General features: G+C 54.2%; 3 protein-coding genes and 2 long non-coding RNA genes across 8 annotated transcripts in view; 2 read left to right on the top strand and 3 right to left on the bottom strand.

The window, feature by feature from the left end:
- The window catches only part of ERICH1 (glutamate rich 1), a 19,398-nt gene extending 13,188 nt beyond the window's left edge, over window positions 1-6,210 (top strand). For both annotated transcript variants that reach the window (XM_024578715.3, XM_045186540.2), the window contains 3 exons: window positions 3,619-4,080; window positions 5,092-5,283; window positions 5,817-6,210. In XM_024578715.3, coding sequence (XP_024434483.2) covers window positions 3,619-4,080; window positions 5,092-5,283; window positions 5,817-5,986 — 824 coding nt within the window. In that variant the 3' untranslated portion in view covers window positions 5,987-6,210. The remainder of the gene's footprint in view (window positions 1-3,618; window positions 4,081-5,091; window positions 5,284-5,816) is intronic.
- Window positions 6,211-12,775: 6,565 nt separating this feature from the next.
- LOC128779892 (uncharacterized) lies at window positions 12,776-19,759 on the bottom strand. The gene is made up of 2 exons (XR_008425962.1): window positions 19,297-19,759; window positions 12,776-14,848 (listed from the first exon to the last, which is right to left on the bottom strand). It is a non-coding gene; the product is annotated as an uncharacterized lncRNA (long non-coding RNA).
- On the top strand, window positions 17,284-28,787 carry TDRP (testis development related protein). The gene is made up of 3 exons (XM_053916846.2): window positions 17,284-17,714; window positions 26,960-27,063; window positions 27,833-28,787. The coding sequence occupies exons 1-3, from the start codon at window positions 17,610-17,612 to the stop codon at window positions 28,176-28,178; spliced, it is 555 nt and encodes a 184-aa protein (XP_053772821.1). The 5' UTR covers window positions 17,284-17,609; the 3' UTR covers window positions 28,179-28,787.
- A 502-nt stretch (window positions 28,788-29,289) lies between these two features.
- On the bottom strand, window positions 29,290-31,429 carry LOC123478528 (uncharacterized). Its single transcript, XR_008425963.2, has 3 exons — window positions 31,266-31,429; window positions 30,644-30,789; window positions 29,290-30,401 (listed from the first exon to the last, which is right to left on the bottom strand). It is a non-coding gene; the product is annotated as an uncharacterized lncRNA (long non-coding RNA).
- A 3,928-nt stretch (window positions 31,430-35,357) lies between these two features.
- Window positions 35,358-65,425, bottom strand: FBXO25 (F-box protein 25). Of its 3 annotated transcripts, XM_024578701.4 has the most exons (11): window positions 64,957-65,425; window positions 51,345-51,485; window positions 50,083-50,186; window positions 49,129-49,178; window positions 46,678-46,770; window positions 42,726-42,819; window positions 41,456-41,640; window positions 40,160-40,339; window positions 37,855-37,998; window positions 36,318-36,344; window positions 35,358-35,650 (listed from the first exon to the last, which is right to left on the bottom strand). In XM_024578701.4, the coding sequence occupies exons 1-11, from the start codon at window positions 65,172-65,174 to the stop codon at window positions 35,561-35,563; spliced, it is 1,326 nt and encodes a 441-aa protein (XP_024434469.2). In that variant the 5' UTR covers window positions 65,175-65,425; the 3' UTR covers window positions 35,358-35,560. The 3 variants fall into 3 exon arrangements, with proteins under 3 accessions (XP_024434469.2, XP_053772819.1, XP_071076252.1); XM_053916844.2 differs by lacking the exon at window positions 36,318-36,344 and having other exon boundaries at window positions 64,957-65,419; XM_071220151.1 differs by lacking the exons at window positions 36,318-36,344; window positions 49,129-49,178; window positions 64,957-65,425 and having other exon boundaries at window positions 51,345-51,483.
- Window positions 65,426-68,405: the final 2,980 nt, after the last annotated feature.

The raw sequence follows: 68,405 nt of genomic DNA, 5'->3' as shown, positions 1-68,405 counted from the left end.
CGCTGCAGCCCTGCTGCCTCCCGCCCTGGCCCCTGCGCTTTTCCTGTGTTCACGGGGCTCTGGTGTTCAGGTCAACTACAGAGTCGTTAAAATCTCGTCCTTTTTGTGGAAAGCTGCCGTGATTATTTTAATAGCAAGCACCCTTTGGAGTAGTTAGTCATTTCATGGCTCTCGGAAGCATGTGCTCCTGCTCGTGGGTCAGACATCTGTCCTTTCGCCCAGGGACAGACCTGGGCCTTGGTTCTGAGCAGGCGGCTTCACACCCTGTGGGCGCTGGCTGGGCCGGAGAAGCCTGGTCCGTGGTTGCTGAGGCCTTCAGGGGCAGTCATCAGAAGCACCCCAGAGCAGTGCCACTCGTCTGACCAGTCAGGTGTGGTTGTCACCACGTGCAGTTGAGCCCAGGCTAGGCCCTGGGTGGACGCTCACTCTATTCTGCCAACTGGGGACAGTCCCTGCACGGCACACTGGCTCGGGGTGTGACAAGGTCAGGGTTAGAGTGCACAGTCTTTCATTTTTATCCTGGTGGTTTACTGACATGACAGGTGAAAATGTTACCCCTGTGCGAGAGTCTCCCTCCTCGGGATGAGCGAGGGTGGCTGGCGGCCCCCCGCTGCATCCTGTTCTCAGTCTCTGAGACCTGAGTGTGTGAACGTGAGCGGTGAAGGCTTCTTTCTGAACGCACGTGAGCGAAGCCTGTATAGACTAGCTGAGGCGACGTGGGGCTGATGCCAGCGTCCAGCCTGCAGGCCGGCGTCAAGGTGCCTGAGGGCAAGCGTGGCTCTCGCGCTCTCGGCTCAAAACCTGGCCAGCGCTTTAACCCAGCACCCTCTTGACCACGCTAGGGGGCCACACAGGGCAGGGCCAACACAGGTTACAGTTGTCCCTGTGGAAAACGATACAGTAGTTAATAGACAATACAAGTCTGAGTTTCGCGTACTCACAACTGTGGGCCTGCGTTTGCCCAGCCTGTCTGTCCTCACGTCACCTGGATTTAAGAGCTACATTGTGTCCTGACACTGGAGTGGAGCGCCCGGGCCAAGTCCGCCATGTCCGGCTGTCACAGCCCTGCTCCTCGTGCTCTTGGGACATCTCTGCTCGCCGTCAGGGAAGAGAGAGGATCCTTTTTTTACAGGCAGAGTCTCCTTACTCCATGCTTGGTCAGGCATCCCTGGCCCAGCCCCCTCCCACCCCTGGGCACCTTGGTCTGCGTTCCATCTTCTGGGCCAAAGCAAACCCATCACCCCTCCTCCCAGGCCTGGCTCCCTGCTGGCTGTCCCAGGGCCTGGACGGACATGCTTCTGTCGACTGACCGTTGTCTCTGGGCGTGTGTCTGTGAGGCTGCAGGTCTCACCTTGCTAAACGCACCCGATTGGTACTTGTTAGTACAAATAGTACCAGGGGTGTCCAACCTGTTAATACCTCTGGGCCTCACTGGAAGAAGGATTGTCTGGACCACACAAATGCATTGTGACACATAATCACAAAAATGTCTCAGTGTTTTAAGTAAATTTGTAATTTTGTGATGGGTTGCATTCATAGCCATCCTGGGCCGCAGATTGGACACCCAGATTATTACACTAATCTGAAGCATCTGAAGTTATTTTAACTCCTGGCCCTCATATACATGACTTAGGTCAAGGTTAAATGTAAGTTACTCCCTGTTATTTAGCACCTAGGTCTCATGGATACTGAGGGGGGTCATCTCATTTGTAGCCCCCTGGCTACAAATTAGCATTGATTCCAGAATAAGACTCCTGTCCCTTTAAAACATTAGCTTGCTGGCAGGTGGCGTGGCGCAGCTGCACAGCCAGAGGACCTGGAGACTGTGGCTGCTTTGGCGTGTTTCCACGATAGCACCTCATCGGGATGTGGGTGCCTAGCAGCGGTGGAGAGGATTTTGACAATCGGTGGTTATTTTTAAAATCAGCATGTGTGAAAGGAAAGGTATGCTTTGGGGATGGCCGCTCCTCAGACTTTCAATAGTCACACCTCTGGTTCCCCAGTGCAAATGTTCCGCAGCTTTTCTCATGCTCAGGGGTCTGAAGCAGGTGTCAGGCCCAGAGGTCGTACAGGTTCTGGATGCTGGAGCCATGGGCTGGACGGTGTGGCGTGGAGGCTGTGCCCAACCATGCTCCAGACCAAACCAGGGATGAGGAAGTCCTGGAGGCTTAGCACGTAGGCACTTCACCAGAATGGAGCCACGTGTCTCAGGGGCAGGGCCTTTCAAGAACAGAAAGCACTCCCAAACTGGAGATTTTAGAGGTGTTTCCGCCACACTGCTGTTTCCTCTGCTCTGTTGTGCTGTCCCCTCCACGCATGGTTCACTCCTTTCCGGGGCCTCCGAGCTGCTGTGTCGGAACGGGAACAGTCCGTCTGTGAGTGGTCATGCTGATGATTTTCCTCTCTCAGTGCTGTCCCGATCCTGATGGAATATGGAGGCATTGGGCGGGGGCCTCGATATCGGCCCTGCGTGGGCTGTCCTTGGGGACAGCCAGAGTCCTGGTGTGCTTTCAAGGGCAGCTGCTGTGTCCTGTCAACACAGGTCAGGCCCAGCAACAATGGCAGGGGACAGGGAGCCAGCCCTGAGTCACCGCAGAGCTGCTGCAGCCCACTCAGCTCCAGGCTGTAGAGGTGCCCAGGCTCAGGATAGGACCCGAAATGACAGCATGCTGCTTAATGTGCGACTCTCACCTGGACTCTGAGGTACGGAGGCAGTATCATTTCCACCTTGCAGATTACATGACTGAGACTCAGGGCCACCACATCTTGTGCTGGTGTCATAGCTGTCTATTGTCCTGTTGGGGTCGGCCACAAGAACCGTCATTGGCGCCAGCTCAGCACCAACAGGAGTCCCCACTGTGGGGTACAACGCAGAAGGAAACTTCATTAAGTGCAAACAGCTCAGTGCTAACACAGCTCTAGCAGCACAGCATCAACCAGGGAAACTCAGTCTTCAGAGCAGACAGAACTTAGCTCCCAGAGCCCCAGCAGAGCTGGCTTACAGGGACAGAAGTCCCCTTCCCTGGTCCCTGATTGGTCCATTCTCATGCAAATGAGGGCTCCAAATCCTTGCAGTTTGGTTGGTCCAAAGGGTACTGTTCTGATTGGCCAGAATAGAGCCACTCTGGCTGGAGCTGCACAGCTCTGATTGGATGGGGAAAGCCTCAGTCCTATTGGTTGAAGTGGGATTCCAGCAGCTCATATATAAGGGCTGCTCAGCAGGGAGCCCCAGCAGCAGGTGGGCAGTTCAGGGACGGGTGCTCTCTGAGGTGCAATTTGTGTGAAAAGCCCCTGGCTGCTAGGCTCTGTTTCTGTTTTATCTCATTTCCTTTCAGTTTGAGCCCAGTTAGTAGGTGTCTTTTTTTCTCAGGTTTCACAATCTGTACCTGCCTTTTCTTTTTAAGAACAAGCAGGCTGTTAATGTTATTGTAAGTCTCAGAATCCTTGGTAGTGTAATACTTGAATACAGTTGAGAATCACTGTATTCTTTTAAAATCCCTTCTCTACCAAAATTCCGAGCCCCTAATGGGAAGGTGTGTTCCAGTTACTCTGTCTGCTGTGGGCTGCGGCACAGATCGTGTACAGAAAACTGTCGTCTTTGCACTTTTGTTTTTATAGATCAGGGCCCTCGTGGTCAACCGAAGAGGAGGAGGAGGAGGAGAAAGCACAAAACAAAGAAAACATCTGAAAACCCCAACCGCCTTCATGTGGAACACGCAGAGTTAGAGAAACGGCACACTCTCTCACAGGAACCACTGCAGCCACGGCACCCAGATGGCCCCGTAATTAGCAAAAATAAGAAAAGGAAACTGAAAAAGAAGCAACAAATGAAAAGGAAGAAAGCAGCCGGCTTACTCACGAAAGCCTCCGGCATCAGCTTCCTGTACGAGCCCAGGGAGGACGGCTGCGGGCAGAGCGACTCGGACGCGAGTGAGGGCGACGGAGGGCCCGGCCCCGAAGCAGGGGACCCGGAGGACGCAGGGGACACGGAGGCCGAGGAAGCCGGCACGGGCATCCGGGAGAAGGCAGACAGCATCCTCGATTTTTTGAAGTCCACACAAGAAATGTATCTTTATGATGGTATGATTTGTCCTGTTTTTCTTTTGAATAGAATCATGTACTTATTTGGGAATAGAAACAAATACAGTATAATATTCAAATGTTTAAAATACAAAACTTTAAATATTCATTATTCAATAGGAACCATTAGTTTTGAGGCAAGAATGAGAGTGTTTAGCTTCCTCTCTCCAGGCTCTGACCGGCACTAGGTGAGGCTGCTGCGGCGGCCGCCTTGCCCTCACCGCCACCCCAGGCTGGCTGCGGGCCAACTGTGGTCGGCTGTGTTTCTAAAGAAAAGGCGGACGCCAATCGGGGGCTCTGCTGGGCCCGGGCTTAGACCACAGGGTGCGTCTCCGAGGTGAAGTAAGAGCAGGTTTACACTCACATCAAGGGTGGGGGACGGAGGGAACACGGGGAGTTTCTCTGGTTCAGTGGCGTCTGTTAGAGGACAATGCGACGGAAATCCTAGACCTGGACACACAGTAACCCACTGAGAACAGGAGTTCAGACAGAAGAGGATTAGCCCCCGGTGACACAGGCCGGGGACAGCGCAGGCGGAAGGGAGACTGAGGGTGGGATGGGGACACCTGTGCCGGCGGTCCCCACAGGCGAGGACCCTGGTTAAGGAGTAAGACTTGGCCGTGCTTCACAGTTGACGAAGGCCACAAAGTCAGAGATCGAACAGCCCTGTGAGCTCCACGCTGGGTTAGTGTGGCAAACACCAGCCCCACTCCCACAGCTCCGTGGTCAGCGGTGGGGACGGTGATGCATGTCCTCCCTGCGGCGCAGCCGTGCGTCCTGGTTTCCTTGCTGCTGAGCGCGGCCAGAGTGCAGTCTGCAGAGTTCGGTGTCCCTGTCCTGCGTGCCCGCCCGCAGGGTCTGGTCACGTGAGCAGATGTCAGGTGCCTGTTGTTCCCGAGCAGAATCGTGACTGGGTTGCCTCTTGTGGAGGCTTCTTATGTCCCCACTGCGGCATCGGAGGAGCACCGGGCACGGAGATGAACTCACATCTGTACCGCCATCTCTGTGCAGGTATCTCCCAGGACCCTGACCCGGTCTTCCTGGGGGCCGCCGAGGAGCTGTTCACGGGCCTGGAGGCCCGCAGCGTGTCCGCCGCCGACCTGCTGGGCCTGGAGCAGCTGAAGACGCTGCTGCTCCTGCAGGATGCGGAGACGCTGCAGCGGGCCCTGCAGCTGTTCTCGGAGCACTGTGCCATGCCGCCAGGTGTGTGCTGCCAAGGGGTGGGAGCACCTGCGGCTGCAGGAGTGTCCGCTGTGGAACAGCCCACGGCAGGGGTGCAGAAGCGCCGGCACATCGACGCTGTGGACTTGGAGCTGCCACCTCTTAGCGCCCCATTTCATTAGGTTAAAGGGAGGTTCCCGGGGCCCGGCCTCCTGAGACCTGGGCGTGCCGCGTTATCCCAGCACCAGCTCTACGGCTGGAATTCGGCCCACTTCTGGCCAGCGTGTTCGTTCTTCACGTCGGTCTGTGTGTGGTGTTCTGGGGGCTCGGACATTGGACTTGTCCCATTGTACAGTGGTCCTAGCCTACGGGGCTCCCGCCCAAGCAGATGAAACAGAAAGAGCCTGTCCCCCTTTCTGCCGTGTGTGTTGTGCGGCGTCTGCTCTGCGGCGTGGAGGTCCCTGTCAGTCACATCTTAGTCAGTGTTCCCCTATCTCAGAGTTGACCTCAGGCCCAAATGCTAATATCCGCCAGACAAGTAACGATTTTCCTTTTTCTTCTGTTTTCCTCTGCAGACCAGGCCAGTGTGGTCTCGGCTCTCTTTAATTACTGGGCCACACACATGCTCCCTGAGAGAAGCTGGGAAGGGAGCCGGGGCCCCTGCCTGCTGGGAGCTGGGGCCCCGCAGGAAGCCGCAGGCAGCCCTGGGGACCCAGCTGGGCACAGAGAGGACGGCGCTCCCTGAACTGTCCTCGTCCCCACACGGCACGCGCATCTGCCTTGTCACTTTGCTTGCATGTGGGGACCAGGTGGTCCGAAGCTTTACAGGACAAACCAGGATAAAACAGCTTGCGCTTTTTAAAAACTGCCTTTGTCTTGAAAGACTACTCAGTGGTTCTGTTTTTCTAATTCCTGTAAAAATCGAAAATGTGCATTCTGTTAAGTAAACTGTATAGTGTGAAGCTGTTACGTATTTGTGTAAAGTTTTGAACCGCCTTGTACCTGGAAGTCTGCTTTGGCGGATGCTCCGTGGATGTTAAGATGCTGCGGTTTGAGTCATTGGAGTCCAGTTCTTTTCCCTTTCCCACCTGGAGGAGGACATCAGGGACGCTCTGTCCCTGGTCACGGAGCGGCTGCCCGCGCCAGTTCAGTGATGACGTGGCTCCCCCAGACCTTGGGTGGAGTGCGTGTGGGAGGCAGTGGGGACGTGGCCATGGGCACGGCCGGTGCCGGGAGCCAGGTCACATGCACACCAGTAACACACCAGAGTGCACGTGGTGAGTCGGGCTGGCACAGAGTTACATGTCACTGGAAAGTAACAGGCTGAGCCAGGCTTGAATTCGATGACAGTTAGGGCCAGGACTACAGTGGCCTGAGAGGCTGAGGTGTGGCCCTTCTGCCAGAGCAAGGGACGTGTGGCCCTTTGTCCCTGCGTCCCCTTGCACTCAGCCTGTCACTTTGGGCAGAGACGGCAGTGCTGTGAGCACAGGACGCCAGCCAGCACTGGGCTGAGGGGGCAGCACAGCCCCCAAACGTCCTGCGGTGGCTCAGAGACCACCCCGAGTGCAGGGTGGCCCCATGACCCTGCCGGGAAGGTCTGCAAGCTTTGGGCCCAGTGCCTGTGGGGCCTTCGTTCCCTTCCAGAGTCTCCCGTGTGCACGTCCCGTATGAAAGGAAGGGGCCTCTCATCTGTCTTCCATCATAGGACCCAGGAGTGCAGAGGGAGTTTCTCCCCTGCACACACCAGAGGCTGCTCCGTGCTCTCCTCATAGTTCTTCCTGCAGGTGCAGGGGAACTGACGGGTTGGGACTCCAGGTGTTTACCTACAAGTGGGACTGGGCACTGGACCCTCAACCTGGACGCTGTGGACAGAGGCCCACGCTGGGGGGTGGAGGGGACCAGGCCTTCCGGGCCCTGGGCGGTACTGACCAACAGGGTGAAGCAGGGGCTGGTTTCACCAACAAGGGCCAAGGGCCAGGGAGGACCAGGGAGAGGAGCTGCGGCAGAGGGAACAGCCAAGGGCCACCCTCTCTCTATCCTGCGCAGCAGCCACAGGCCAGCTCCCGGAAGTGTCCCTACCACCAGCGCCAGGCTGTCGCCTGTGTGGGGCATCCAACACCCCAGTCCTCAGACCTGCAGGTGGGCAGAGCAGGTTTGTGCAAGCGGCCCGGCCACCTGTGCCCAGGTGGCACCACACTGACCAGAGCTGGTGCTTCGGGGAGGATGTTGTAGAAAACGCTTTTCTGAGACGGGAACTAAGACCTCTCCAGGGCACGTGCCAGTGAACTGGCTGCCATCGCACACTCGCTGTGGTTCTGTCACTGACACTCTCGCCTCTGCACACTGCGTTCTCCCTGGAGATGTCTTAGTGGGTGCTGCTCTGTGGAGATGCAAGTCCACAGGACTTGGACCAGCTTCCACGCTCCCGAACAGCATACCCCCAACCCCGACGGGGGCGCCCCCACATTCCCATGGCATGGCATCTCCAAGGCGTGCTCCTCATGTACTCTCGCCAAACGTGAAACCATCCGTGTGAGCTTTTCTGTGTTTTCACTTAATTTCCAACATCCGTGCCGGGGCGAACGCGACCTCTGTAGTGTGGCAGCCACAGGCCGAGGCTTCAGTGTGGAGACACAGGGACAGGAGGACACACTCACTGTGACAGGGCAGGAACCAGGGAAGCCTTCCTGGAGGAGGCGGCGTTTGGGATGAGCCTGAGGAGGCACAGCAGCCATCCCCGGGCAGATGGAACAAAAACAATCGCAGACTGTGTGATTAAAGTAGAAATAAGTAATCTTTGAAAACAGGTCTTGTCCCTGTGGAACAGATAGGCGTTTGAAGAGATGCTTTAGGGTGCAGCTATTAACCTCTTCCAAGCTAATTACAGCAGGCAGAGCTACAAACGGATGTAAATGTAACTGCTTTGCATCAATTTCCTCCAAGATTACTACTTCTAGGGATTTCCTTTTTTTTTTCTCTCCATTTCTCATTTTCAAAGTGCTGCCCTCTTAACGCTATTTATATTTAGCCTCTAAGGGGCTTCCCAAACAGCTGATTGTTTCCAGGCCTACAGATCACTCCTTTGACTTTATTAATTACAAACAGGCTCAGCCCCCCCCACCCCAGCCCTGCGCAGACCCCGCAGGCAGCTCCCCAGGTGACGGAGGACCAGGGAGAGGAGCTGCGGCAGAGGGAACGGCGCTGCCACATCGTCCGGGAAGCAGTGGTGCGCCCAGGGCCTGCAGACGGCAGGCCAGCGGCCCCGCAGCAGGGTGCCTGGGCCGCAGCTGCACACGGGGACACAGTGGGATGTGAGTTAGGTGCCTGGTGCCTTTTTCCTTAGGTCACTGAGTCTTAATCTCAACTCCTCTTTCCCTGAACCTCTGCTCCAGTTCAGCTGCTTTTCATGGACCCTGGGCATGGGCTTCAAAGCCTGAGACCCGAGTTCTTTCAGGAACCCCGGGGGAGAGGGGAGGGGCTGTGACAAGGACTAGGCTCCTCTAGACAAGGAAGCAGAAGGCCTGAGCGGACCCCTGCCCTCTGGTTCTAGGCGGCACGACTGAATGCTGCTTGCTCAGCCCATTCCCATCTGTGCAAAAAAAGGAATTCTTCTGCCGGATCTCAGCATCAGAGATTTTAGTAATAACTGCACTTCCTTCAGCTGAAAACTTAGTCTCTCCTCGCTCCCCAGACCAAAACATCTCAACTCGCTGAGGAAGGAAGGAAAAGGCTCAGGAAGGACCAGGCACAATGGACTTCGTGCGGCCGGAAGTCCACCGAGTGCAGCAGCTCTGCAGCGCCGGTCGCAGGGTCGGCTAGCTGGGAGGGGGGCCCAGGCAGGAGCCCGTGGCCCTGGCTCTGCTGCTTTCGGGATTGGCTGGGTCCTGCCACTTGCCTGCTCATCGATGGCTAAACGCATGTGAGCTCTTCCTCGTCATCGTTCTTCTAATTAGCTTCTAACTTTGACAGTTCGGGAGCAACATGACGGGACAGCATGGTTACTTTTTAAACGGCAGAAAAAACAGTGAACAGAACAATTCTTACACAGAAAGAGATTCAGAAGGAGGCTCCCCAATGCAGCGAAGGTCATCCATGTGTATCAGCTTCCAGTGGCCGCCGGGACATGCTCCCACGAACCTGGTGGCTTAAAGGACACATGGGGATCTTGCTGTTTGGGAGTTGGGTCTGGAATGGGTCCCAGGGCCTGACGGCAAGGCTGGGCCACTCCTGCAGGTGGGAGGGCTGAGCCTGCTCCTGGCCAGCAGGGCTGCCGCTTCTCCCTCTGTCCTCGCTGGACTGCCGGCCCCCTTCCCAGCAAGGGGCCCACCCCGATAGTCCCGCACGGACTCCACAGTCTGAGGTCCACCTCAGCCAACAGCCTCTCCTGCAGCCTTTCTCCCCTGTGCCGATCACCTAATGTGCTTGCAGGTTCTGAGGGTCAGGAGGTGGGCAGCTGGGGGGCCCCTGTGCATGGGGACTCATGTTAGTGTTGCTTTACTTTAGTGCCTCTTCAGAATTCTTTTCTGAATGAACATGTACAGTGTTTAGAGTAAAAACGTTTGTTTTCCTTTCCTCCTAAAGTCTGAGACAAACCTTCCTAGAAGCTGACTGTAATAAGCACCCACATCACATCTGGACACAGGACGTGCCCTGTGGGTGGTTAACGAAGGGCCTTCACTGTCCCTGTCGTCAGCGTTCCGGAGCAGGGTCTGCACGTCAGGTCTTACCTGTGCCCCTCCTCAGCCGGTCACCTCTCGGTGTGGAACCGTGGCCCCTTTAGGGGCACCTTGTCACTGCAGACACCTCGGCCAGTACCTGTCTGCCTGCGGGCTGCCCGGCACCCTGTCGCATTCGCACCTGCTGTTGTGAGGTGGGAGGTGGCTTCCTCAGTCCCCACTCTCAAGCTGGCTTCTTTGTCACCGAGAGCTGGAGTGGGTGTGAGCCACCCTACAGACCTGGAGGGTCCCCGCCGCATCGCGCAGGCACTGCAATGGAGCACACTCTGTCCCCTGCCCCTCTCCGAGCCCCGACTATCCTGGGCCCCTTCAGATGGGACGCCCGAGTGAGCGCAGGTCCATGGTCCCGGCTCTGCTCCCACTGGACAAGCAGGGCTCCAGAGCTCAAGGCTCAGAGAAGTGCAGGTCATGAAATTTCCAGGAGGAAAGCCGGTGCCCAGACTGACCCTGGGCTCCCGGTCACAGTTCCACAGGCTGCTGCCCCAGCCTGCGCCCCCAGCTCCTCCACGCCCCACAAACATACCTGTGTCACAGCCGGGCCCTCACTGCCTCTCCAGGTCCCCGCTTTGCTGCTGTGTGCACATAAAAATATTGGGTGGGCCAAAAAGTCCATTACGTTTTCTTCATGAAATAAAGGACACATTTTTTTTTTCATTTTCACCAGTAACTTTATTGCTTTGGATATTTTGAGTATGTCGGCTGTCTCCCGCTATTGGCTTCTAGTGGGCAGAGGCCAGGGGCGCTGCTGAACATCTTCCAACACGGAAGGCAGCCCCACAGCAAAGGATTATTTGGCCAAAATGTCAATAGTACCAAGAAACTTCGCAAACCACTTTTCACACGTTCAGTCACAGCACCTTCTCCGTACACTGCACAAATCTTTTTTTGCGTTTCAGTTGCGTTTTTACCTTTCTTGAAGTAATAAAGCATAACATGCCGAAAACGTGTGTTTTCTTCCACCTTCAATATTAAAATGGCTGCACAAAATTTCACCAATGTTGATAAGTTTTTTTAAGTGCACGTTGATATGACAGCTGTCACAATACAAAATTGTTTCGAATAAAGTTAAAGATGACTAAGCACTACTAGAGCCTGGGAAAAACTGAAGGGACTTCTCCGCCAACCGAATAAGATGCCCCTAGCACTTCCTCCCAAGGAGGAAGGAATTAATTACAATCACTGACCTTTCTTCTGGTGACAAAGAGGATGCAGAGTAACTGGAGGTGGAGGGGCCACCACCCTGGAAAAGTGGGCGTCCTGGGTGGAGACAGCGAGGGGTGGGGGGCCCTCCTGGGAGGGGCAGGTGGGGGTTCCCTCCATCCGCGCCTTCTGCTCAGTTTCCAGGACTGGAGGGGTGAAGCTGTGTCGGCACCTCATTTAGGGCCCGGTGCAGGCTGCGGAGGGGGCTGGGGGCTGGCACTGAGCGCAGGGACCCAGGGGTTTAGGGCCAGGAGCGGTGGAGCAGGGGGTGCTGGACAATCTGACCTGAGGGCTTTCTGCTGAAGGCAGCCAGGTGATCGGATCCACTGGCGGCTGGGGGAGGCGTTTGATCAGACAGCAGGTGGGGGTGTGACTCAGCAGGGTTCCTGCTGGCTAGGGCCTGACCCGATGCAGCAAAGGTCAACCCTAGAGGCCGAGGCCGAGGAGCTGGACTGCTGCGGGGTTGAAGTCTGTTAACCCGAGAACGAGTTCGGACCCCTGACGCGTGGCGTGCATCCACAGCGCGCGTTTGACTGCGCGAGGCAGCTCCCAGCAGGCCGAGGTCACCATGGAAACCGAGGCGTAGAGAGGGTCAGTCCCTCCCCCAACGCTTCCCAGCGTGCTCTGCGAAGGCAGCCCTCCCCCAACCCCTGCCCAGGACCAGGCCAGGCTCTCGGGTCGCACGTGGCAGAGGGAGGACTCGCTGAAAGTCACAGCTGGTGCGCAGAAGGGTTGGCAGTATTTGCCAAAGAACTTTTTCATTTGGAAAATATAGGAAAGCAGCCCTGACCCATGAGGCTCAGTGGGTTGGGCATCTTCCTGCAGACCAAAGGGTCCCCATTCAATTCCCTGTCAGGGCACAGTCCTAGATTGTGGGCAGGGTCCCCTAGCAGGGAACTCACGAAAGGCAATCACACGTTGATGTTTTTTTCTCTCTCCCTTCCCCTCTCTCTTAAAATAAATAAATTTTTTTTAAAAAAAGAAAAGCATACAAAACCACCAAAAACCAAATTTTGCATCATCATACAAGGGATTGTTACTCATACCGTGTGCATTCTGTTTAATTTCAGGCATGTGAGCTGCCGTATCGCCATCATTCTGGGTGTATTTGGGTGCAATCACTGGGATTGCAGAGGTTTTAACATAAAAAGTAAGAAATAAGAACAAATCCATCAAATTTATATCTGCTATAGATTCCTGTCTATTGCAACGTGCAGACTGTTCATGTTTTACACAGTAGTAGTTTTCTTAAAAATTCAAAACAGCGAATGCTTTTTGAACACTTTGCATACACACTAGATATATATTAGCCTGATATCTACTGTACACCATGGATGTACATATCCATGTACATTATTATGTGTTATATACGTAATACTTCATTTATACAACTACACAAGCCAAAGTGGAATTTCCCCCCAAGCTACTTCCCACAGGTAAGTGTGGCAAATCCTGGCAAGGCTTGTTTTTTCTAAGTAGAGCTGAAGTTGTGATCCAAGTCGATGTGCTCCGAGTTCTGTGTTCTTTCCATTAAATGAGATAATGCCTATAAAATGCCAGTGAAAACAGTGGTATGGAGTAAGCACTCAAATGCTGGCTGTAGTTTTCCGTTTTATTTCTACTAATTTTCCAAAGTAAGAGAATTAGCTGATGAATTAGTGACTACTTCACACACATTTTGTTCTCCTCACTACAGTAAGTACAGGATGTAAGGGAGGTGCTTGAGAAAGTCTTGAGAAGGTCGGAAGGTGCCGACAGTTATCTTAATACGCGCCCAAGGGTGGTGCAGAGGAAGCAGCCGGGAGGACATTCGGGGCGAATTTTAATATGTCAGGATATGCACGCCAACCTTCAAGGCCACATTGGCCCTAAAGTTTACGGAGCACCTCGCCCCCCCCACCAGCTGTCAGAGAGGAGTGTCCCCTCGATGTAAGCGTGGCCACCAACCAGCATTGGTCAGGCACGCCTGCCTGAGGGGCCCTCTGGCCAGGGGGATCGGGTCCCCAGACAGAGGGCCTGGCCCACCTCCTGGGACCAACACATGTCCCGTCCCGTCGTCTCTTCCGAGCGGCCTCTGCTCCCCCGCCTCTGGGAAGGAGCTTGCTACTTGCTGTCTCCTGAGACTGTCCATTCCATCTGCAAGCAGCCGGGGTTTCTGGAAAGTTCTCTGTGGCACCCCACACCATACTTGCATTTAAAAGTAACTTTGCCAGAGGATAATCACACTGAGTCCGCCCTCCACTCACAAGTGGCATGGTTGGCTACTGTTCCAGAAGGAAGAGTTTCTGTACCAGTGAATGTTCAAAGGCTCTGCCAATATGGGCAGTTCAGGCTGAAGTTAGCTTCTTCCCGCAACGGGCTCAGGAAACATGAGGCTCTTTCACGTCCAGAAACGAATCTTCTGTGCGAACCTGTTGTGTAACCGAACACAGGTCCAGCTGCCTGCCGCCAGGAAAGACAATCCTCAGGAGGCAGGTGCCAACGTAAAGGAAAGGGGTTTATTTTCACTGCTGGCCACCTGGAAGACGGGGCTTTCGGCTCAAAGCCCGTCCCCCACCCCCTCAGAGGAGGCAGAGGCTTTTATATGGAGGGCGAGGGCTAGGGGAACAGAACAAAGTGATCACGGGAGGGGTTGAGACGTTCTCTACCTGCAGAGGAGCACAGTCCATCCTGATAAAGGAAGTGACGCCGGTGTGTGTCTCCCTGGTTTAATCATCCTGGCTTGTCGTTTTGGCTTTACGTCATCCAGGCTCCACCGTTGAAGGTCAGCAATTCCCCCGGAGCTGGGATGCCTGGAGGTCAGAGTCTGTATCTTTTGAAGTCAGTTCCTAGGATTCTTATACAAACAGGCTGTTCATCTACCAGCTGCACATTAGTCAGAGTCCGCAGTTACAGAAAGAGTGTGGAAAGAATGTTGGGTGGGTTCCAATTTCCCACAATTACAATTTTCCACTATTGTAGATACCCCTGCCGATCTCTCTTCCATGTCTATGGCAGTTAGAAGGCTTTCGCCAACACATTTAAGAAAAATTAGAAAATTCAGAATGCAGTCTACTTCATAGGCAAAAAATAAAATTTTAGAGACAATTCACTGATTAGAGTTTAATATTTATAACTAACTGTGTATAATGGATTCTATTGAAACATTTTTCTCCTAAAATCACCCTCGTTTTTTATCAAAGAGTCAAATCAAGACCAATTCATTTCCTGCATTAAGTCCATTTCAATTTGACCTGATTGACATGAACTCAATAGGAATAGCAACTGACCGTGTACACTTTCCTATATATGCTTTGCTGGGACGTTACAAGGAATTCGTAGATTGAGCTTTCACTGGCTCTCGGGGCAAAGAAGCCACGCCACGCGGTTGCCATCAAGCTTTGCCTGCAGTGCCTATACATTTGAGTAAACTCAAGTTCTCAAGGTCCTCAAAATGCCTTGAGGTTCTTCCTTGCCGTCTCCCAGGAAAGCAACCTTCGCTCCTTACCTGAAAGGCACCATGAACCTTCTGAATAAGCCAGGAACCAGGCCGTGTCTCCAAGGGGCTTTGATGGGCTCCAAAGTAAATCTTTATTCCTTGAAGCTTTTTGCTGACATTCAGAGTCTAGGCAGGTCTCTTGCAGACCCGACATTCCGGTCGAAGTCTTGGTTAATAAATCCACAATTGGAAACTGGAAGAAATCAGATTTCTGTTGGATTCATGCAAATAAACGTATTGCTATGAAAAATAATATACTCATTAAGAGTTTCCAAATTCTGGACGGATCAGGTGGAGAGAAAAATATAAAGGCTTCAATATTGCTACAATTTACCAAATTGGTGTATGAAAACAAGTTTCTTTGAAAAAAATCAACAAGCGTCACTTAATTTTACAGAATTTGTAAGTGAATGAATGACGGTCAAATTTCTAGAACTTATGAGAAGCACTTCTCAGAATTCCAGAATGCCTGAAGCCCCTCCTCCCCTAGAAACGATGCAAAATGTTGTTTAAAATGGCCTGGAATTTAGCTCTTTGATAGAGGAAGCCTGGTTTGCTCCTTCCAGATTGTCCTGGATTTGCAGGAGGTTACTGTTTAATCTACAATGAAAAATTTGGAAGCACAGAAATGTGGCTATGCCCGAGGGAGGAAGGCCGTGGTGGGCACTGGCCCGGTGCTCTCTACGTGAATGACAAGACCCGGGTTATTTGTGGAAATGTCCTGCGCTGGTTTGCCCTGTTGTGTTTGCAGTGGCCTTGAAGGCTGTGTGTTTGGATTCTGGCTTTGTTTTGTAAGCTGTGTCATGGCGCTTGTGCCACCAGGGGGGTTATTTCACCGCACCGGCAGGCGGGGCGAGAGCTCATCACATTCACCGTGTGTCGGTAGCGGGTCCTGTAAACCACTCCCCCAACCTCGTCTACGTACCCAGTTCTAGCCCTTTAAGCCTAGAAGGCTAAGCTTATTTGACCTGGCTTGAAAAGGTGTATCTATATAAAATCTTTAACATTCTTATATGTTCCCATGAAGAAAGAGTTTCTAAATTTAACTTCCACTGGGTAGCGTATTTTTTAGTAGATGTTCTGAGGTTTTACATTGGTGTGTAATATTTGTGCCTGGTGGGTCCAGAGACATTTGGGGGCCTGGTGCGCCTGTGCCCGGCGTATCTCCTAGTCCTGTGACTCCCCGAGAATGTAAGCTGTCTTGCTTTCCAGGTGTCTGTCTGAATTTAAACTCTGGCTTCTCCCTCTCGGCCCCTTGGCCCTTCCAGATCCCACCCACACACCCGCGGAGGCCCCTGAGCCCTCAAAACGTGTCCGTGCTTGGGGCTCCCGTGGGCCTCTCTCCCCACAAACTCGGAGCCTCTTTTCATTTGAAAAGTTTTGCTGCTGATCATTTCTGGAAAAAAAAAATCCAGAAGGTACATTTGATTTTTTTTTTTTTTTGGTAGTAAAGTTACAATGCTTGAGAAAAATGTTTCCAGAAACATATACAGTTCTGGAATCTCTTTATAAATATATTTGTAAGCTACTCAAGTAGCGCATGAATGTACGCAACCCTGAAGTATAAAGGGTAGAACGCTCTTCCGTAGAAGTTAATTGACTCGACGGGAGGGCGCACACTAAAACTTGGTAGACAAAGTGGGCCAGATTGGCCTCCAGCAGTGCCTAACGTGGGCACCGGTTTCTTTCAGAAGGACACGCCTTCATAAATCGTTACCACTTTGATAGGTGGGGAAAAGGCATTTCGTGTCACTTTGCACTTCTTTTTATAATGGAGTTGATATCTCTTTGTATTTTATTGTTTGGCCCTTTTCTGAGATAGAAACAAGTCGTGTTGGGCTTTAGAGCGGTAACCAGCTCCTGCTTGGACGCTCCGGGCGGAGTGCAGGCTGGGGTCTCCCGTTCCCTGTGCTGTGAGTGCGACCTTGACCAGGAAAAGTGCCAACCGCGGGTCGCCAGATGCCCTGCGCCGCGTTCCTCTCGCAGGTTTGGACCCAGGTCACCCACCTACTTGGGCCCAGAGCGCAGAAGCTGGTGCTTCCAACGCACCTGCCTGCTCGCCATTGTGGGGCTCACCCCGCACCTGCAGGACCCATTTCCCAGCGCCCCGCCGCCACACACTAGAAGCCGCTCGGCCTAATCGGGGGTCTCGGTGCCCCGCGTGACCACCGGGTCCCAGCCCAGCCCGTCCGGGGCGCGTGCACAGCCGGACACCTGGGGCCACAGCGTCGCCCGCGGATGCATCCAGGCCCTTGCGCGTGGGTGGACCTCGCTCCAAGGACACAGAGGTCACCGGCCTGCGGTGTCGCCTTTCTGAGCCAGCCGGCCGCCTACGGGTCCCTTCCTGTGACCGCGTCCTCAGCCCCCGGCGCCCCCGCCCCCTGCCGACTGTGGGCATGCGCACTGGCCCGCCTCGCGTCCCTCGGTCGTTGCCATGGGTACCGGAGCCCAGGCGCCCCGCCCCCAGCGCCAGCGCCCCGCGGACGTGGCCGCGCCCCAGGCCGGGTGAGGGGGTCGGCCGGGATGGGGGCGGGGAGGCGGTGGGGGCGGGGCCTCTTCCTGGGTGGCCCGGGCGGGGCGGGGCCTGGCTGCGGGGCGGGGTCCCTGTGTGGGGGTCGGGGGGCCTGGCCGGGGATTGGCCCGGTTGGGTTTGGGTCTGGGGCCCGGTCCTTGTGGCGAAGGGTCCAGGGCGAGGGCTGTGGGCCTTGTTGGGGGCGGGGACCCGGTCCCGAGTGGAGGTGGGGACCCGCGGTGTGTCGGAAGCGTGGCGGGGTAGGGGGCGCAGGGCGGGTCCGGGCCCGGGAGGGTGATGTGGCCCCGCCCGTCCGTCCCCGCCCGTCCCCGCCCCCCTCGCCGAGTCCTGGCCCCGCAGGAGCCGCCGCCCGAGCTTCCTCGCGTTGCGCCCAGCGGGACAGGGGCGCACGGACGCGCGGGCGCCGGAACCCCGCCGGAGCATGTGGAAGCTGGGCCGCGGCCGGGTGCTTTTGGACGAGCCCCCAGAGGAGGATGACGGCCTGGCCGGGGGTCCGCCTCCGGCTGCCGATGCCGGCGCGGCGCAGGTGAGGGGCGCGCAGGTGGGGGCCGCGCAGGTGAGGCCGGGGCCGCGCAGACGGTGGCGCGCAGGTGAGGTTGCGCAGGGGCTTCACGCAGGGATGGGGGCGCAACGTTTCGGTGCGCAGGTGCGGCCTGGGCCCTGCGGTCCGTTAGTCTTCCGTGTTGTCCACCCCCACTCGTGGTTGGCAACGAGGGCAGGGGGGGCACTTGCGACGCCCGCGCGTCGCTGTGGCCTTGCAGCTGCGGTGGACTATGCGCGGGACTTTGGCAGGTCGCCCACGCGGGGCGAAACAGCGGGCAAGGCCTGAGTCTCTGGGAGCTGCGCGCGCCCGCCCGCGGGACCAGAAAGCTCTTGGCGACCACAGCAGCGTGCCAAGTGGACGAAACGCTTGTTTGGGTAACAGCTATTTCCCTTTCTTAAACCTTTGATTGTCTGGAGGAAGAAGGCAGATGACCTTTCTACAGAAAATGGAGACACTGGCCATGCAGGTTCGGAGACATGCTTGGAATGCTCAGAATTTGGTCATTCGAGAGGATCCCAGGTGGCTCCTGTGTGCGTGCGGTGCCTACGCGCTGCCCCCTTTTTCCCCGATGTGCATTCGCGTGTTCATTCCCTTTCACGGGCCCGGGAATTCGGGTCAGAAATTCAGCGCTCTCTTTTGAAGGTGATCAGAAAATTCCTTGTTTGCCAAATGTTTGGGACTTGCTGCTGTGCGAGGAGCTGTTAGGAAGTTAGAGACGATCCGTGTCCTTCTCAGGACTTGGGAGGGGTTCGCCCGTTGTTTCTGTTAACCCGCTAAAGTGATCGAGCCTTCAAATACGCTTCCTGCCTGAACTTCTCTCACAAGTTACTTTGTGAAAGTGAGTATTAGTGCTTACCGCGGTTTTTAATCTTTTAAATCTCAAAATGTAATGATGAGAATTTATATGGGGTTACAGAGTTATTTAATACTCTAAATAACTATACTGATCAGAGATAAGCAATATTATTCTGGGATGAACTCTTTAAAAAAATTTTTAAATTGATTCTCCTGTTTTCTGCTTCTCTTTCTCCTGATGAAGCCTAAAAACCTGTGTTTTTTCCTCTCAGTTTTTATTTTGAAAAATTTCTAACATAAGGCAACGCTGGAAGAATAGGCGATTGAACAGCAAAATGTACTCCATCTAGATTCAACCATTAGTACCACGCTCGTGAAAGACTTTTTCCTGGTCGTCTGGTTTGCAGGATTGTCTATACCCTTTTGCTGTGTATTTTTGTGTGTGTTTTACAGATGACTTTCTAGGTGCCCAGTCGAACTGCGTGGAAAACACAGAGTTCCCACGCACCCTCTGCCCCCACAGGTACAGCCTCCCCCCATCACCGTCCCTGTCTGCACAGTCAGTGGGTCTCCAGGACAGCCCCCCCCCCACAGGACAGCCCCCCCCCAGCCCCTGGTTTACCTTAGAGTCGGTTTTGACAGATGTAACATGAAATGTGTCCAAGATTATAATGTCACATAGTTTCACTGCCCTAAAAACTTCCTTGTTCCACTTACCTGTCCCCCCCATCTCTGCAACCGCTGACGTGCCACTGTCCCCCAGTCTCACCTTCTCCGGGATGTCACAGGTCGGACTCACACAGCATGTGGCCTTTGCAGACTGGCTCCTTCCCTCAGTCACACGCATGTCAGGTTCCTCCATGTCTCTTCACGGCTCGAAAGCTCATCTGTTCTTAGTGCTGACACTGTCCCACTGTCTGGAGGGACTGCAGTTTGTCCGTCACCCACTGAAGGGCATCCTGGTTGCTTTTGTGTTTCGGCCGTTGTGGGCGAAGCTGCTGGGCACACGGGCGTTTCTGTGTGGACCTTGGTCTGCCACGCGGATGCGCACCGAGGAGGGCGCTTGCCGGGCTGCACCCCAGGAGCAGGTTTAGTTTGTGGGAACCTCCCACTGTCTTCCCAGCCGGCTGCCCAGCTGCGCTCTCGCAAGGACCGGATGTGAGTCCTGCGGCTCCGTGTCCTCGCCGCCCGGGGTGTGGTCAGTGCCTGGGTGCCTGGGTGTCAGTCCTCCCCATGGGTGTGTCGTGGCCTTGTTGTGGTTTCGCCTGTGATTCCCTGGTGACAGATGAGGCTGGACATCTTTTCAGGGGCTCACGGGACGTCTGTGTATTCTCCAGTGAGGTGCCAGGGAAGATCTTTTGTCCCATTTTTTAATGCATTGTTGTTTTCTTGTTGAGTTTTAAGGGTTCTTTTTCTATTTTGGATACAAGTGCTCTATCAGATGTGTCTGTTCCAAATACTTTCTCCCGGGGCTTGTCTTCTTCGGCTCCCGACCGCGTCATTTTCGGAGCAGAGGGTTTCAATCTCAGTGAAGTCCCGATCATCAGTTCTTTCTTTTGGGGTTCATGTCTTTGGTATGGTACCCGAAACGTCTTCACCACCGCCCGGGTTGTCTCCTGTTGTCTGCCAGGAGGAGTGAGACCGACTAGCTGGCTTTCACGTTCCTTTACTAAGGCTGTCTGTAGCTTAATGTGCTGAAAAAACTTTTCCATAGAAAAACAGACTTTGAAAAATTATTGTGACAGGTTAGTCATACTCTAAATTTAGTTAATTCCTTTGGGAGGATTGGTCTTGATCTCAAGGCCAGTTTCTGTGAGAAATTTGACAGTTCATGGCAAGTCAACGATAAAACTTCTGCCCACAGAACCTTGTGTGAAAGTTGAAACGCGGACGAACTCACCGAGTGCGGTGCATTCAGCGTGTCATCGGATGGTGTTCCCGGTTCCCATCCTCGGACTTCCAGGCCCCCCCCCCCAATCAGCTGGCCCGCCCCGCACCAGACACACAGGGGCGGGTGCACTTGGCCTTGTTCTACAGAGTGTTCAGTTTGCTTTCAGATCTGGTGCGGGCAACTTCCTTGAAAATCAGGTCACACAGCTATAATCTGTGTTGTTTATAAAAAGAAAAAAGTAGCTAATGTTAGGCTCTAATAACTTCGAGATGTGAGGCATTCAGAGTCATTACTGGGATTAAGGAACACTTAATGTTTCTGAAACGTAATGGTTTTAACACTGTAGAGAGTAAATTTCTGGGAGCGCCTCCTCGGGCTATTGAACTTCTTGTCGTGAATACACATCTAACTTGTGTTGAAGTAAAGCGGTGAGGTTTGCAAGCTGAAACAGGCATTGCAATTATTTAGCAATGAGGAGAGACTGACGAGTTTCGATGAGTCTCCTGTTTATTTGAAACACAAAGCTGCTGTGTGTACGGTAGGAGCTCGCCGGGTGTTGAATGTTAGGTCTCAACCTCTTTTCTGTGGGAAGTGTTGGTACGTTTTTTTGTGTAGCTACCCATGAAACATCCGTGTGTACGTGGATGTCTTTGACGTGTTTGAAACCACACGTGTGCTTTCCCACTGCAAACACTGACCCCATCCCCTCAGCGACATGGGTCACGTGTGAGGCCCCAGTGCTGCCGTTGGATGGCTAGTCTTCCGGCTGTGAGCGAACCCCTCGTGCCGGGATGGGCTCCTTGGGCCTCTTCCGGTGGCCCCCGAGACTGCCGACCCCCCTCCACCCTCAGCCTTCTGTGCGGCCTGGAGAGGCCGCGCATGGCACGGGGAGCGCCAATGCCCTGGTGCCGGGAGCCAGGGCGCACCAGGATTTAGCAGCTTTAGATTAACGCCTTGAAAAACAAACCTCAGAGAATTTTTGGCATATTTTCATGTTAAAATTTTAAAAGGCTTAGACATATTCCGTAGGCATTCCCCCCCGAGAACAATCCAGGGGCCGTTTCGTGTGCTCCCCAGTCTGCTCTGGAAGAGTCAGGGTGCAGACATCCCTCTGGGTCACACGGAACCGCCCTTGCCGGGCACTGGCTGCCGTGGTGCAGGTGGCTGCAGGGTGAGGAGCCCAACCTTTTGGCACCTCTGGGCCAAAGGGTGGGTCCCATGGTGTCTGCGGAGCCCTGAGCCTCGGGAGGGCAAACAGACAGACAGGCCAGCTTCGGCCCGATGCCCCACTCTCTGGTCTGAGTGTATAGCTCTGCGTGAGCTTCACCTGAAAAGGGTAGGTTAAGCATTGAGATTGAAGTCCCAATGCCCAAGGAGTTAAAATCCTAATGGAAAAGATGTGTTTTTACTGGTTTCTCCTAGCCTAGGATAGCGGGACTCCAATATTCATTTAAAAAATGCCACCGATCACCACCTTCGGGTGAGATGCCTGGGATTCACTGTGTGAATCCCACTGAACAGAGTCTAAGTCACATGTCCTTGCCTGGGGCTGTGGTTGTCACCACCCCCTGCCCCGCCCCCAGCCTCACCTGGCCCAGACCTCCTGCACCTGGTCCCCGGGAGGTGAGGCCGGGAGGTGTGTGCTCTGTGGCAGCCTTGCCTGAGTCTGGTTGGGGGCAGGTGTGCATGGAAGGCGTGGAGGCCCTGGCTTCCGGGCTGAGAGCCACACGGAAGCTCAGGAGGACTTTCATCTGCCACTTGAGGGTGGGACAGGCCTCAGCCCAGGGGCGGCCCTGTGGCTTCCTGGCCACAGTTCATTCACAAGCAAGCGCCTCTCTGCGTCAGCCCTGTGGACAGACAGACAGACACATCGAAGTCTCTGCTACAAAGTCTGGTGGGGGTGCTTTGAGGCAAGACAGACTGTTCTCACCTTCACTTACTAGAGTGACCGAGGAGAGGAGGGGCCCCCACGTGTCTGGGTGGGAGGCAGGTGAGCACAGGGAGCCCCGGGCCAGCGGGTTTGCCTGGAGGAGCGGGCCGGCCTCGACCAGGAGCTGCCAGTCGGTCGGGGCAGCGGCACCGTCTGCAGACGGGGCACAGTGCGCCCCACAGATGGCTCCCGTCGGACCGGAGGAGCAGACGGGAACTGGTTCTGGCCTTTGGAAGGTCCCTGGGTCCCTTCGAGAGCGCTGGCAGCTCTCCGGCAGCCGCAGCAAGTACTTCACCAGCAGGGCCATCGCCGGTCCTCCCGGTAGCCCTGGAAGTGGGCAGGGCGACCACAGTTCCCTGTGGACTCGGTGCCCGGCCCCTGGAGGCCAAGGCGGCCTGGCCTGCGTCGTCCGCTGCCACTGCGTCCCCTGCGGTCCGAGTGCCCGTGGTCCACCTTCGGCGCTTTTTGTCGGTGATTTCGCTGTTCCCAATGGCCCCCAAGCTCAGGCTGAAGCATCTTCCAGCTGCGCTCTGGGCTGGAGGGCTGGGTGCACCTCACGGGGAAAACGCGCAGCTTCCTTCAGGCTGGGTGACGGCGTGCCGGGCACGAGTTCAGTGCCGGCGGGCCCGCAATAAGTATTGACTGAGGCGTCTGAGTCCACAGACACGAACGAGGCGGGCCACGTGTAGCCTGAGTGCCGAAAACTCCGTGCCCGGAGGCCCCTGCGTGTCCTGTGAGAGCGGAGCGGCCACCGGCGTTGGGTAACTCGGTGTCGGCATGTGGTGTCCTCGCCAACAAGGCCAGAGGGCAGTTCTGTTCTGTCTGAGGCCCTTGGAGGGCGGGAGGGTCTGAGGCTGTGGAGCTGCTACTACTACTGAGCACTTGGACGCACCTCTCTGAGTGCAAGGGGTTTGCCCCACAGCTGCGCTCGCCTTCCAGCTGCGGCGAGTTTGCGGTTTCACTTTGCTTCTTCGTCCGGTGTTCATGTTTTGTGTTACTGGGGCTCACAGTCGGTGCCTTGGAACAGCATCGATGAAGTCGTGTTTGGGCTCAAATTCCAGTGTAGCCAGGACCACGGCCCCCTCGCACTCTCTGCTGTGATGTGTGTGCGGGACGGGCTGTGGACGAGGCCGTCCTGCGGGGTTGGGGTGGGGGGCTGAGAAGGCAGGTGGCGCCCCTGCCTCGCTTCACTTCCCTGCTTTCTATCTGAGGGGCTGAGCGCTGCTGGCGGGCATGAGGTGTGGGGGGGAGGCAGGTAGCTGGGAGGAAGGGTGTGGAGCGGGAGGAAATGGCCGAGCAGGCTGTGGGGCAGCGGTCCCCGTGGGTCTGGGGACTGGAAAGCAGCTGGTGTAACTGGCACAGGACGTTGGCAGAGAGGAGCCGTGGGAGGGCCCCATGGGTTCCGACTCCACCTTGTAGGGAAACACTGAAGACTCTTGAGCTGAGGCTCCCTGGTGTTTTCCAAGGGTGCGTTGTCCAAGGGGAAGGGCTGGAGGCAGGACGCAGACCCTCCAGACAGACACAAGGGCCTGAACTCACAGCCACAGGCAAGGACGGCGGCGCGGAAATGGGCGAGGAGCGCCGGTTCGCTGCCCCCGCGGCAGCTGCGGCAGACCTCAGGGTACTTGGTCCCGGAGGCCAAGCACAAGCCCGTCCCTAAGGAGCAAGGGAGAGAGTGGGACGCGTGTCCGGCTTCTGAGGAGCTGTCCGAGGGGCCAGCCTCTGTCTCACCGGCTGCAGTGCTAAAGGAGTGGGCTGGGTGCCTGGGCCACTGAGGACGCCTCGGAGCTCGGCTGCCTGTTCTGGTGCCCTCGAGCCAGCAGTCCCGCAGAGGGACCCTGGGAGGCAGAGGGTTACGTGCACGAGCTCTGAGAAGATCATCCCACAGAAGGTCAAGAGGCTCCTGGGGCCTCCAGCCGTGCTGCTCCACCAAGGTCTTTCCCCTACAGGGCCAGGCCCCGGAGACCTGGGACGACGAGTGGCTGTTTTTCAGATGCCCCAATCCCAGCCCAAAATAAGAAGGTGCACAAAGAAACGGAAAAGTGGACCGATCTAAGGAACAAAATAAGTAGAAGCTGAGATCTGTGAGTCCCTAAGGAATCACGGCAGTGACATGTGAACAGAATGTGAGCGTCAGCAGAGAAGTGGACAGTGTCACAAGGAGCTGAAAGGCGAGGGCTGAAGAACTAAACCGAAAAAAACTCGCAAGGGAGCTTCAGCGGCAGACTCAGCCAAGCAGGAGAAGGAATAAGCAAATGTGAAGATGAGTAATTTGAAATTATTGAGTAAAGAACAAGAAGAAGGGAGAAGGACTGGACTTATAAAGCCCAGGAGACTGTGGACACAGGCAAGTGGGCCAGCAGGTGTGTGAGGGAGAGCCAGGCGTCAGGAATACTCCAGGAGGCTGGGAGAAGCAAGGCCCCGGGCGGTGAGCAAGGTCCCCGGAGCCCAGGTGGAGCGGCTTGGCCGCCTGGACGCTGCTTCGGTGACAGTTGACCCGGCCAACAAAGATCCCTTTGTGCCTCTCAGGCCACTGGCCACTCCCCGCCCCGCTGAGGCGGCAGGGCTCTCACCTGCCCGGCACATTAAAATTGCAGAGACGACCTGAGACGGGGAGCAGTCTCGGTGTCGGGCGTTTTCTCCTGGAAACGAGAAGGTGCTTTCCACACCCGCTGAGTTTGGTGTTTTCTTTCGTTTTGCCCATTTTCCTACTTGGCCTTTTTATATGGTTTTATGAAACTTTTAATGCTGAGGATATTGGAATCTTATCATTACATATGGAAAATTTCCCTAGTATTTTGCTGGGGTTTTGTTTGTTTTTCAAATTCATGAAGAACCATAAAGTTTGTGATTAAAAGAATCAGGTCCCCAGGCCTCCCTCCCCACCAGGATTCGGCTCTCAAGTTGTCGCTCAGCGTTTCAGCTGTTTCTCCAGTACTTGGCTTCACGTTCCCAAGTCTTATGCTTCTCTTCGTGTGAGTCCTGTGAGGCGCGCTGACGTGTCCACCCAGCGGCGGTTCAGGCACTTCTCACCACTCAGTGCGTTCCGGCTCCTGGGCCCTGGGCAGCCTCGGCAAACCCCCCTTCCCTGGGACAAGGGGCCACACCATGTCCAGGGGCTGGCCGCTGGCCTCACTTCCTCGGGCCTTCAGGGTGCCCTTCCCTTGGTGGTGTCCCCGAGCCCTTCCCCCAAGACCACTGTCCTGGAGCGATGGCCCGTCCTGCGCTGGACCCCCCACCCTCCAGTCCTTCCCGCACACTGCAGCTCCCCGAAGTGGACACACGGTTAGAAGCGGATTAACTTCTCTCCTGTGCATCTGGGATCGCCTGTGCGTGGGTCCCTGAGAGAGCCAAGAAAAGTTACTCAGATCCTCTTCCAACTTTGTGGCTCAGGTGAGGGACACACGTCGGGAAAGCCGTGTCCATGATGCCCAGTTGGAGGACAGCACACCTCTGGTGGACGGTACACACCCCTAGGGTGGGTGCTGCATGTCTGCGCCCTGGACTCACACATCACCTCCCACCCGGAGTGATGGGTCAGGAGTGGGGGCTGCGGAGACATCGGGCTGTGAGGTGCAGCCCAGGTTACCTTCGGGAGTCCCAGCAAGGGCTCGCTCCCCACCCCCCGGGGGACACGAGGAGATGTCACCTGCAAACCGGGACCCTCACCGGCCACCAGATCTGTCTGCCCGTTGATCCGGCCTCGGCCTCCAGGACTGTGAGGAGCTGATGGTGGTTGATGCCCCCATCTGTGGTGCGTTTGTCCTGACGGCCGCACTGCTGTCTGAGACGCGTGGTACAAAGTTCAGAATCTGCGGAGCAGGAGACAGTGACAGTCCCTCCGTCTGCCGGTGCCTGTCCTCCCCGGTGCGCTGGCCTCTGCGTGTAAGACATGAACGCGGGCGGTGTGTGTAGGTACATGAAATAGTGCAGATCAGTTCACGTACACTGTACATGCAGACGTGCGAGTGTAGACCGTGAAGCAGTCACGTGTCGCGGGCTGCGGGCGCTTCCTGGCAGGGCCTGGGGCCCGAGCTCGCCCCTCTGACCCGCCGTCTGCCGTGGGCTGGGAGCCGCCGCCCCGTGGGGCTGGGAGCCGCCGCCCCGTGGGGCTGGGAGGTGCGTTCTCTCGCTCACGGGCTTTGACGCAGGACGTGCTTTGCTCGGAATGGGGACATCTCTCTCCCCTCTGTGAGCTGCAGTGATTTGGAGGGACTGTCACGAGTGTGGTATTTAAAAGAAAAGCTATAAACACGGCTGAACAAGTGACAAGTAAACCGAGTGACCAAAGTGTAACTGGGAGAGGACCAGACACATTCTCCCCGTTTTTATCCGTGGCTCCCGTGCTCCCGTCTGCAAACGCAGTCAGGTGCCGTGTGCTCGGGGTGAGTGGCCAGGCCTCGTATGTCCCCCGCAGAGCAGCCTCTGAGAACGTCGTTCATCAGCCGGCCAGGTCACACGCTAGCTGTTCCCCCACTTAATCTGAGGAGGTTCGTAGAGTTTCTTGCCAAGTGCCAGCCTGACGCATTAGAAGTGCCCACATGGGCCTCCCCTCTCCCGTTCTGCTTCTCTGCTGCATCAGAGTTGATCTCTCTCTCAACCTTCGATTAGGTGCAGGGAGCGAGTTTCCGGGGTTGGAAGGACGTGGCCTCGCTGCTCAGCAACGACGACGAACAGCACCTGCTGGGAAGATGCAGGTCTCCCAAGTCCAGGGGGTAAGTCCCGCGGGACGCGCGCAGTCAGCCCTCGGGAGCTGGGGCCGGCGCAGCTCCCATCACCGTCTGTCCGTCCCCGACCGTGGGGCCAGCAGGGCTGCCCTGAGACCGTGAGCGTCCCTTCCCGTGAGTGGACGGCGGCAGAGGAGGGTGAACCAGTTTCTCAGACCAGCTCTGACCTGGCAGTTCGCATGGAGCCTGGGAGCCCAGGCCGGGGCCCTGTGTGAGACGCTCGGTAGTCTCAGAAATTCAAGGAAAAAAACCTTAAAAATGCAAACGATGTAAAAGGCTTTAGGAAATTGAATACATTTAAACTGACACATGCTGCTAGTTTATCACAAATATTTTGAAGATTTCCAAAGTGTGATGTGTCCCCACCGCCAGTTGGCTATCCCTTCCCTCCATGGCGGACGGGGTTCTGAACTCTCATTTTTGTTCAGCAGAGGCCAGCGTGCTGGAGGGCTGCCCCTGCAGAAACGCCAGGGGCGATGGGACAGGGCCCACACCCGAGTCTGGGCCCCGGGTCCCCTCGACCGCGCTCCTCACACTGGGCGCCGAGCCTCCGAGCCCTGGCTCTGCGATCTTCACACGCATCATCGCTAACATGGCGTGCCTGAGTTTTCCTCGTGTTTCTGTGAGAGATTCACGTACCGATTTGTGTTCACTTTCTGCCCTGTTTAACGTGCTGCAGAAAGAGAGCCTTGTGTTTACAAAACAGGCAGAGGGTGAGGTCCTCGTGTTGCCCACACCGAACTCTTATCTCCCACAGAACCAGCCTGCGGTTAAAAGAAGAGTTGAAGACAGAGAAGAAACCTGGATTTTGGGACAGTTTGGTTTTAAAACAGAATTTACAGCCTAAGAAGCCAGATGAGATTGAAGGCTGGGAGCCTCCCCGACTTGCCCTTGAAGACGTGGCGGCCGAGTCGGGGGATGGCCCAGGCGGCCGAGCGTCCAGGCCGGGCTGGGAGGAGGGGGCCAAGGGCTCAGGCAGGTACACCAGCCTGGCCGGTCCGGGGAGTGGCTCTCGCTGGAGCCTCAAGTCGGCTGGGAAGCTGGTCGGCATCCGGCGCCAGAGCCGTGGCCACCTGACGGATACCTGGGAGGAGCTGGAGTGACCTCAAGCCGCCCTGCCGAGCGTCTCCCTGCCGCCCGATGCTGCTGCTTCGCATCTCACTGTGCTCTGATGCTCAGGTTCACTGCACCCGGGTGTCCTTGCTAGTCTGTCAGGCCACCAGTCTCTCCCCGATTAAACAGCACGGAGCCCACTCTGCCCGTGTCTCTGTTTGGACTTCCCTCTCGCACGCTGGGTGACGATTTCCAAACCTGTGACCACTGGGGCCCAGCGGCTTGCCGCTGCCGTCCTGGGCGTCCCTGGATGCAGGTGCTTGATGTTGCCCCAGGGGGCGCCGGGCGGGACTCGCTGCCTTCCCAGCTGCCGCCCTCGGCTCTGTGGCTCTGTGATGGCTCTGTGGCTCTGTGACGGGAGGGCTCCTCAGCTCGTTCAGCCAGCAACGCTGGACAAGCAGCTGTGAGAGACGCGCCGTCCAGGTGCCCAGTGAGCCCCGCAGAGGCCGCGTCCTGACCTGGCGGCTGACCTGACAAATCAGACTTGTTCTCACGAAACCATTAAAGCTAGGGAAGCAAATCACATTCTCAAGAAGCGAAGGTGGTATTTGGTGGAGCCCAGACGCCACTGCACAAAGGCCCACCCTCTGTGGCGGGTGTGGACGGAAGGTGCTGCTGATGTTCAGGTTTTATTTTTACTGCTGGAATTTTACACACTGATCTTTATTTTCTTCTGAAAACTTGTTCTTTTTTGATTACAGATTAAAGAATGCTATAGAGTGTGGATCAATTTTAATAAGTTGATTGTACTGTGATTTTGTTTGGAAGTTATTAACTTGCTCACTGTAGGGTTAAAACTGCATATAAAACACTGGAAGTGCCTCTTTTCCGCAACACCCAGGGCTTCGTTTTGAAAATGAGATGCGTGTCGTGGCTGCTGCCGTGGTGGCATGGGGACCCCAGCTCGGGGGCCCAGCACAGCTCTGCTCCTGGGGCGAGGCCACGGGCCCGCCTCGGGCTGGTGTGGAAGGAGAGGTTCCGTGCTCCGGTTACAGAGAAAGGCCTCTGGCGACACCGTGCTCCCCTCGTGAGGGACCCTCTCTGCGTGTTGCTCAGGGTGCACTGTGGTGCTGCCACACACCACTGCGTGTCATTTCCCTCCCGCCGAGCGAGCCAGCACGCCGGCTGCGGGACGCCTGGTGGGTCAGCGTGTCTGTCAGTCATCTGTCGTCCACCCGACCTTCACCCTCCAGTGTGCATCCACGTCGTCCCTCAAGCGTGTCTGTGAGCCCTGTGGGTCACCTGTCTGTCTCTCTGTCAGCCGTCTGTCCAACCATCCGTGTTCTTGGGAGAGAACAAGACGTTTACCTGACCGAGTGTGGAACCAGGCGTGTGGGTCGGAGCTGTGAAATGCAGGGTCACGACTCTCCTTGCCCCAGGCAGGCGGCCCAGCACGGGGACCGTGGCCCTGCACGTCCCCAGGAAGCCTGCCCTGGGCGTCACACACCTGAGCCCAGGGTGCGTGTGTAGGGGGCTGGGGACACCGTCTGGGCTCTGGGGCTCTGCAGCCTGGTGAGCAGCAGCCGTGGCCCCTGGTGCCTGTCGCCGCCCTCGGCCGAGCCGTGGGGACACACAGCGGGCAGAAGAACAGTGTGGTTTCTTACAGCCGGAGCAGAGCCAGGGTGGGCTTGGGCTGCGCACTGTGCCTCACTCGCTGCGTATCTTCGAAGCGATGTGAATGCGTTTTCCTCCTCTGGCGTCTGATGAAATGAAAAGGGCTGTGTGTGAGCCCTGATAGAAATGCGTGTCGGTGTGCCTCTGGCGGAGCGTCATTTCCAAAGCGGCTTTCTGCTCACAGGGCGAGAGAAGGGGGTTTGGTTTGGGGGTTTTGCTTGAATTCTGTGCACAGATGGTGTCCCTGTGTGAGGAGCAAGGGGTCTGCTCCTCCTCCTGACGTTCCCTCGTCTCGTAACATGAAAGTGCCAGTTTCCGTTGACGTGGAATTCGTCCTTAAATACTGAGAGTTTTAAAAATAAAACCACCGTTTACACTGTCTTGCTGTCGGTCGCGTGGTTGCTGCCCCCGGGGAAGGTCCACGCAGACGCCTCGACACTTTGGACCTCGTTTTAGGAAGCAGATGCCGCCTGGAGGTGCTTCACCAACGAGTGTCCAATCTCAGCCTCAGCTTCTAGGAGTGGGTTCTGCCTCTGCTGCTGTCTGAACCGCTGAGGCTGTGCCCTGGCTTCAGTCCTGTTTTTTTTAATGTTTATTCCCTTTTGAGAAGGGGGAGGAAAAGAGAAACACCAACTGGCTGCCTCCTGCAAGCACCCCAACTGGGGATCAAGACCGAAACCCCGGCAAGTGCCCCGACTGGGAATTGAACCAGTGAACTTCCAGTTCCAGGACCACACAGCCATGGGGGGCAGACGGGGGGGGGGGGGGTCCTGATTTTTACTCAACTAGATGGGCTGAGTTGCAGCCTGAGTACCCGGTGATAGGAATACAACATGCTCACCTGTATCTTTTAGAAGTCGTCATCCTCAGAGATAAGCCTGCTTTGGGAGCAGTGGCCCCTGAGAGGGACAACAACTTCCCGTAAGAACTGGGGACCTCTTGCTGGCTGCGGGCCAGGACTTCTGGACAGGCGTGGGGACTGGGTGACTCCCAAAGAAACAGAAAAGGTGGTTTGCGTCTTGGTGGCACCCCCTGCCTCTGTCCCCACCAAGCCCTCCCGCCCATGTCCCCACAATGTAAGCCCTGGGGTGTGTCAGACCTGTGCCTCCCAGCTCCCTTCCAGAGGAGGCAGGTGCTGAGGGTGGGGATAGGAGGGGGCACGACAGGCCCCCCTCCCATGCCACCCCACCCCTCAGGCCCCAGGGATCAGGGTGGGGGAGGGGAGGGGTTCAGAGCCTCTGTGGGAGGCTCCTGGGTCCCTGGCTCTGAGCGCTGGCCCTTCCCTGAGCTCAGCAGGTTAGGGGGCTAAGGCCATGGTTTCAGAACCGAAGGGACTGGCGGGGAGCACTGGCTCAAAAGGCAAGAGACGCCGAGCCGTTTGCAGTCACACAGAGGGTGTGGCTTGCCAGTGAAGCAGTGGGTCCCCATCCCATTCGCAGAGGGGAGTCCTGGGGCTGCTGTACCCGTGAAGAGGCTCCACCCTGCGGCGAGCATTTGCTGGGCTGTGCTCCCCTGGGAGCTTGGAGTCCAGGGAGGAGGCCGCGTCACAGCGGGGGCAGAAAACAGTGCCGTAGAGTTCAGAGCCATTTCTGTAGAGCCTTCAGGAGCTGCGTCTCTGCCTGGCTGCGGTGGGCGCGGGGATGGAGTTAGACGACCCCAAACAAGCCAGCCTGAGTGTGAACAGTTGGAAGGGGAAGGGCTTCTACCTGGAACTGCCTCTGGCTCTGTGGGTCCGGTGTCCCCAGGGCCGGGAGAGCACTCCCGGGGACACAGGGACAGTCCTGGCTGCAGAGCCAGGTCCTGGGGGCACAAGGCAGTTTGCTGTGTCTCCTGTATTTGTCACTCTGTCCTCGGCGGCTGCGAGTGGCCGGGGTGCCGGAGTCCCAGAACTGGAGCTGCGCAGCAGCTGCTCCATTCTCCCAGCGCTGACCCGGCACATTCAATTTGGCTTGTTTTTGGAAGGGACAGTATTTCAAGGAAAAAAAAAAACACTTTATCATAAAAAAATTCGGCAAGAGCAGATGGAATCGTGCAGAGGACACCCAGAAACTCTACCTCTGACCTCCCGCAGCCGAGCCCGAGCCAAGTCAGCCGCGCCTGTCTGTGCTTGAGGAACTAGGTCACGGCGGAGCTGGAGCCGCGCGTTTGGTGAAGCTGCAGAAGGTGCATCGTGGACTTCGAGGCGTTGACCCTAAATGCTTGTAGGGCACATTTCAGAGACGAGGGCAGTGCCCCGCCCAGCTCTACTATCAGTGGCACACCTAACAAAATTACTAATTCCCTAATACCATCCAATACCCATACGAGAGGGGAGCCCCCCAAACCCAGAATTTCTTTGTAAAAAACTATCCGTACGTGGCTAAACCTCAGTCGCCATCAAAGCACTCTCCACCTGATGCAGTACACCTACCGAGACTTCTCTCAGAACAGTTCTTGAAATCGTTGATCTTGATGCCTTTTGGTGCATCTGCCTGTTTTTTAAAAAGATGTTATTTATTTTCAGAGAGGGGGGGAAGGAAGGAGAAAGAAGGAAAGAAACATCAATGGGTTGCCTCTTGCATGCCCCCTACTGGAGACATGGCCTGCAACCCAGGCATGTGCCCTGACTGGGAATCAAACCGGTGACCCTTTGGTTTGCAGGCCCGCGCTCAATCCAAGGAGCCACACCAGCCAGGGCAGCTGTTTGTTGTTTCACCTCTTCCACACAGATAAAACGTTTCCCTGTGAGGACTTTTTTCATCCAGGGAAACAAACAATTGCTTGGGGAAAGACCTGGTGAATAGGGAGGGTAGGCCACAGGGGTCATGCCGTTTTTGGTCAAAAACTGCTGACCACTCAGTGTGTTGTGGGCAGGTGTGCTCATAAATCACCCATCAGGAAATGGGCAAATGCACTGAGTCTTAAAAACATTCACAGAAGCCGAATGCAGCCTCTCACAACAACGCCAGCTGGTGCACTGATCCAGGTGGGCTCCTAGAACACTCCCCCAGTGGGGAAGCCTGTGCTCCAAGGGGCCCGCCCTCCAGAAGATCATTCTGGTTTTTGCGTCCCCCCTCGTATATGTATTCAGATTTTCCTAATTGTGTGTAAGATGTCTTTTTAGTTGCTTTTGACTTCTCCCACAAAACCAGGACACGGCACATGAATTGTGCCTGGCTCCTTTCTCGCTTCCGTGGATGGCACACATGTGCCTGGGGCAGCCGCTCCATCCCAGGCAGCCACCATGTCTCACAGACTGCTCAGCACGAGGTCCCGGCACTCAGTGTCCCCTCTGGGTACCGGCCGCTGTGCTTCAATAAGCTATGTCTTGGTAACTGTCCGTGGAGTTTCCGACGGGGCTTGAGGCCATCACGACCTCGGCATCCAGGATTCTCTCGCCGGGTCTGTGGACGGTGAACCCCATCCCGGTGTGCCCAGCACTGGCTCTGTGCTGTTGGCCCAGCAGGTGGGACGGACAGATCTCCGCGACTGGAAACCAGCGTCTCTGCACAGCTCCCAGGATTGCAGACATTCTCCACGGGGTGATGAAGGCTGGGTAGGGTTTTAATGTTCAAAACAAGTGGTTATTATTGATTCCTCCAGAATCACCCTGTGCGGAAGGAAGGTGCGGCACCCTTCCGGGTGAAGGGCGAGCGGTGCCGGAGGAGACCCGACTTGAGGTGGTGAACACACCGCAGTGTACAGACGGTGTGGTACAGGGTCGTGCCCCTGAGACCTGTACAATCTCACCAACCACTGCCACCCCAAAAAAGTCCATAAAAATTTAGAAAAACATGAACTCCATGACCCTTTCCCTATCCTGCGTGGCGTCTGGTCTCCTGGGAGTAATTCCCCGTCTTCCGTCTGCGTCTTCCGTGACTCCCGTCTGCTCCGCACCTCCCACCCGCCCCGCCGCACCGCACACGCCTGCGGCCTGGGTCTGAGCGCGCCTGGGGCTCCTACCAGAGCGAACGGCCCGATTTCTCTCCCGGCGCCACAGTGTCATAATTTAGGGACAAGAACTGTGACCTCCTAAGGCTAACACCCTTTCAGAAAAAGTTAGTACAAGCCTCGGCCGAGTGGCTCAGTTGCTCGGAGTGTCTGCCCTGGGCCAGGATTGTGAGTTCCATCCCCGGTCAGGGCACACACAGGAATCAACCAACACGGGCATAAATAAGGGTATCAACAGGTCCATGTTTGTTTTCTCTGAAAATCCATAACTGAATTTAAAAAAAAAATTAATACAAAAAATACCAAAACCCCAAAAGTAATACAGGCAAGGAGCACACGTGGGGGATTGAGCAAGAACAAAACAAGACCCAGTGGCCCGGGCACGGAGGAAACTCGAGACCTCACAGTCCCGCCCTCACCGGTTGAGGCGGCGCCGCAGCAGCAGCAGCAGCAGCAGCAGCAGGGACCTCACACGGCACGCCTCACCTCGCCTCACCTCTCAGGAAGATCGTGGGGATCTCTGATCTCACGAGCAACCTGGAAACACCCGGGAGGACCGCCTCATTCTCTCCTTCCCCTCCGCGGTCACTGGGGACGTGGGCGGGTACACAAGTGTGCCTTACGATGCTGCTTATCACAGGTCGAGAGGAAGGCGGCATCCAGGGCGCCACCGCTGACGAAGGGCCTCCCTCCCGGCCCACGCAGCGGCTTGAGCCCCACCCAGCACCACGGGGACCCGCAGGAGCAGTGAGAAGCGTGTCCTTGGCTGCAGGGCTCGTGCAGCACGGACTGGGGCACTGAAAACCCAGTATCGTCGCTCACAAACACACAGAGCTACACGTTAACACGCTTAGAAGGAAGAGAATAAAAGAAGGGGACAGAAATGAGTCTGCGTGGGCCCCCTGGCCTGTGAGTTCAGAGATGCAAACGGGCAGCGAGCGATGCCATCCTCCTTCCTCCCCCACCATGGTCAGCAGCAAGACCCCCGCTCTGTGGCTGGAAGCCACTTTGGGCGGCCAGGTACAGGTGATTCCGTGTTGTACCAACTGTCTCAAATGGCCATGCGTTATTTTAAAAACAAAACAATCTTTTAAAGGTTTGAAAGGTTTAAATAAATGATACCAAAATCACTATCTCCACTTTTCTCAGTGAGATGCAACACTGACGGAGTTAAGTCAGCAGGCACGACTTAGGGTCCCTACAGGCAGGCTCAGTCCTGGAAGGCCCGCGGCCGCCCGACTCCGCGTGCTCCGCCGTGGCCGGCCCCTCCACAGCGCTGCCGAGGACCCTGGGTGCCGGCGACTGTCCGAGGGCTCAGTCCCACCGCCGCGCCTTGGCGGGTCACAGCCACTTCGCACAATTCGCAGCCCGATCACTAGACACCGCAGTGGACACGAAATGTCTCCTGGGGCTCGTTCTGCACGCACAAAGGAATCATCTGGACAGAACCAGCGCGGCTAACACACATCCTAAGAAAAATAAATATTCTGCACGAGGTATTTACAAGGATCGATGGTTTGTCCCTGCCCCCAAAGACGGCAAAATCTGGAAACCGTCACGTGGCAAGGAAGTGTGTTGGCCCTTAGTGTCTGCTTAGCACAGAGCGTGGAGCTGACACTCCGATCTTTTCCAAACCGTATTTATGAATATGCAGAGTTGCAAATCACCATGTGCTTAGATGAAGGGGATTTTTTTTAAAGAAGAAGTTGAGTCTGCGTGGGTCCCCTGCCCTGGGATAGCTCGTCCTGCCCCTGCCAGCGGTCCTCGGTCACAGGGACACCTCCTGGCTCCGCCGGCTCCTCGGGCCGCTGCACAGGGCCGCGGGCGTCTAGAACTTGAATAGGTCGATGAAGTGCTGGGGCGACACAGGCGTGAAACAGCTATCGGGGTCGGCCGCCGTGCAGGGGTGTCCCGAGTCCTGTGGACGCAGAGAGAGTGGGTTACACAGGTTCGCCACCGGCTGTTCGTGTGAGCGGTCCCCAAGCCCCATGTCACAGGTGGCACGCGGTTGTACAGAAACTTCCTGGCAGATTTCTGCTCGAGCAGATGGACAACAGGTGGCCCGGAGCAGGTCCTGGGCAGCTGGCCCTGCCCAGAGGAAGGGACGCCGGGGTCCCTGCTGCCCTTGTCCCAGCAGGCCACCCCAGAACCACCCACGCTCCCACAGCAACTGGTGGCCCAGGGTCGTACTTAACAGGAAAGAGGTTTTAGGTGCGAAGACTGACGAACTTCAGAAAAGGAGGTGGCGCCCAAAGACTGCAGGCCAGCAGAAGTTAGAGGCCCGGTCAGGCAAGCGCATTCTCTGGGTGGCCGTGGCTGGGATGGGGCCGCCCCAGGGGCTGCGTGCTGTCACCAAAGGGAACACCACCGGACACATCCAGAGCTTCCCCATGAGGCTGAGCCTCCCCTCAAGCGCAGGGCTCTGAGGCATTTCACCAAAACCATCTGGTGGCGGCTAAAATGAGCGAGACCCTCACAGTCTGGCCACGGGCCCCAACCATGAGCCCCTGAGGCTGCTGCCCAAGAGGACGGCAGCCCAGGCAGGGTCCATCCCAAGCAGGGCAGGGCGGAGAAGTGCAAGGTACCTGGAGCAGCAAAGCAAGGCGGCAGTCCTCGGGGTGTGAAGGCGGGCCGGAAGGGGTGCAAGGGAGGGAAGGGGGAGAGATTAGAAGGTGCCGGGCTGACTCGGGCTGTTTAGGGGAACAACTGGAACCACCAGGTGACGCTGGGCCATGACGCCAGTGCCGTGAGCACACCAGGCCCCAGAGACCCGAGACGCGAAGATGGGCTGAGACTCGCACATGCGTCTCGTGTCCCTCTAGGCATCTCGAGGGACAGCGATGCAGCTGCAGTGGCTCCCAGCCCCCAGGGCTCGCTGGAAAGAGCGAAGCAGAGCTGGTGTTTCCACGTGGGGCTGACACGGAGAACAGGTGTGACGTGGTTTTGGGAAACTCAGTCAGAGGCTGTCACGGTCTTGCTGATGACTGTGGAGCCGGAACCCTGGCTCACGTGCCAGCCCCCAGCTGCCTGTGGGCATTGGGGGGACGTGGCGCCGACCGTGACAGGCTGTGGATGTTTCTCTCTGTCACTCTTGCTCGCTATAAACGTCCACTGCCTGACCGCGGTGCCGTGTGGGCGGGAGCCCCCACTGCTGCCCGTCCTCCCCCAGACTCGGCCGCCCAGGCAGGCGGCTGCGCCATCAGGGTTGTGTGAAGGCCTCTGTGCCGTCCACGTGGACGAGGCCACCTAGTGACATTTCTCATGTGTCCTTGATGTTAAACAACACCTCACTCGACACACAAGTGAGGTGTTTACAGGCAGAAGCTCGAGGCCCCAGGGCAGGTGGGCCAACAGGACACCTGCGGGCCAGGCTCAGCGGCCTTCGAGGTGCCACTGGCTCCCAGCGAGGTCAGCCAGGGTCACGGTCAGGCTCAAGGCAAAGCACAGACAGTGTCCCAGGTGACATGAAGTCAAGGGCAAGAAAACCGGGGTTTGCTAAAGAGGGGGCTGCAGGAGCCGACCTCTGGGCGGGGACAACCTGTGTGTATTGGGGGCAGCCTGGGCCGTGGGCAGTGACACAGAGACTAGGAAAGTCTTGGGAAGAAGGATCCTCGTGTTCTCTGGATGCAGAAACTGCCAGAGATGAAGTTTCCAAGTTCAGATTTTTCACAGAAGGGTTGGACTTGTGTAAGTCAGGAGAGTCAAGTTAAGTTTGACCAACACGTGAGAAATTGCACCTTCCCCTTGGAAGCCTGGGGCCCTGGGTGGAGGCGCCGTGGGCGGGGCTTACCCCGAGGGCAGCTGCTGGCAGCCGGGGCGCTGGGGGCTAAGGCCAAGTCTGGGGTCTCCCTTTTCCTCAGGCTGAGGGCTCCAGGGAAAGCCGCCAGCACGTGGCCTGAGGGCGCCAGCCAGACTTGCCCTGGGGACACGGCCCCACAACCACTGGGCAGGTCTGCATCCAGGAGCCCAGGCAGCTGCCCTGGTGTCTGGTCCCATCTCCCTCATCACCCTCCTGGTCACACGGAAGTTCCCATTTTTAACCACTGCAGCCAAAACACAGAGGAAGGACTGGCTCCACCACACCTGACCCTCAGGTCCCCGAAGCGCCCCCACGACCGCTACCTTCCAGAAGAGGATGCTGCAGTGCCGGCAGAAGTGCAGGGTGTCCCCGTACTGCTCTCTGGTCGGGTAGCACTTCCGCAGCGCGAAGTACGTCAGCTTCCACTCCACACGGCCCTTTTCTGAGAGGATCAAGTGTCTGCAGAACTGGGCACACACACGGGGCGGCTCGGAGTCAGCACGTGGTCTGCGCTGCACCATGTCAGGGCTACTGGGAAGGGCAGCAGGTGCGGGACACTCGGAGCGACTGGAATTAAACCTACTGGGATTAACTCGGCAAGGGACTAGTCAAACAAAGGACACGTCGGTACTAAGGGACGCTGTGTGGCCGTTAAACCGGTTTAAATAATATTCAGATCTGGAATGATGCCCGTGATGTGTTATTAAGTTACCACCATGCTGTACACTGAAACTAATATGATGTTGTACGTACGTCAACTGTCCCCGAAAAGAAAATTGAGAAAATGGCACATTGCGCACCTCATCTCTCTGACAAGCGACTTGTGTGTAGGAGCACAAAGAGGACTGTTGAGAGCTAGGAAAGAGGGCTAGACAATTATAAGCATTGCTAAGCAGAAAACCTCTTGAAGGTCACTAGAATGAATAAGGAAGAGAAACAAATCGTCATCCGAAATAAGCTTATCAACAGGAGACAGACAGATGGTTCCTCCTGAACCCAGAGCAAAATTCCTCCAGAGCCAAGAGCTATGCAGAGATAACAGCAACTCCCGCTTTTGTAACTTGCTTGCTTCTCACTGTATAAAAGGGCTAGCCTGTGAGCGTTCGGCGCGGCTCTCATCTGCAGCTCTTCAGAGCACCGTGTCTCCGGGACACATCGAGAGTCCGTCCCTGCGCAGGTTAAAAGAGTTGGCCATTAAAGTAACATCTCTGTAAACGTCCTGAAAGTCTCCGAACGTCTGTTTCTTGCGTCAGTGGGTGCAACAAGGACCACTCAGTCGTGCAAAGACAGCCCAGCGAAAACATGGGCAAAGAGTGTGAAAGACACTCCTGCAAAAATACACAGATGGCCAAAGATGCTCTGCGTCCCTGTCCTCAGGGAACTGGGACGAGACACCACCTCACATGGACGAGGAAGGTGTGACCGTCCAGGCGCTAACAGGTGGCAAGGAGGAGGCACAGCCGACCCTCGCACACACTGGTGGGACAGGAGACCGGGCGGTCGCTGCGGATGGCAGTCTGGCTGTTCCTCAAAACCACGGACACGGTCACCATGTGACCCAGAATGTCGACTCCCAGGTCTACAGCCAGGACACATGCCAGCGAATGCCCACTTGACAAGTGGGGTCCGTGAGGACGGCATGCTGGCACGTGAGTGGCGGTGGGGACGTCACATGGTGGGATGGAAGTGGACGGGGCAGGGGCCTCAGCCGCGAGCTCACGGGTGGGGTTCTCTGTGAAAACCCGAGGGGAGCGAGGGCCGCAGGGGGTGAAGGCGCTGCAGTGACGGCACAAGCCGACCCGCAGGCAGCCGGGGGAGCGCTGGGCGTGTGAGCTGCCTGGACAGCACACGTGAACAGAAGGACCCACAGGGGACCCCCACAGTTTGGGGGGCTTCTGCCCTTTCTCAGCACCTCGCGGACCTCAGGGACCAGCGCCAACCGTAGGGTTTCCTCAGGGCAGGGTCCGACCTTCACTCTGCAAAGTGCGACCCTCACGCCAGAGCCGCGCCTGTCCCAGTGCTTCCTGCAGGGGCTTTTCCGGCCACTTGGCACACAGAGCGGGGCGACGCGGCCTCCCAGGCCTGGCAGTTGCACTGGCCCCCATGTCCCCACGCTCACCACACTCCCCTGCATGCGGGCCTCTGTGCTTGGACTCCGCCCACCACGCGTGTCGCCCATGGGACCCAGGGCTTCTCGGGACCCTCCACCATCCCGCCCGCCCGAGGAGGCAGTGCTCACATGCACCCCAGCGCTTCGCGGCATCTGTCAGCTGCTCAGCCAAACCCGTCTCTGAGGAGGTGACCGTCCACCTCCCCTCCTGACCTGGGGGGCAGAGGGTGGTTGGGCTCTGACCCCAGGTGGCAGCTCAGCCAGCATGACCACAGGAAGGGAGTGGGGGGCTTGCCTGTCCCCGAGACCACGGCTGCCGGAGGTGACAGACCCTCAGGACAGAAAGTCGCTCCTGTCCTGCCCTATCAGATGGGGTGTTTTAGAGTCACAGTTCTTTTTAAGGACAAACAACTCAGCGTACAAGCCATCAAAGGGAAACAGCGCGCTTTACAAAAAGTCTGGCCACGCCCGACGCTGTGAGCTGCACCTGCGGCCGAGGGCAGGGAGGCCACACTCACCTGCTTCTCGGCGAAGTGGTACTGGCAGAGCTTCCTCCACAGCCTCCCATCCTCACTGAGCGCGGACAGTGCCGGCGTCACCTGGCCCAGGGTGACGATGTCCCAGCCGTCGGAGAGCCGGTACAGGATGTCATTCAGCGTGTGCAGCGGCAGGTCGCTGAGGGTGAGGCCGTGGTTCACCTGCAGACAGGGAGCAGGGCCCACGGCCCCATCAGCCACTGGACGCCGGCGGCCCGGCGAGGCTGGCGGTCCCACCGAAACACAGCTGCCATTCCCACACTCCCACAGCGTCCTCACAGCAGGGGTGTGGCCACAGAGGGACAGCGGGAAGCGCAGGAGCCAGAGCAGACGAGACTGCTTTGTGGTGACAGCCCCTCCATGACCGTCACCACGAGCGGGACGCGTTCCCCAGGGGGCCACACTTGAACTGACACCAGCTGTGCAGGACGCTCTGCAGGCCACGGAGGTGGCGGTCAGGCTGTGTGCTGCACTCCAGTCCCCTGCAGTCTCTGCCTGCGTCAGCCTGAGTCCCAAGACACAGCTTGTCTGTCCCTGAGGTGCCTTTGAGCTTGAATCGCTGGGATTTTGTGACTTCAAGTGTAAAGTGAACCCTCCCTCACGCAAGTGAATGGGTGAGTGAGCAGATGTGTCTGTGCCTCCGGGAGGCCGACGTGGCCAGTGCGAGGGCCATATCCAAGGGGTACATGTGTGCTGGGGACAGGAGGCCCCGCCTGGGCTCACACCTCATCCCTCACTGTCCCCAGGAGCAGACGTCCCTGTGGTCCCACCCAGCTCTGGCCTTGTCTCCAACAGGACCCAAGGCACCTGCCCCCCCTCAACGCATGCTCCGCCTAAGCGCAGTGTCCCCAGCTGGACAGAGCACGCAGCCATGAGGACAGGTGGCTTCTGTCTGGTGTCTCTTCTTGAGACTCTCCGGCCCTAGGGTCCCTGGATGAGGGACACCTATGAAGGAGTGGATTCGTCGAGTGGTCCCCCTAGAGCAGGGTGCAGGGGGAGGCATGAGGGGGGTGGAGGACTGCGCAGGACCACACGCCTCCACTCACCGAACGTCATTTGAGCCTGGAACACCTAATGCCCTCTAAAGGTAAACACGTTTACTGCCTCATCACCCGGAGTCAGCTCTTTCCAGGAAGAACTACGCTGAAGGGTCTTTGGTCCTGACCCACCTGGGAACAACAATCGGTACAGCACCACGGGAGGGTAAAGACACGACTCGCCCGCAGAGCTGGGGAGCTTCCCCTGCGAGCCGTCTCGGCCTCCGTGCAGGGTCCGTACCTGTGTCATCTGAAGGTCCTGCAGCTGCCGCTGCCAGGCGAGGACCATCTCCAGCCGGCAGGCCCAGACGCCGATGCTGCCGACCAGCACGGACTTGCCGACGCCCCTGAGCAGGGCGCCCAGGGCGGAGCTCAGGTCCTGCAGCAGGTCTCTGATGAGGCGCGGGTTCTGGTGGTCCTCGAGCACTGGGAGGAGCACAGCACAGCTGTGGGTGGGCGCCGTCACCGGCCGGTTGTCACACACACAGCGTGGCAGACGCACAAGGCTGAGTCTCAGCCTCAGAAGGGGACAAAACCCTGCCGCGCTGCGGCACGGAGGAACCCTGAAGAACCCTGGCTGTGCGAGGTCCCCACAGTCACCAGACCCAAGACAGCAGCAGGCCGTGGGCCCGGGGCTGTGGACGGGCGGGGGCGGGGGTCTCTGGGGCGGGGGGTGGGTGGTCGGGTTGGGAGGACGGGAAGTCCTAGGGAAGGACGGTGGTGGTGGTTACACAGCAGCGTGAACGCGCTGAATGCCTCCGAACTGCAGGCTTACAAATGGGTAAAACTGTTACTTTCATATCAGGTACATTTCACCACAACAGAGACAACGACCTGACTTCACTGCAACCCAAACTGGATGCTCCAGGCGCCACAAATATGCTGGGGCTGAACAACTTGAAAAGGTTTCCTGACAGGGCACCTGTGGCCAAGCCTTCAACTCGGACTCGAACCCGTCAGGCTGGGTTCCTCCGTCAGAAAGAGAGCTGGAGTTTCGGTGGCTGTACACACTCACAGACTCACGCGTGTGCTGTACACACTCACAAACTCACACGTGTGCTGTACACACTCACAGACTCACGCGTGTGCACACCCGCGCTGGGGAGCCTAGTCCCCTTTGTTAGCCACTGATTAACCAATTCAAACAGGAAATAAAAAGAAAATTCTAGGTTTATTTGACGCCGACGCAGCTGAACGCCCAGCCTGCTGATCACGGAAACATCCCACGGCAAAGGGACGTGTGGCCGCTCACTCACCTTCCCGGGTGTGTTCGCACACGGCACATTTCTCGCCATGACACAACGCAGTCCCCCTCCTCCATGAGCAACTCCACAACCCAGCCAGCTGCCCCCGAGCACCGAGGCCTGGAGGGAGCCTGCGGCTGGGGCCCGCGCTGAGCGGACACGCGGCTCCGACAGCCTGCCCGCTGGGGGACAGTGAAGGAACAGCCCTCCCCTCACACCACACTTCAGAAAGGTTTAGACGATGAAAACCATCAGTCGCCCTCTTACCCTTTTGAACGATTTTATCCAAAACGTTGAAGTAGTTCTTCTGCGCCACACCGCTCAGCGACGTTAACTGGGATTTCGCGATGAGCTGCAAGAGCTTAAAAGAAAGAGGGGAAAGCTGAGCAAGAATCTCCTTCACAGGGAGCCCGACCCCAGTGACCTGTGACCTGTGACACGCACCAGGCGTCCCCACAGCACTCGGGGCCCTGTGCCTCCCGTCTTCTCCTTCGCGAGAGAGGCCCTGTTGCCCCACCTGGTGGCCTGCCGAGGGTGTGGCCCTGTGTGTCTGGGCCGTCCCTGCTCCAGAGTGAGACTCAGGCTCTCCCTCTGACCTCTGGCCTGTCCCAGGGCGCTGCTTCCCTAGAGGAGCCCTCGCTCCCGTCTGTGCTTCGCAGACCCTGTCACTTCCTTTCGGACCCTTTAAAACTCAGAGTCACTGCTCCTCTTCCATCGCTTTCCTCACCACCCCAGGCCCTTCCTTATGGTCTCCCTCCCGCCCCCATCACGTCCTCCCCGTCCGTCCTCTGGTGCTCACACCGTCTGTCTGCTCCCAGCCCCAGTGGCTGCCTCCCCAGCCGTGTTGGCTCTGCTTAGGACAAGTCTGCCCCCCGCGCCCCCCCCCCCCCGTTGCAGGCACAGGTCCCGGTGTCCCCACACCCTGAGTCCCGTTCCCATCAGTGCTGTTTCTCCTCACCTGTATCTGAGCCCTGAGGAGGCTCTGGAGGGGACACAGGGCCTTTCCAGGCTGCTCAGCCCAGGGCTGCCCCTGCCCTCTGCCCTGCAGGGAGGGCTGGTTCGCTCCGGACCATCGCACCCCACCCACCTCTGCCACCTGCCTGGGGCTGTGATTTCCCTGTCCCCGCCGGCCTCTGCCTGGGCCACGCGTGTGGCTGCTGCTGTCGTCCCATCTGCCCTGAGGCTGTGAACACGTCCTCAAAGGTCTCCCGAAGATTCCTGCCCGCTCTTGGCCTCACACGCACTTTAGAATCTGCAGGTTCTGCTCCCTTCCCCTTCCGCTGGCCACGCTGCCTCTGCCGGTCTCCAGAGGAGAGAAGGAGGTGCTAACTCACTCACAGAGCCGCGCTGGCTGGAGACAGAGGAGACCCTGCCCCACGCATGGGACCAAACCCACGGCTGCCATGTCACCCCTACTCAATCCTTCTCACCACCTGCGTGTCATCAAATGTCTTCCTCCTCTGACCATCGTCACAGTGCTCACACCCCTTCTCTCCCACCTGCACTTGGAACCAGTGACAAAGACTCCGGCCAACTGAGGTGCAGAGCCTGCGCCACTGCTGATGAGGGCTGGACTGAGATGTGACCAAGGTGAGTGTGCAGCCACACTGGGCGTTGGGGACGGACCCCGAAAGCCTCACCACCCAGCGGCACACGCTGTTGCATCACCAACCCGTCCCAGGTCGGTGTCTGGCTCCGACAAGGCCCAGGCAGCTGGGAAATGGACCAGAATAAGCAGATGCATCTCATCCTGCTCCTCAGAGGGGAGGGGAGAAGGGCGGTTCCACAGCCTCGTCCACACGTCGGAGGGCAGCAAGGGGCCACAGCTGCAATAGTCCTCAGAGTGCCACCTAGGAACCCCGAGGGGCCCCATGGTCAGAGCTGCCTCCACAGGGTCCCTGGCACAGCGGTGACCCCCACGCAGGTCCCACCTGCACCCGCAGGGCACGGCAATGTGTCCTGGATGCCACAGACAGACGCGAGGACTCAGGGGCCTTCTACTGGAGCAGACGTTAGGGAGATTCGCAAAGGTGGAAACACCACCTTTATTTTTAAATAAACAGAAATATTTTAAAAGTGGTTCAGTTCCTATGTGGTGAACATAACAGCTGTGACGCACAAAGCCGGGATCTCTCTGGGGTCCTCGTAATTTCCGAGTGAAAAGCATCGCCGAGCCCCTGTCTGGGGACGGCTGCTCCAACAGCTGGCCCTTCGGGGGTGGGGACTGGCGGCCCCTCCCATCGTCAGCACAAACTCCTTTTCTGACAGCATGACGCAAACAACCCTCCACAGAGGGGCTAGGCCCCTAGCAGAAGGCCCCCTAGCAGAAGGCAGGGCTGGCGGGTGTCTCCGCTGGCTCTCCGGGGGCCGCGGGGCGCGGGCCCCACCACAGACCGCACCGCAGCCCGTGCAAACCCAGTGAACCACAGGGGCCACGGGAGCAGGTGACAAGGTAAACTGTAGGTTAGAATGGAAATGAAGATAAACGGCGAAAGACCCAAGTTGTACAGAAAAACATAACCAGACATCAGCCTCTGTCAGCTGGACATACAAAGCATGACCTCTGAGAAACTGAATAAAAAGGAGTTAAAATACAAATATTGTAGGAGATTTTTATGTATCTCTTTAATTTTGAAAATTCCAAACAAGAATGTGTGCCCCAGCTGGTGTGTGTCTGGACTGAGCACCAGCCTGCAAACCAAAGGCTCGCTGGTTCGATTCCTAGTCAGGGCACAGGCCTGGGTTGCGGGCCAGGTCCCCAGTGCGGGGCGCGCAAGAGGCAACCACAATCCCATGTTTCTCTCCCTTTCTTTCTCCCTTCCCCTCTAAAAATAAATACATAAAATCTTTAAAAAAGAGAAAATTCAGAAGAAGAGTGTGAAAGAACTAAGTAATAATTCTAAATAATAGAACTAAACCACACCTGTGTTATAGATAAGCCGGAAAAATCACATCCTTCAAACAGGGTCTGCAGGGTCCTCCTGTCAACAGAACATTCACAAACGCCAACCATAAAAAGGCCGCAGAGGCACCTTTCACCTCAGAGAAGCAGAGGTCTTACAGGCCAAACGCCGACCATGAGACCACGAAACCGAGGTGAACAGAGCCAAACGAAGCCGTAGCTGCTGAGGCTCGAGGTGCCTTCCTGGACAGGCTGGGGTCCAGAGGAAGCCGGCCTCCACGCGTGTGGCTGTGACGGTCACAGGCGCCAGCGGGAAGGCCAGAAGGGAAGGGGCCAGCGCTGGTGTCTTTGTTGTAAAGTCAGCTTACGGAGCGCAGACAGCAAGCATGCTCTTCACAGGGCAGAGCGCCTCAGCTGTCTCCCCACCCCCACCCCCACCCCGATTCATTTAGAGTGGCAGTGAATACAAACACAGTGCGTGCTACACTCTTTCAAATTCCCCTCGTGTCCCCTGGACTTCCTGTGCGCAAGAGAACAACCAGCCCAGGACGCCTATGATGTCACTGGTGTTATCCAAAGTGAGGCCAAGGGAGGCACTTCCCTTTAAAGAGACGTCGGAAGGAAGGCTCCTCAGTAAGTAACAGGGGGCCGGAGACAGGACAGGGGTCACCAGGTGGCCCCGGGGGGCCAGGATCAGAGACACCGGAGGCCACCTGGTGCCAAAGGAGCCCCCGAACACACCAGTGCAGTGCCCAAACTGAGACCAAGGCACACAGCTCAGACCCTCTCAGGCCGAAAGGTCCCTATGCCCAGGAGCTTGTCCTCGGACCTGGCCGGGTAAGCGCCCGGAAGCCGGTCCAAACCCCACCAGCCGCGACAGCAGGAAGGGGAAGGAGCCGCGGAGCAGGGCATTCAGCACAAATATGAGCAGACACAGCGGGAGGGCCTCCCCTTTCGCACGTAGAACAACACGCAGATTTCTGAAAAGGTGTCAGGAACACCACAGGCTTTGTGAGTTCTATTTGTACGTGTTTCCTGTTTTCCGCCAGCCCGCCATGCCCGTGAAGCAGGGCTCTGCTCTGTGCCCCGTGAAGCAGGACACGCAGGTGACAACCAGGCAGTCCCATGGGGAGACGTCTGCGTCCCCAGCACCTCCTGCAGGTGGGATTCGCCGGCCCCGCCCCCCACCCCGAGCCCGTGGAGCCCTGCCCCCGATGGCACCAAGTCTCTTGTCTCCTGAACCCACTCCCGGCGACCCCTTTCCACACAGCAAACAAGCGCAGCTTCATGCAGGAGCCAAACGCGCTGAATACTCACTCTGACCACGTAGCCGAACCGGCGGACGTCCTGCACGGCGCTGCAGAAGTCCAGGCGGGTGAAGGCCTCCCCCAGCGTGCAGTAGCCGTGCCGCTGGAAAACAGGCGCCCGTCAGCGCTCGCCCCGGGCGCGGGGCTGAGTCTGCGCCACGTGGCTGTGAATTCTGGCAAAGGACGTTTGCCCGTGATGTGGCTTGGTCCCTACTGAGCGAGAGGAACCTGAAACCGTGCCAGTGCCAACCGGCGTGAGCCGTTCGGTCAGGGAGGCAGGACGCGGTGGCCGTCTCTCACACCACTGCACACCGAACGACAAGGGCGTATTTATTAAGTATCTCACTTTCTCCTGCTGGGACACAGTGGTGGAGGGCGATTTAAGCCTGAAATCACAACAGAGGAGGAACTACCCAAGGCTGCACACTGCAGACACACAGTCAGGCGCTTTCCGCTCTGAAGAGTGTTTAAACTTATCAACTCGAGGGACTCCTGTCATCTGGGAATTTGCCCGTCACCGTGGGATGTGGCTGCGGGAGCAGGGGCCTGCCCAGCACCAGACCCCAGGACGCTGGCAATGAGAGCCGTGGGCACAGAGGAAACCCGAGTCACTCTTTTTAAGAAGGAGGACCCCGTGCCCTGGCCACTGGCTCTGTGGGCTGGAGCATTGTCTCATGCACCAGAAGGTTGCGGGTTCAATCCCGGGTCAGGGCGCACACAGGAGGCCACTGATCCATGTTTCCCTTTCTCTCTCTCTCCCTTCCTCTCTCTCTAAAAAAGTAACCACATCCTCGGGCAAGGACTAAAAGAACCAGAACACAGCTCTCCTGCTTTCTATGTCCGCCTTCGATGAGGACCCTAGTACAGATTGTAAACTTGACCTTCAGTATTTGAAACACAAAGAACCTAGAGAGATTTTCCATGCAGAGTCAAGGGGATGGACCACCTGGGGAGTGACCACAGAGAACAGCAGGTGAGGCAGGAGACACCTGGGGCTCAGACAACAGGCGCATGGGGAGAGTACTGCGCTTCGTTCCAAGTCCCAAGGCCAGTCCCGATGTGCGCACACCAACAACATGCATGCACTTTCCCGGGGGGTGGGGGGAACCAGAGGTTAATTGGATAGAGATCTGAAATCGACCCCAGCTGATGTCTTCTTGATGAGCGGAATTCTACGTGCTGGCGGAGCAGACTCCTTCCCGGGTAGCCACCAGCCTCACAACAGCCCTTCCCTTTTGGGGGAATTAAATGTGACTCACAGAGCGAGCGGAAATAGCATGTTTGAATGGCACAGGCACACCCACCTCGTGGGGGCCTGGAACCACACAGGAGGGGCACTCAGAGGCTGTAGCGGCTGCCGCCGGCCATGGGGACAGGCAGCAGAGGTGCCTGGTCCGCCCCGATGAGAGGGCAGTCAGCCTGATGCTGCAGAGTGGCAAGCGCCAGCTCTCAGGTCCGAGTCCTGTTCACTCCCTGGACCTGGTCGCACCCGGCCCCTCTGTCCGCAGAAGAAGCCCAGCTCCCGGGGAGTTCAGCCCCGTTGCTGGTGCGGCCGGAGCTGGATCTCTTTTCTGTAGTCAGTGCGGCAACACGGAGCAACTGGGTATTGAAGAGTCTTAAACAAGCTCAAACTACATTAGGTTCTGCCAACCATTCTTCTGAGGGTGCTTTTGACTGTGCGAAGGGTTGGAGCCTCTTCATGCGCGTGTGACAATGTCAACCATCACTATACAGGTCAAGTAACTGTTGTCTCAGAATCTGATCCGTGAGTGTCCAGGAAGCCGGGCTGGGTCCATCCATCGTTAGCACTTCTGGAAGACCTAACACACGCTACTGGGATATACACTCAACAATCACTCCCCAGATTGTTTCCCCGGTTGCTACAAATTAAAGCAAATGCTGAGTTTCTCTGACTGCAAAAGCAAGGGGGCTTCCCTGGACACTAGGGAGAGAGACAGGAGCTGCTGCAATGGACACACTGCTCTAGGTCTCACAGAGAAGCGTCTCCAACTCGGCAGAGAGGAGAAAGGTGCGCACAGGTGCTGCTGAGTGTCACGTTAGCCACTCGGAGTGTTAAATGAGGGTGTAACACAGGTGTCCCCCCCACAGGAGGCCTGTGCCACCTGCCTGCTGGCACCAGGGGCTCTGACAGCTGCTGGGGAGCGGGGAGAGGCCACGGCATGCTGTCCAGGGCCACACTCGTGCTGAGATCTGCCCTGGGGGCACGGCCACACACATGTGCACGTGGACACAGGTGTGCACATGGACACACACCATGCATGTGGACACACATGTGCACATGGACACACAACATGAGAGCGACTGTTTCCAAGACCCTCCTGTCTTCCTCTGTGAGAATGTGAACCACAGATGTGATATTGCAGAAGAAATAATTTGTTTAATGTGACATCACACAGCAGAAACAACACAAAGTACCGCTTACTTGTAGTGGAATACTTACTTCTCTCGTGCTTTCTTTATGGACATAGATCCATTTTTCACGATAAAAACCTAGAATGAAAATTAACTTTGTTTTTAAAATCTGGGGAGTCATTTCCGAATGAAGTCTCCAGGAACTTAACATAGCTGCACGTGTTAGCAAAAGTATCTGATGTGTAGATAGGAGACGCTTCGACCTGGCTAAACGTGAACAGAACTGCTTTGCTCCCTAACGTCTGAAGCGTATCTGTGCCTGGAAAATGATTCGAGATGGCACCAGCTCTTAGTAACTTGGAAGAAAACTACTGTTACTGATGACTGCAGTAATATCGTAACACATCATTGTGAAGGTAGTTATTAATACATTATGTAGCTTATAAAAAGTTCTATTGTTCTGTCATTGCCTTTATATTGTAGTCAATTTAAATCAAATTTTTTCATGGAATTCAAGGACCACAGTGACCACTCCCCACAGGACCCCACCTTCCTCACCAGACTACAGACAGGAGACGCGTCCCCTGACTCACGGTGGGGCCCCCCAGTGCAGGGCGAGGCCTCGCACAGGGTTGGGGAGGATGGGCGGGGGGGACTGCCTCCAGCCCCGCACTCCCACCCGGGGCCTAGCCCACCTCCGGCCGTGTCTGTGTCCTTCTCCCAACAGCAGCATCTCCTGCACAAAAGTCCAAAGTCAAGACGCCTCAGCCCCGGCCTCACGGTGTGGGAGGGAACTGACCGTGACCCCATCCGGGCATTCCGATGCAGGGGCTCTTCTGTGGGTTTGCTGTCTGTTGTGTTAGCAAATCTTACTAAGACAGCGGTGGGGCTGCAGGAAGTGTGATCAGCGGGCCTGTGGGCAACGCTAGGTGAGGCCCGGTGTCACACACCTGCGGCGTCTTCCCCGAGCGCCCCTCCCAGCGCCGAGCAGGCCAGCACACTCGAGTAAACAGCATGAAATTAGTAGTGAGAATGAGCTTACACTGAGTGCTGCTGTTCCTTCTAAAATGGCCCTTTTTCCTCTTTTTGGATGCACATCCATGCTCTTCATTAGTGAATATTTCTTCATCTTCACTATTTAAGATGCTGAAACAAAGACACAGTGTATTTAAATGTCTTTACAGGAAGATCTTCATTCAGCTTTTCTTTTTAAAAATGGTCATAAATATTTGGTTTGCAATTTAGGAGATCGAAACAAAGATCATGTTAAATTCTGAAAGTGAGCGGTTATTTTTCAAAGCGACACATCACAGTTTGACACTACGCAGCTAATGTCTAATACATGCTTTTGTTCGTTTCAAGAAGCCTAAGACTTATCCTGGTTCTTCTGAGAATGTTTTGCTAGAAAGGGCTGAGCATGTTATAGAGTGTCCCACGGGCTTCGATATGCTGAACCAAGGCAGTTTCAGACTTCAAAATGCTTCGTTAAAACAGGAGATTACATTAAACTCCCTGGGAAAACACTAATGTGACAATATGATCCTTGGTACCAATGACCTGCCATATGCCTGACACAGTGCTGTGTGAACATCGGCCTGAAATGCCACAACAGGCCAGACGGACTTAACAACGGAGTTTTCCATCCGAAAGCGAGAGTGTGCACCTTCTCAGGTGCGCATGGGACACTTCCCGGGAGAGACCACATGTTGGGCCACAAAACAAGTCTTTAAAAAATTAAGTTTGAGCCCTGGCCGGTGCAGCTCAGTTGGTTGGGTGTGGTTCGAACCTTTGGTCTGTGAGTTTGATTCCAGGTCAGGGTACATGCCTGGGCTGCGGGTTCAGTCCGCAGTTGGGGTGCGTACAAAGGGCAGCCTATCGTCTGTCTCACATCTCTGCCTCCCTTTTCCTCTCTCTAAAATAAACAAACAAACAACAACAACAACAAAAACTTGCCCTGGACCCTGGGTCAGGGAGACAAATTTGAGTCTCGCCTGGGGTCTCCTCGCAGGTAGGCTTCACAATAAAAGCCTTTTCTTTTCTCAAAAGCTGGTGCCACAGTGTGGGCTTCTGGGAGCACTGGGCAGCGAGATCTTGCTTGGTGACAGACGCAGCGTCTGAGGGTGGGCACCAGGCCCCTACTGGCCCAGACTTTAGCTACCTAACTTTGCTCCTCACCGCAGCCTGCGTGGGGAAAGTCTCAGCCAGAACCCAGGTTACGGAGCCAGGCAGTGACTTGAGAAACAGGTGCAACCGCAAGTGTCAAGCAGGCCCTTCCGTGAGCAGCTCTGCTTTGCTGCGACTCACATGCTATGACTGACGTCACGCTGGTGTGTCTCGCGTTCGAGCTCCGCACTCCAGGGCTCACACCTTTTCCAGCCGTCTTCCGTTTTCATCCAGGTCCACCCAGGAGATCTCCAGTCCTGACCCAAAAACGGCATAGTTCTCCTACAAACACAGTTGATCTGTGTTAAAAATTACGTGTGATTGGCAAGTTTCTTTTCACTTACGACATTTAGTCATTCATGTTTAAAAAGTGGATTCTTAATTAATATTTAAAAGTCTGCAATGGTCTAGTGGCCTGGTTTTGTTAATCGCATGCCCGCAGTGGACTTGGCGTATTGCGCTAACGTGGGAGATTTACAGAGCACATGAGACGTGAAAATGTTCAGTACCATCCCCCGGCTACACTCAGCGTAGCTGATGAAGGCTATTACACAGGCGTTCGTGGTGGCTGAGAGGAGACAGCCACTTTCAGGAGGAAACTCAAGTCTCCAATAGCACTCCTGGCTCCACGGCAAGTGCTCGGTCCCTGAACCGGCATGCGGGACGTGTTAGGAGGTTCTCCTTTGTACCCAGAGGGTCTCAGCCCGCGCTGATTTATAATCACATATTCACGTTTCCAGTCACACATTAAATTCTTGCTTTAGAAGATGCTTAAAAGTCATTCCTTAAACCTTTTTAAAAATATAGTTTACTGATCATGCTATCACAGTTGTCCCCTTTCCCCCTCTATTCCCCTCCGCCCTGCATCCCCTCCCACCAGCATTCCCCCACCTTAGTTCATGTCCATGGGTTGTACATATAAGTTCTTCGGCTTCCCCATTTCCCATACTATTCTTAGCTTCCCCCTGCCTATTTCGTACCTACCATTTATGCTTCTTATTCCCTGTACCTTTTCCCCCTGTCTTCCCCTCCCACTCCCTGCTGATAACCCTCCATGTGATCTCCATTTCTGTGATTCTGTTCCTGCTCTAGTTGTTTGCTTAGTTTGTTTTTGGTTTTTTAGGTTTGGTTGTTGATAGTTGTGAGTTTGTTGTCATTTTACTGTTCATATTTTTGATCTTCTTTTTCTTAGGTAAGTCCCTTTAACATTTCATGAGGGCTTGGTGATGATGAACTCCTTTAACTTCACCTTATCTGGGAAACACTTTATCTGCCCTTCCATTCTAAATGATAGCTTTGCTGGATAGTCATCTTGGATGTAGGTCCTTGCCTTTTATGACCTCAAATACTTCTTTCCAGCCCCTTCTTGCCTGTAAGGTTTCTTTTGAGAAGTCAGCTGACAGTCTTATGGGAAGTACTTTGTAGGTAACTGTGTCTTTTTCTCTTGCTGCTTCTAAGATTCTCTCCTTTAATCTTGGGTAATGTAATTATGATGTGTCTTGGTGTGTGCTTCCTTGGGTCCAACTTTTTGGGGACTGTCTGAGCTTCCTGGACTTCCTGGAAGTCTATCTATTTCCTTTGCCTGGTTAGGGAAGTTCTTCATTATGTTTTCAAATAAGTTTTCGAGTTCTTGGTTTTCCTCTTCTTCTGGCATCCCTGTGATTTGGATGTTGGAACATTCAAAGTTGTCCCAGAGGTTCCTAAGCCTCTCCTTGTTTTTTCGAGTTCTTGCTTCTTCATTCTGTTCTGGTTGGATGTTTGTTTCTTCCTTCTGCTCCAAAACGTTGATTTCAGTCCTGGTTTCCTTCCCTTCACTGTTGGTTCCCCGTACATTTTATTTCACTTTTCATCATCTTCACTTTTTCCTCTATTTTTTGAGCATACTCAGTCATTTCTGTGAGCATTCTGGTTATGTTTTTTTAGTATTTTATTTTTAGACAAAGAGAGGGAGAGAAACATCAAGGTGTGCCTCTCCCACACCCCCTATTGGGGACCTGGTCAGCAACCCTGGTATGTGCCCTGACTGGGAATCGAACAAGTGACCCTGTGGTTTGCAGGCCAGCACTCAATCCACTGAGCCACACCAGCCAGGGCCTGATTACCAGTGTTTTGAAGTGTGCATCTATCTCTTCATCGTTTGTTATTTTTTTTCTGGAGCTTTGATCTGTTCTTTCATTTGGACTGTATTTTTTGTCTAAGCGCACCTGTTACGTATAAGGGGCGGAGCCTTAGGTGTTCACCAGGGCGGGGCAACACAGGTCCCTGCGTTGTGACGCTGTACTTGGGGGAGGGGCCAGAGAAGGAACAATGGCGCTTGCTCAGGTCTGGGCCGGCTTTCAGTCACCTCTGCCACTACCCACAAGTAAATTGGGCCCTTCTGGTGCTGATTCCTGGGTGAGTGGGTTTGTGTATGTTCTAGAACCCTGTGGGTCTCTCCAATGAACTCCTGTGAGGCTGGGAGTTTCTCCCACCTCCTAAACCCCCACAGGTGTTCTCACTCAGAGGTTTGAGGCTTTATCTCCCGGTGCTGGAACCCTGGGTTGCAGGGTCTGTCTCACTCCCCAGTTGTTCCTCCCAGTTTATCTGCTCGTGAATGTGGGACCGCCTGCTCCACCAGCTGCCGCCTTGCAGTGAGTCCCCTCTGCCCAGCTGCATGTCTCTGAACCCTCCCACCGGTCTGGTTGAGTGTTTCTTCTTTAACTCTTTGGTTGTTGGACTTCCATACAGTTCGATTTTCTGGCAGTTCTGGTTATTTTTTGTTTTTAATCTGTTGTTGTCTTTCTTTTGGTTGTGCAAAGTGTATCTACCTATGACTCCATCTTGACCAGAAGTTAATCTGTGGCCTTAAATCTTTTCATTTATTTTTAATTGAAATTATTGGGGTGGCATTGGTTTGCAAAGCCAAACAGGCGTCACGTGTACAACTCAATGAAACATCATCTGCACCCTGCATCGTGTGCCCATTGCCCCCAGCAAGGTCTCTTTCCATCCCCATTTCCCACCCCTTCTGCCCACAGATACCTGCCCCCTTTCCCTCTGCCTGTCACCACTCTGTTGCCTGGGTCCTTGCGGTATGGTTTTTTCTTTTTTTGCTTAATCCCTTCACCTTCATCCATCCAGCTCCCAAACCTCCCTCCCCACTGATAGCTGTCAGTCTGTTCCCTGTATCCATGCATGTTTCTACTGTGTTCATTAGATTCCACCAATAAATGAGATCATGGGGTATTCATCCTCTCAGACTTGCTCTTTTCACTCAGCATAATAATTTCCAGGTCCATCCATACTGTCGCAAAGATAAGATTTCTCTTTTTTTTTAATGGGCTAGTAGAATTCCATCATGTAAATGTACCACTGCTTTTTTTATCCACTCATCTACTGATGGGCACTTGGGATGTTTCAGACTTTGGCTATTGTAAATAACGCTGCAATGAACAGAGGGGTGCATATATTTCTTTCATATTAGTGTTTCAGGTTTCTTAGATTCTATTCCCAGAAGTGTGATTGCAGTTCTATTTTTAACTTTTAAAAGGGACTGCAGTTACATTTGTAACTGTTTCAGAATACTCCATACAGCTTTCCACAGTGGCTGCACCAGTCTGCATTCCCACCAACGGTGCACAAGGGTTCCCCTTTCTCCACAACCTCACCAGCACCTATCATTTGTTGATTTATTGATGATGGCCATTCTGACAGGTGTGAGGTGACATCTCATTGTGGTTTTAATTTGCATGTCATGATCAATGATGTGGAGAATTTTTTTGATAACTCTATGGGGCACTGCTATGTCCCTTTGGGAGAAGTGTCTATTCAGGTCCTTTGCCCATTTTTAAGTTAGGTTGTTTGTCTGCCCTGGGTTGAGTTTTATAAGTTCTTTATATGGTTTGGAAATTAACCTATCAGATGTATCATTGGCAAATATGTTCTCCCATACAGTGAGTGGGTTGTCTTTTCATTTTTTTGATGGTTTCCTTTGCTGTGCAAAAGCTTTTTAGTTTGATATAGGTCCCATTTGTTTATTTTTTCCCTTTGTTTCCCTTGCCTAAGGAAATACATTGGTAAAAAAAAAAGTGCCATTGAGATGTCTGAGATTTCACTGCCTGTGTTTTCTTCCATGATGTCTATGGTTTCATGACTTACATTTAAGTCCTTCATGCATTTTGAGTTCAGTCCTGTGTAGATTGGTGGTCTAGTTTCATTCTTTGTTTCCTTTTTTTTTTTTTTTTTTTTGCAGGTGCCTGTCCCATTGTCCCTACACCATTATTGCAGGAACTGTCTTTACTCCATTTATGTTCTCAACTCCCTTGTCAAATATTGACTGTAGAGTGTGGCTTTATTTCTGGGCTGTCTATTCTGTTTCATTGATCTATGTGTGCCTTTTTTATGCCAGTACTAAGCTGTTTTGACTACAGTGCTTTGTAGTATAGTTTGGTATCAGGTATTATACCTCCAACTTTGTTCCTTCTCCAGATTGCTGAGGCTACGCAGGGTCTCTTTTAGTTCCACATGAATCTGAAATATTGTTCTAAATAGGTGAAATATGCCATTGGTATTTTAATAGGAATTGTGTTGCATGTATAGATTGCTTTAGGTAGCAGAAATATTTTACTGATGTTAATTCTTGCAATCAATGAACACGTTATACGCTTCCACTTATTTGTATCTTCCTCAACTTTTTCTTCAGTATCCTACAATTTTCTGAGTACCGGTCTTTTACCTCCTTGGTTAAATTTATTCCTAAGTACCTTGTTTTTGTTGTTGCAATAGTAAATGGGATTGTTCTCTTAATTTCTTACTAGAGTTCATTAATTTTGTATCCTGCTACATTACTGAATTAATTTATTATATCTAGTAGATTTTTGGTGGAGTTTTTAGGGTTTTTGATGTACAATATCATGTCATCTGCAAATAATGACAGTTTTACCTCCTCCTTTCCAATTTGGATCCCTTTTTATCCTTCATCTGGTCTGATTGCCATGGCTAGGCCTGCCAGCGCTGTGTTGAATAAGAGTGGTGAAAACAGACACCCCTGTGTTGTTCCTGATCTTAAGGGAAATACTTTCTGTTCCTTGAATGTTGGCTGTGGGTTTGTCATATATGGCCTGCATTAGGTTCAAGTACAACCCCTCTCTTCCCACTTTGCTGCATTATCATAAATGGGGGCTGGATTTTATAAATGTTTTTTTCTGCATCTGTTAATATGATCATGTGGTTTTTACCCTTCATTTTGTTTATGGATGGATCAGGTTTATTGATTCACGAATATTGTACCAACCTTGCATCCCCGGAGTAAATCCCACTTGATCATGGTTTATGACCTTTTTCATGTATTGCTGGATCTGGTCTCCTAATATTTTGCAAGGATTTTATCATCGGTGTTCATCAGGGATATTGGCTTATAACTTTCCTTATTTGTAGTGTCTTTATCTGGTTTTGGAATCAGGATATCTGACCTCATAAAAAGAGCTCAGAAGTCTTCCCTCCTTTTGAATTTTCTGAACAGTTGGATAGGAGTTAGTTCCTTGAATGTTTGGGAAAATTTGCCTGTGAGGCCATTTGGTCCAGGACTTTTGTTTGCTGGGTGTTTTTTTTGATAGCTGCTTCAATTTCACTAGTTGTAATTGGTCTGTTCAGATCCTCTGATTCTTCCCAACTCAGTGTTGGAAGATTGTGCATTCCTAGGAATTCATCCACTTCATCCAGGTTGTCCAATTGTTGGCATAAAGTTGTTCATAGTATTTTCTTACACTCTCTTGTATTTCTGTGATGTTAGTTGTTACTTCTCCTGTCAATTCTGATTTTATTTATTTGGGTCCTCTTTTTTTTAATTTATGAGTCTGGTTAAAGGTTCATCAATTTTGTTTACTTTTTCAAAGAACCAGTTCTTGGTGTCACTGATGCTTTGTATTTTTTTTTATTAGTCTCTATGTCACTTATTTCCACTCTGATCTTATTTCCTTGCTTCTCCTTACTCTGGGCTTTGTTTGCTGTTCTTTTTCTAGTTCTTTGGGGTGTATGGTTAGATTGTTTATTAAAGACTTTTCTTGCTTTTAGAGATAAGCCTATAATGCTATGAACTTCCCTCTCTCAGAATTGCTTTTGCTGTGTCCCACAGATTTTGGGTTTTTGTGTCCTCATTGTCATTTGTTTCAAGGTATCTTTTGATTTGTTCCTTGATCTCATTGTTAACCCATTGATTGTTTAGTAACATGTTATTTAGCCTCCATGTTTTTGTGTGTTTTTCAGTGTTCTTCTTGTGATTGATTTATAGTTTCATAACATTACGGTTACAGAAAATGCTTGATATTATTTCAATATCCTAAATGTACTAAGACTTGTTTTATGTCATAACACATGGTCAATCCTAGAGAATGTGCCATATGTACTTGAAAAGAGTGTATATTCTGCTGCTTTGGGATGAGACGCTCTGAAGATATCAATTAAACCCATCTGATCTAGCCCTGACTGGTGTTGCTCAACGGGTTGGTTGTTGTCCTGCAAAACAAAATGTTGCTGGTTGAATTCTTGGTCAGGGCACATGCCTGGGTTGCAGGACAGGTCCCCAGATGGTGGCGTGCAAGAGACAGCCGACAATGTTTCTTTTGTGCATCAATGTTTCTCTCCCTCTCTTTCTCCCTCCCTTCCCCTCCCTCCAAAAATTAAAAAAAAACCCAATCTTTTCTAAAAAATTAAAAATACACCTGATCTAGGGTGTCACTCAAGGCCACTGTTTCCTTGTTGATGTTCTGTCAATGGGAGGTGAAATCCCCGACGATGACTGCATTACTGTCAACCTCTCCCTTGACGTCCACCAAGACTTTCTTTACATATTTAGGTGCTTCTATGTTGGGTGCATATATGTTTACAAGGGTTACATCCTCTGGTTGGACAGATGCCTTTGGTATTATGTGGTGACCTTCTTTGTCTCTTGTTAGGGCCTTTGTATTGAAGTCTGTTTTGTCTGATATAAGTGTTTCTACCCCAGCTGATTTTTTTGGTTTCCAATTAGACACATATATGCGGGTCATGTTATCTTACCCATTTAGTAACCCTATATCTTTTGGTTTGGTTTAATCCATTTATATTTAAGGTTATTGTTGATAGGTACTTATTTACTGACATTTTATTCTTTACACCTGTGTTCTTTTCTATCTTGTTTTTCTTCTTAAAGCAGGCCCTTTAACATTTCTTGCAATGCTCATTTTGTGGTAATGAACTCCTTTAGTTGGTTTTGTTTGTTTCTTCTTTTGTCTGGGAAGTTCTTTACTGCACCTTCAATTTTAAATGATATCCTTGCTGGACAGTCTTGGTTGAAGGTCCTTGCTTTTCATCACTTTCAATGTTTCATGCCAATCTGTTTTGGCTGGAAGTGACTCTGTTGAGAAATCAGCTGACAGCCTTATGGGAACTCCCCTGTAGGTGACTAACTCCCTTGCTGATGTTAAGGTTCTCTTTGAGTTTAACCTTTGCCACTTTAATTACGAGGTGTCCTGCAGCGGGCCTCCTTGGCACCATCTTGATTGCGGAGCTTGCAGGACTTTTTCCTTCACCAGGTTAGAGAGAAGTTTTCTGCCACTGCTTCTTCAGACAGGTTCTCTATCCTCACTTGATGTGGATGTAGTTAAACCTGATCTTGTCCCAGAGGTCCCTTAGATTTTTCTCATTTTTTAAAGTTCATCTCTTTTCTTTTTGGTGTTCTGCTTGGTTGCTTACTGTTTCTCATCCTCTAAATCAGTGATTCGATCCTCTGCTTCATCTAACCTGCTGTTAGATGCATTCATTTCAGATTTTATTTATTTAGGGAGGGAAAGAGAGGGAGAGAACCGTCAACCAGCCACCTCTCGAACATGCACCAGGACCAAACCCATAATGCAGGCATGTGCCCTGACCTGGAATCAAACCCATGACCTTCCAGTTTGGTCATAGAAACTGTCTCTTTGTTTACGCTCTCACTGAGATCATCCAATCTTCCCCTAAGGTCCTGAGCATCCTTACAACCGTTATCTCCAACTCTGCTGCACCCCATGTTTCGGTTGCTTCCATTTCATTTCATTCTTTTTCTGGGGGTTTTTCTTGTTCTTTCATTTCGGGCACATTTGTCTCCCCATTGCGTCTCCATGTTTGTGTTTGTCTCCGTGTATTAGGTAGATCATCACAAGCTACGACTCTCAAGCTTGTGATGAGGGCTTTGTGGGGTGGGTGCCATGAGGGGCCTCCCCCTGAAGCAGAGTTGTTTCCAGCAGAGTCTGGTGTCTGCTGGAGTCCTGCTCTGGCTGTGCCATGTGTGGCTAGTTAGGTCAAGCTCTGGTGTGGTGGGAAGCCCACCACTGGTCGTGTTGGTGTTGGCTCCCCTTGGCCAGGGCTCTGGTGCCAGTCCGTGTCAGACACTGTGTGTGACTGGCCTTGGGCCACCCATCTGGAGTGACCATGCCTCTCACGGTTGTGGCTACAACCACTGGGCCTGGGTGTACGTGGTAGGGCCAGGTTTCACACAAGGAGCTCTGAGCTTGAGAAAGACCAGTACAAGCCCAAGGATCCCTGAGGTTGGTGTCTACCTGTCAGCTACTCAGCCCCTCCCTGAGGCTGCCTGCACTTCCTCCAGGTCTTATGAACAGAGGCTGCAGAGTGGGCCCAAGCTGACTGTGCCCCACTGACCCTCGCACAGGGCTCAAGCTCGGTCAGATGGGGCACGCAGGTCGGGAGGACCCCTACGTGGGGTCTGTGTGGTCAGGCACTCAGTGGGGAGAATGTGGCCCCCTACTCCAGAGCCATACCATTCAGTCTCTGCCAAAGTCTCCAGCTCCGCCAGGAGAAGTGCAGCACAGGTTCAGGTTGGGTATGTCCCCACTGCGGGAGCAGGTCTGGCAGGGCAGCGGCATGGGGACCTGGGCAGACAGATCAAGAAAGGCTTCTACTGGGGGCAGCATGGGCTGCGCCATGGGAGGTGGGTGAGCTGCACTCCTTCCTTTAGCTCCGCAGCCATGCCTGCTCAAGCCTCGGACTGGAGACTCTGAGGGAGAGGGACTCTGAGTGTCCCAGCTCTGAGTGGCGCCTACCCCCGCTCCCCCATAGAACCGAGCCCAGAAGGACGGGGAGAGCAGGGCTTGTAAAACCAGATGAAGGCAGTCTCCCATGGGGGTGGCATTGGCCCTGGGGAGGGGAGCAAGCTGTACACCTGCTCTCAGCTCTGTGGCTGCAATAGGCCAGAGACCCCAACAAGGGCATCTTCCATTGGGGGTGGCACCTACCTAACCTGCGGAACGGGGTGGAGCATTGTCCCCACTCCAAAGGCACCCAGTTCAAAGTCCATCTGAGGGTTTGGCCATGGTTTCTCTGGAAGAAGAGCGCACCTCAGGCTCCTGTGGGGTGCAGCCAACCTTCCTTCCTGCCGGACTCGATCTTGGCAGGGTGGTGGTACCACCCGGAGGACCGGGTGAGTGCGCTCCCCACACTGGTGCTGTAAGTATAGGGGTGCCTGGTGCTGGAAGATGGCACCCAAGGGTGGTGTGGGGTGCTGTCTCAGGCCAGGACCTCCGCAGCTGACCCTCCAGATCTCTCTCCAGAGCCTCACCGCCCAGCTCATCTCTGTATGGCTTCCGTGAGCACTCTGTCGCCTTCCCTCTACCAGAGCCCCGGGCGAGTGCCCGAGAGCGAGCTCCTGAGCACCAGTGCTGGAAGAGGGCACCAGGGACTCCAGCGGACTCCCTGCTCTTCCTGGGGACAGGCCCTGCTGATTTTCATCACCAGATGTTCTGCAGGCTCCTCCTCCTGGCCCTGGTGCTCTGGTTTGGGGGTCTCAGTGTAGGGTTGAGACCCTACACTCCTCAGGGAGTAGTTCTGCTCCCAAGATATCCCTCCAGCTTCTCCACGCCACACCTGGATGCAGGGACCAGCCCTCTGCATGTCTCCGCCCTTCTTACTGGCGCCTGTGCGCTTGCTCCACAAGCACTCGGGTGTAATGCTCTTGTTCAGCTGTCCTTCAGTTGGTCATTCAGGCTGACGGCTCTACAATTTAGCTGTAAATCTGGTTTGGCACCGGGAGGAGGTGTATGTAGCTTCCACCTACTCTGCAGCCACCTCGGATCCCCCCACTTCTTAACACTGTTTTCATAAGCCTCGCCTTACAGGCTTGTTTTACAGCCGAATCACCCTGAAATGCAAAGCCACCTCCCACATCCAGCCCATCCACAGAGCTATCTGTGACAGTCTCCAAGAACGTGCATCTGATTTTTTAGTTTCTTGAGGCTTCAGATACAAGCCAGAGAACACTTCTACAAATGGCGGCAAGTCCTGTGATGTAGGAAGTGATACCTGAATGGCAATTTAGTCTCAGAGAAAACATACAAAGGAAAATGTCGGTTAGGACAATCTTTGACTAGTGTCCAAAGTATCTCTCAATAGCATTCTGTGGATTCAGAGTCCTGTGATTTAAAAAAAGAATCAAGTGGCAACTGTGCAGAATATTGCTACGCAGACCAAACACGGGATTATTTATTTCAATGACAAACGTGTGTGCACAGACCAAATGCATTATTAGCATGCTCTGTGTGCCTCCTGGGGGGTGCAGCATCTAGCTGAGAAACTGAAAACACAACGGCCAAACAAATGAGATGACCCACACGTCATGTAATGACCGATGCAGATATATTTAAACACAGGAAAACACGTACATCAGTGCAATCCTGCAACGTGAGTAGTGAGTGAGTGGTAGAGAAATTCAGAGGAAAAAAGCCAATCATGTGGGAAACCTACGAAGGGAAGAGGACAGGAGCTTGGCCTTGGAGCATGTGAGATCGACCGTAGGTGATGGTCAGGTGAGGACAAAACACCGACCACATAGGTGGGGGGTGAAAAACTAGGAGGTGGGGAGCACGTGACTCAGGTGAGGACACAATAATAAGCAGACCAGGTGGGCTGACACAGAGGAATCCACAGGAAGGCCCTCAGGTGGAAGCCAAGAAAGGTGCCTAGAAGCCAGATCGCAGAGAATGTTGAATGTCAAAGGGGTCGGGACTTCAGTCTCTAAATAATTAAGTTGTGGAGCTTTGTAGCAACATGCGCAGTAGCTGTTTGGAGAACACCTTGCCAGGGCCTGTGGGACAGATGAGATGGGAGGACAGAGGCAGAAAGAACAAAATCAGGCAAAAGGAACGTACTGTCACCACAGCTAACAACACGCCCCGACACCGCGTGACACAGGGACATCGTACTCCGCTGTACACGCACTGTGACCTCTCACCACTTCGCACACGGACATACGGGCCTCACGAGCAAACCCATTTACACAGTTTCCACCGCGAAGAGTCAGCCTGGTGTCTCCAGTCAGGCAACCAGCTCTTTTACAACCACTAAAACTCTACGGAGGCTGCATTTTGACTCTAAAGACTCGTCAGAAATGAGTATAGTTGGCCTGCATTTTTCGGCTAGTAAGTGTCTATTTTCTGGATTGGAAGGAGCAAAATGCAGAAGCTAAATGGACCATGGAAATGAAAACAGTACATTTGCACGGTTTTTATTTTCAACAGAGGAAAAAAATATATATATTTTAGATTTTTATTTATTTTTAGAGAGGGGAAGGGAGAGAGAAAGAGAGGGAGAGAAAAAGCAATGTGTGATTGTCTCTCACATGCCCCCAACAGGGGACCTGGCCCGCAACTCAGGCATGTGCCCTGACTGGGAATCGAACCGGTGACCCTTTGATTCGCAGGCCAGCACTCAATCCACCAAGGCACACCAGCCAGGGCTCCAAAGAGGAAAATACTTGTTTCACTATAGATGTGTGTATTCCATAGATTTGTCATGTCATGCTGTTTGGATTACAATAGAGTTTTACTTTAAAGTATAATCTCATACAGATTGTGAACTAAAAAGCACAGTCTCTGTAAGCAGTTTTTATAAACAATAACAAAACAGCCAATGGGGTGGGCGAGGGGGATAAAGATAAGTTGCAACTGAAAGGCCTGGGTCTCAAATTTTCAAAAATATTCCCAATCTGAGGCACCTAACTTAGCAAACCAGTAACATCACTGAACTTTTAGAAAGATACTGGCCCATCACTTTTTGAGAATTCATGTATCTGTTCTGCCAAACACCTGAATTACGAGGGTTTTATACAGTCAATTACAATTGTCTTCGTTTTCAGAATTTCAAAATGAAAACTAAACACTAGAAATCACTCTTGAAAATTAAGTGTAAGAGCAACTACTCAAAGGGTGGCTACTCCGTCGTGAAGTAGCTCATTAAATCTGCGATTTTATACACAGTTTATGCCAACTGGTGTGAGAGAGCACAGGGGGCCGAACTAAAGTAAGTCTCTTCTTACTGTGTTTCGTTGGCAGAACAGAGGGGGCCCTGCAGGACTGGACCTCGTGCTCCGTGCCGGGGGAGATCCCTGACTCATGAGTCAGACTAAAGAGAAATGTCTTTCATTCACAAGCACACTTTCTGGTAACTAATGCTAATCACAGCAAACATCTTTTACATCTTAGCTGTGGGCCAGGCATCACTCTGAACAACTTCCCTGTATGAGCTCATTTAGGCCTCACTGCAAGGCAGGGAACGTTCTCAGCCCCGTTTTGCAGGGTTGATTCTCCATTTATAGAAGAAACCGAGGCAGAGAGTCTGATGGAGCTGGCACTCCAAGATCAATGCCCTGTCGCTGTGTTGTGTTTTTGTAACAGCAACTCCTGAGCACCCTATGAAACAGGTGTCATAAAAAAACTGCAGAGGTTTTTTTTTTTTTTTTACATTATTAACCTTATATTGCACATATCAACAAGAATGATCTAAAGTAATGACTGATTCAAACATAAAAGCACTAAGACAAGAAAAACCTGACAAGAACAAGAAGCATAACTAATACATTTTAAAAGGCTACATGTATTTTGCTATTTGTATTGATGTCAGATGGAAAGGAATGGAGTAGCCAGTTTATAGCAGTTATCAAACAGTATAAGTGCTGACCAAGAGCTGGTGCTATAAATACACTATAAAAAAATGAGAACAAAGGTTACAACGACAGTAACAGTAAGGCACTGTCAGAGAAAAAACTGGCAAAGGAGTTTTCCCCCCTTGTTTGTTATTTTTCATCATACATGTTGAGAAAATCATTTTCATTGTTCTGAGAATGACTGGCCCTCAATTGGATAAGCGTTTGACCTCTGTTACTGCTTTGCTTGGGGTCAAACGTTACTCTGGGTTATAGGAGTGGAAGACTTTGATCCGGAAAGAACACCAAGAACTGCTGAATGGAGGGCTGACGATCAAAGCGGGGTTCACCACAAGGAGACCTGAGATCAACCCCGACACTTCAAGGAAACGAGAGCACAGAGAGGAGGATAGGGATGGAAAGTAAAGGAATAAAAGGAAACGTGCATTTAAGGGTTTGGAGGAAAAGCGGACCTCACCGGGAGCAAACAACGCTCCAGAGCCCGAGTTTGCACAACGAGCTGCACAGGGCCCGAGGACCGGTCCACACTGAGCTCACCGTGCGGGGGATGCACAACACAGAAACGTCACCTGCGGGACGACAGGGAGAGGACAGAGGGAGCCGGGCCCCAGATGGCCCCGAGCGGACCCAGGGCCAAGAGTCCCTGGGCGAGGCCACCCTGTAGGGACACTCGGCCCATGGGCACCCGGTGTACTGAGGGCGGGTCGTGGGGGGCGGGTCGAGCAAGCGCAAGGGTCCCCATCGGGCGCACCTACGGTCCTGCCCCCCAAAGAAGCACGCACAAGGGCTGGCACGCCCTGTCCCTACCTGCGCGCCAAACGTCCCAGTCCCAGCCGGGAGCACAGACCACTGCGGGGTCCCAGTCTCCACCCAACCGCGACCGTGGTGGCGTGTCCGGGTTTATTGCCGGAAGTCGCTGTGGAAAGCTCCGCCCCGGAGGCATTGATTGGCTGGTACAGCCTGCGTGACCGTGTGATACCCAAGTCCAGAGACCCCGGGAGCAGGCATGCGTAGTGGGTCCTCATCACTTCCCCGCCCTTCGTGCGAAGCGCGTTGCCTGGGGATCCGCCAGCTGGTCCCAGCGGGCGGGGTACCTTGGCTGTTCCTCATGCCTGTTCACAGCGCTGGGACACCTGGGTCCTGGTGGCCCTCGGTCTGCAGCCGGACGTAGATCCACGGAGCCCAACCCACTCGCATTTCCAACCCCAGAAACCACCGGAATTTCGGAGGTGGCGCTGAGGTTTGTTCTCAGCCCTCCTGTGCATTCGGTTATCTTTTAGACGTAGGTTTCAGGTCCAAGTGTTATTTAGTATGTTGTTCAGCTCTTCAGTATGTTGTTCAGCTCTTTCAGTATGTTGTTCAGCTCTTTCTAGACGGTAGCAAACGTCCTCAAGACGGGCCTCAGCCTGTGGGTATTTCCCAAAGTAGGAGAAAAGCCGTTGGGGCAGGTCCCTGACTCCCGCTGCAGGAGCAGGGGCAGGTCGCGGCGGTTGGGGTCTGCGCTGCAGACCGACTGCAGGGCTGGATCCAGGAATGGCTGCTTTGCCTCTTTTTTCTCCGAGATGACGTGAGGATGGCAGGAGAGAGGCAGGAGAGAGCATGGGAAGAACTCTAATACTGAGCTGCTGTTCCTGGTCGCCAGTCTAGTGTGCTGGTTACCAGGAAACGCCTCTTTTAGGGAGATGCTTTTAGGGAGAATGAATAGCAAACCAAGGCTGGGAGGAGGAGGGAGGCATGTCTCTCCTGCTAACTCAGCAGCCCCGAGCCTGGTCCTGTAATACTGCCAGGTGTTCTAGCAACACAAGAAATACCATGTTAGCAAGAAAGGAGGGAAGTCCTTGAAATTCTATGTAGCATTTCCACTGTCTGGGAAAGAAAGCCTTGAAACTGTGCTTTCATCCCAAGGCCTGAACGCTGGGAAAGGGTCCACAGTGCCCAAAGGAAAAAGCCCATAAATGACTTTGGGTAACTGCCCCAACTTTAATCAACTGCCTCCTGTCATGTATCTGTTTCACAACAAGATGAACAAATGGTGTCTGGAGCAAGATAAGGATTTGGGATAACAGACCTCCACACATACCTAAGTTTGGGTAGTCATGCCCTCCCCCAAAGCTGGCACCACATCTACTTGTCAATCAACATGTAACGTTTTTATTCCCATCCCGCCTACTATAGAAGTCCTTGGAGCAAAGGACTTGCTGTCTTGGCTCTCAGGCCACCTGGGGCCTTGCCCCCCCTGCCCGTCCCCCCCCCCTCCTGCCTCAGACTTCAGCTGCTCTGCTGTGCCCTGAACCTCTGCCATTCACCTCACCCCACCTGACCTAGGCCTGTTGTCTTCCATGGGAACAGATCACTAATAAAACTGATTGCACACGGATCGATTTGCTCCCCTGTAATTCTTTACATGGGTCAGGAGGAAGAACCAGGTCTCTCCCACCAACAGCAGTCCATACGGCACAGGACTTCTCCAAAGATTAAATGAGGTGATGTGCTTATTACAATAGTAGCAGCTATATTCCTTAACCTCTTACATGCTTTTAAAATAAAAGCAGTGATGGACTGAAGCCAGCAGTTCCCCTGTGCTGGAACTAAAGCCCGACCCAGGGCATCATCTGGGCACCTAGATGTGCAGCTCCCTGCAAGCAACGGAGCCCCTGAGCCTCGGTCTTGCGCCTAGAAGTTAAAGTAACAGTGTGTGCTGGAAAGGCTGTTGGAATGTTAATCTGTAGATATGTGTTTCTATTTGTTCAGCAAACATTATTCCCCCTCGATCTTTCCTGCGTGTTTTAGGCGGTGAGCTCATCTACACGTAAGGAGTTAGGCTACCAGTAACCCTGCTTATGGACGCGTTTACCTTGATGCAAACAGCCCACCCTGGCCAGGTAGCTCAGTTGGTTAGAGCATCATCCTGATACACCAAGGTCGCAGGTCTGATCCCCAGTCAGGGCAGACAGGAATCAACCGATGATGCTTCAGTAGGTGGGGCAACAAATTGATGTCTCTGTCTCTCTGTCTCCCTTCCCCCTCCTTCACCTCTTTTCTCTCTTTAAAATTAACAAATAAAAAATGTTTGAAACTACATACCACCCAGCACATTCCACTCTGAGGTATTTATCAAAGAAAAACCATGTCCACACAAAGCACACCAGGGTCTGGTAGAAGACGACAATAAACACATAAGTATATAAAACAGAAAACTACGTGTATGGTGGCATCTTGCCAGTGCCCTGAAGGAGTGGTAGCTGCGGTTTGGGCGATGGGAGGGGGAAGAGGGAAGCTGAACTCAGGATGAAGTCACCTGTGATCAACTGCAGACTAGGGATGTGGAGGGGGCGTGGGTGTGGGGGGAGGTGTCAGGACACTGCTCTCAGAAAGAAGAGGGGCCAGGATGGGTGCTCGAGACGTTCCCATAGTGTCGTTGGCGCTGTTCTCTGCAAGGACGCTGAGGAGCAGGGGCCACCAAGTAAACTGAAATCACCCAGGGGCCTGGGAGGTCACAGGAGAACAAAGGTCCCAAAAGGAGGTCATAGTCCAATTCCTTGGTTCCAAGCAGAAGACGGAGACACATGCCTTAGGTATGTTATGGGAAGAACACTGGAGGTGTTAGCAAGATGCGTTTACGGGGAGATACTTGGTTATCTAAGTTAGAGCGAGGGATGCAGAGCGAGGGATGTGAGGGGATAGTAAATGCCTCTTCAACTTTCATTGTGATTGCAACCTAAGGTCAGAAAGTAGAGATAACAATAAGTTCATTTGAGGTTTTTGTTTCAAAATGGAAGAGACGTAGCAATGTAATAATGAGTAGAAAGGTGGAGATGTGGCCGGTAAATGGGATTCAGTGTCTAGCTGCTAACAGAGAGTTCCCAAGAAAGCAGGAGAGGGAAGCCATGAGAGAGGCTGGGTGCGTCCCGGAGTGGAAGGCCCTTCTGTTCAGGAGCAGCGGGAGGTTGCGAAGGCAGTGAGCTGAGGGGTGTTCAGGATGTAGCTCATCTGTGTGGTAGGTGGGGACCCCATCTGTGTAGAAAGCCACAGGATAGGGTGAGGGTGTGCACTTTGCCAAAGTCACGGGGAGGCCTTGGAGCTCATTGAGTACAGGAGGCACGGGAAGTCACTGGGTGTGTGGGCACTTAAACCAGGAGCCATGTCCGAGTCCGGTGCTTTGTCAGACTTGGCCCCGGAATGGAGAATAATCCAGAGACGCTAGGATTGGCGTCTCCATCGGCAGACACGTTCAAGGGCCAGGTGGATGTGAGGGT

Source organism: Desmodus rotundus, chromosome 13, assembly GCF_022682495.2.
Source record: "Desmodus rotundus isolate HL8 chromosome 13, HLdesRot8A.1, whole genome shotgun sequence".
In the NCBI taxonomy this organism is placed as follows: Eukaryota; Metazoa; Chordata; class Mammalia; order Chiroptera; family Phyllostomidae; genus Desmodus; species Desmodus rotundus.
Note: the sequence above shows the minus strand (reverse complement) of the source record. Positions and strands in the feature narration are given on the sequence as shown.

What these genes read in the sequence shown, in the direction of transcription:
- TDRP (XM_053916846.2), top strand. Translation starts at nt 17,610, where the DNA reads ATGTGGAAGCTGGGCCGCGGCCGGGTGCTTTTGGACGAGCCCCCAGAG. An exon ending in CCGATGCCGGCGCGGCGCAG is followed by an intron (nt 17,715 to 26,959) that starts GTGAGGGGCGCG and finishes ACCTTCGATTAG; the next exon opens with GTGCAGGGAGCGAGTTTCCG. An exon ending in AGGTCTCCCAAGTCCAGGGG is followed by an intron (nt 27,064 to 27,832) that starts GTAAGTCCCGCG and finishes TATCTCCCACAG; the next exon opens with AACCAGCCTGCGGTTAAAAG.
- FBXO25 (XM_024578701.4), bottom strand. Translation starts at nt 65,174, where the DNA reads ATGAGGACCCACTACGCATGCCTGCTCCCGGGGTCTCTGGACTTGGGT. An exon ending in CGTGACGTCAGTCATAGCAT is followed by an intron (nt 50,187 to 51,344) that starts GTGAGTCGCAGC and finishes TCTTTGTTTCAG; the next exon opens with CATCTTAAATAGTGAAGATG. An exon ending in GCAGCATCCTCTTCTGGAAG is followed by an intron (nt 36,345 to 37,854) that starts GTAGCGGTCGTG and finishes TCACACCCCGAG; the next exon opens with GACTGCCGCCTTGCTTTGCT.